We start from the raw sequence: 71,901 nt of genomic DNA on the forward strand, positions 1-71,901 counted from the left end.
AGTGACCAGCACCAGATGCTGCAGAGGAAGGTAGAGGGTTTTTTGCAGTGGACAATCATGGAACCCCAGGTGACATTTATTGTCTCTTATTAATTAGAGACTGGCTTCTGCCACAAAGTGTAATGGTTTATATCTAATATGTTTATTATATTGAACATGACTGTGGATGTTCTCATTACCCATATGAATGTCAGGTCTTGTTCTGAATCCTACAAAGCTCTTGGCCTCAATGAAATCTTGTGTCAATCAGTTCCACAGGTTCCTGTGAGTTGTGTAAACTAGACTACTTAATCAGTTTAAAGTGTGTTGCTGTTCACTGGCATTAGATGTCCCCTTGTCCTGTAACATAAGGGGTAGATTAAAGACTTAATTAAACTTCTATCCGTTATTCACTATTTTATGTACCTCTACAACATTTCCTCTTATTAATCTGCTCTCTAAACTGAAGGAATGAGTTTCTCCAATAGAATTACTCCAGATTATACCAGTGTAACTGGGAGCAGAATGTCTTTACATTTATAAACCACACTGGTACTAACAAAATTTGTGCCAGACTAAAATGCTCACTTGGTTTTATGTTACATCCCTTTTCCTCTTCCTTTCCGTGGTTTGTCTTCAGAGCATATGCTGTTTGGGGCAAGGACCTCCTTTTCACATGAAGCAGGCAACCTTGCATTGATACAAGTATTCAAAAACGTCAACTTTGTCTTAAAAATCCTCTCTCCTCCAGGCCTGGGTTTATGGCTGGGCACCCCAAACTGTATCAAGGGGAGCAAACTTGATAGCACTATGTGTAGGAAACTGTCCCAGGAGATCCTTCTGACAGTCTGTACCCTATGTTCACCCTTTTTACAAAAAATAAAAATTCTACAAAAAGAATGCCTTGTGAGGTATCATTTGAAAACTCATAATTTGCTGGTCATTATTGTCCTGGTAAAAGACGTGTGGCAACATTGTACGAACAATTATAAGATTTTACTGTATGACTTTACTGAGACATGCTCCAAGTTTAGAAAAGCAGGTACAGACCAGTTCCTCAGAGACAAAATGCTGGCCAGCACCTAAGCAGTGTCAGCATAGTCAAATGGACTATCACCTGGTTACACAGCCATTCTTTGGCAGGAAGAAGGGTATGAGTGAGAAATTTATGTCTTGGCAAACAGACTTTGTCTCCTAAACCTCAGCTGGAGAGGATTTTCAAAGAGGAGGAAGAGGTATAAGAATGAGAAACAGAGGCTCCAAATGATCTCTCTCCTCCCTTTCTCTCTGCCCATGACATCTATGACCCCTGAAGGACAAGGAAAGGAGCATTGGACTGGGGGTGGGGTCCTGGCTGAAAGCATCCAGCCAGTAAGACTGCAAAAGAACATCTGGTGAGAGACACTGGGCTTTGAATTCATTGAGCCTGTTAAGTTAGATATTAGTTTGTGTTTTACCTTTTATTTTCTTGTAACCAAATTCTGACTTTTCTGCCTCATTACTTGTAATCACTTAAAATCTTTTGTTCTGCAGTTAAACTTGTTTTATCTAAACCAATGTGTTTTGATTGAAGTGTTTGGGAAACTCTATTTGAGATAATAAGGGATGTGCATATCATTTTCTATTAATGAAATGACAGACTGTCTATGTGCTTGTATTGTACTGGGCAGTACAAGACGCACATTTCTGGAGACAAGTCTGGGACTGGAATTGGTTGGTGTTGCTCAGGAGAGGCAGACTAAGAGCACTCTATAACTCAGCTAGAGGCTGTGCGTGAACAGGCCAGAAATGGTTGCGCTCATAGCAAAGCAGTGTAAAAGTCACCCCAGGTTGGGGAATTGAGGAGAGGCATCTGTTCAACAGTCCAGATTGTACCCTGGCAATATCACAATCCTCCCCTGCCCCCTCTCTCATGGATTTGTTGCAGAAGGGTGTGATCCAGCCCCTTGAAAAGCTGCATTTGCTGGTGAAGATGCAGTGCTCAAGCAGTGCATCAAGGTCACCTATTACCAAGTCATCCTGACTGTGACTGCTTGAGAGAGGAGATCTGATGCGACAGCACAGATGCAGTTTCAGACATAAGGTCTGAGCCCACTTCCCTCTCAGCAGGCCACTTCACGCAATAGCTAACCTGCCACCCCCAGTGTTTTACGGTGCATCTTAAAAACCCAGCACTTAGCTGCATGCTACCAGTGTGGATCTCTATCTCACAGGCAGGGCCTTCTCCAGCCATCAAGAAGGTCTCTTCCTAAGCTCCTTCTGCTGGAAACTTCTCCTCACCACTGCAGTCTCCTCTCTTTTAAAGGCTTTTCTTTCTAGGTGCAGCCTTTTCTCTCAGCTGTTGCTAATGAGCCACTTCGTCACAACTGGGGTAATAGCCGTAAATAGGTAGAACAGCTGCAACAGCATGGGGTTTGTACACCCCATCCTACAGCATATTTAGGAATGACTCCCTCTCAGCACTAGGGGTTACCTTTGCTGCAGGTAGGTGGTTGGTCTTGGAGACTTGTAATTGCCTGTATTTGATTTTTAACGGGATGGTGCTTCAGTGCTTTGTAGTAGACACCATACAAACAGATGAAATGTTTAAAAATCAGTAAAATACGAGGAACCTTTACAGTCCGTTCCTTGTGATTAGCTAGCAAAAGGAGTTACAGGATGGTGACTCTCTGCCCACAACCAACCAACACAACCCCACTTCTGTGCACTTACCCAGCGCCCCCCATGCCTAGGCATGTTGTGCCAGGTATCACAGCAGACATGGCATGCAAGCCACTCTTCTGAGAAGATGATATGCCATCTGTGAGTGCCAACTCCCTTGTCCAAAATGAAGGAACAGTGTGTGGGGTCAGGGAAGAGGAGTGAAGGGGCGCGGAAAGGAGAAGGACCCATGGATATCCTTGTCCAAAGAAATTGGATATCAGATCTGGTGTAGGTGCTACTGGAATACTTGGACTGGGTTTGCCTTTTGACTCTGAATGGTGAGCTATTTTGGTATCTCGCCAGTTCCCAACACTTTCCCTTTATGCCCCTGCTGTGTTTCTCTCTCTCGCACAAACACCCAGCAGCACTAGATAGCCCTTCTGAAAACCACTCATGCTGCCCTGTCCCTTCAAGATCAGAAATGGTGCAGCAGCAGTTCTTTAGGTAGGCTGGATTCTGCACCGTGACAATCTACAGCTGGTGGGGAGAATGAATGTCGGACGCAAAATTGCTCAGGCTCCGTCTCCTTGTAATTGGGTTAGATAAAGGAACACGGCCGGGTAACTAGAGTTCAAACAAAACTTGAAACATGTTGCTGGTATAAACACGTCTAGGTCTAGCCAAGATGTTCCTAGAAGCTGTTGGGAGTCACAGTAGCAACATCAGCAGCCTATGAGCCCAGAATAAGGAACTGCAAATCAGTTTCCATTGCACCTATTACATATGAGCTTAAACATCAATCCTTCCATTCCCATCCATTTCACGGTTCACACAGGCAGAGACATCCCTATGGCTGTGTGGACTCTCAGAACAGTGCGCTGACCAAAACAGCTTTCATTGGTCATAAAATGGAAATCTCTATGCTCTTAGGGACCGAATGCAATGCAATGAATGCATAAATAATATTGGATGAAGTCCAAACTGGAACCACTACATGTAGCCAATCCAGAAGGTACTCTGGAAATCTGTAGCTCCTCCCATTGTGGCCAGTGACCTGTCATCTCCTCTCAGAGTCCCTGATTTCAGAGTCCCCCCCACTTGCTACTTTACCTGTTTCTGAGCCAACAGTTGGCGTGGTTTGTGAAAGTCACTCTGGCTCAGCACTTTAACTCTGCAGGGCAGAGAGACAAGCTCCCAGTGCCACTATCCAAGGCTCTCAGGGGGCCAGGCTGTGCCTTTGAGGGCATATGATGCAGAGATTCACCTCCCCAGGGGATGCTCTTAGGTGAAATATGCCTCAGGGAGCCCAATACCTGTCTGACCCCAGGCATACATTTCAAACAGTGCAGTTCCCCCTCCTCTCTGCAGCTGGCCAGCTCTGCTATGGCCCTGCCTCCTTTGGTGAATACTGTGTGCACCAAAGGAGCAGTGTCTTTGCTCCCGGCAAGATCAGGAACTTTGATTGACCCTGGCTCTTTGATAGGACGCAATGGAAAAGGCAGGAGAGGTAGGTTCCTGGTATCCTCTTCATCCAGCACATGCAGATTATCCAGGGCTAGGGAATAGCCGTCCTTGACCAAACGCCTTCCGCTCTCAGGATTCAGAGCTGAGAGTTGTAGATCCTGGAGGAACACAGGGTTCTCTGTTCCTTCTCACTCATGCTAATAGCAGTAACTTTTGTCAGGGGTCTCAAGTTCAGCTGCTCTGTGCATTCCAGTCTGAACTTTTTATCTTAGAATTATGTTAACAAGACAGAACAGTGCTTATACATATAACGTAACCATTACTTCCAACGCACGGTTGGTCCTATTTGCCTTGTGCACGGCCCAGAGCGAGCTACATTCATTCTCAATGAATAAAGTGTTACTTCTTAGAAAAGTCTCAAAGGTCCCCTGTAGAAGAATGCCTCGGTAAGAAGAGAAAAAACACGAATTTCCTGCTCAGAACGTTGAGGGTCTGATCCAAAGAATTCCAGTGGGCTTGGATCAGGCCCTTTATCATCCTATTTTATGGCTCAAATCTGCTCCCACTGGAAGTTATGCTATTGACTCCATGGGGAGCAGGGTCAGGTCCTTAATTTATTTAAAGCATTTTTTCCCATGTGTTCAACGGCTTCATGAGTCATGTCTGATCCCATGGCTCTTTGCAGAAATGCCTTTAAAAGGGTAAATTGAGTTAGTTGCCTGAGAAATCAATGTCTCTGCGGCATGCTGGGGAAATACATATTTGACTTTAAGCCATCTGTTTTCAAAGATGATGGGCCAACTACACCCTGAATATATCTAGATTCTATACACTGTACAGCACACCACTCCTTTTAATCATCATCATTTGCACTTTTGTCCAATGATCTCAAAGTGCTTTACAAAGGCAGACGAACGTTACTGCAGTTGTACAGATGGTGAAAACTGAGGCACAGAGAGGGTGAAGGCACATGAAAAGCCAGCACCAGATAAGCGTTTTAGGTGTTCTGGTTGCCATCCCACGCTCTAACTGCTAGGCTAGTTTGCTTCCCGTTTGGGAAGCCAAAGCCTGAAGTAATGCTATGAAATATCATGAAAATTGGCCAGGCATCACCAGAGGACACTCATTTGTACAGAACTGGGTTAGGATATTCTGCTTGGACAGAGGTTCTGGAATAGACTATTTCACTTCATGGTGCTGCTTCAGATTAGCAAGGTTAAAATATTAAATTGCTCTCCAGCAGTCACTTGATGTTTTAATACAGTTTCATTAGCACCAGGGGTAGCATCAAGCCAGGAATGAATTAGATCATAACGCAACATCTCCAACTAAATCAATTATTTGATTTAGTTGGGGATTGGTCCTGCTTTGAGCAGGGGGTTGGACTAGATGACCTCCTGAGATCCCTTCCAATCCTGATATTCTATGATCTCCTCCCTGCACCCACCCTTGGCTGCAATGGTCTGGTTTTGGAGCCTGTCTGAAGAGACTCCTGAATGCAGGCATTCTATGGCCCCAGATTACAGACCTATCAAGAAGGGATGATTGTCAAAGAAAGCAATGTGCACCAAATTGCAGTCTGGGAGTGGGCTCAGGCAGGCATTTGCTGGCTGAGTATTTCTACTGATGCATGGAGTCAGAGAGAAGCTTGTCCCAATCTAAAAAAGTTCCTTCTTGCTCATGGTAGCTCACAATTCTTCCTCGTCTAGGCATTTCTAACATGCCCATAGTTAATGTGCCCAAAGTGTCTATGCTGCCATCCACACAGTGATTTTCTTATCATGAACATCTATTTCCCGGTTGAGGATCTGGTGCCCAGATATTACAGGGATGAGCACTTTAAAAATAGGTATAATAATAAGTGGTGCAGATTTAATTTGCAAAGGAGATGGATTTCTCTTGCAAAGGGCTTTACTACCTCTTTTTGATAGGACCTTCAGCCTAGGACTTATCCAGAAGGCCATGCAGTGGAACAGGAGGGGAAACTCTTCCAGTGCATCCGAATGAACCCCAGAGAGTATGCATCTTTCTGTTACTGGCCATCTTTACAAAACTTGGTTTCAGATTCCCCTCGAAACCTTGGCACTGCCTCAGCCTGTCACTCGGATAGGAATTTGTCACTGGTCTCCCGCCAATGGTAGCTTTGACATTGACCTTTTCACATACAGAACAAACTCGGATACTTCGACTCTTCTATTTTTAGGACAGGAGCTGTCCGACCACATGACTTCGTCAAGGAATGGAGTTTTGCTTCCTGCAAAACTGTGTGATAAAGAATTGGGAAAGGGTCTGGGGAACAGGAAGTGATCTACTCTTCTATCGAGAGCAGGGGTGCTGAAACAATTTGTATAGTGGGGGTGCTGAGAGCCATCGAACCAAACTGCAAACCCTGTACATGAGTCTGCATCCCCTGTACCTCTAGTTCCAGCACTTGTGATCCAAAAGGAGTTGATTCCTTGCAAACTTCTGAAGATAGAGCCTGTAGGAACAGGCCGACATGAACCCTTAACTCTGTATCAACCGTTGTCTCAGTGCTGGGGAAGCCTCTTCATTTTCCTGTCACCTCCTTAGAGGACCATCCATATGTTGATCAGCCGTAATGCTGGCTCCAGGCAGAGTATTAGCAAGAGTGTCCTGTCCTGGTATAAGTGATACTGAGACAGCTTTAGAGTGCGATGTTAGAGTGCTGCTAGAAGGAGGTCAGGGAAGATCCATTCCTGGGCTAGCAAAGGCACCACCTCGGGGCTGGAAGGAAGCTGGCCTGCACCTCCACTGTGCAGGGGCTGCCAAGGTCAGTTCAGCCCCTGGCACAGGCTAGCTTTGAGGAGTGCCCTTCTTCAGTGATCCCTATAGGCCTTTATAGGGGCTCAGAACTGCCCAGGTGCAGGTCCTCCTGTACGCATCCCCTCCTGAGCCCTGGACATGGACAGAATGCCCCCTGAGTGGGGGGCTGAGGCAGTGCAGAGCTAGCTCTGGACATCATGTGGGGCCCCCAGAGATGTGGGTATCCCCCAACAGGAGACACATCTGCCCTGCAGCCACGTTGTACCAGCCGAGTCAGATGCCACCACCTTCTTCCTCCCACACCTGCCATTTCTCTGCACCAAGGCAGTGAGAGACTGGAACCCAAATGCAAGTGAGAGGAAGTGAGCGGAGGGGGAAGGGGAGGCTTTGCACCCACACAGAATGAGCCACGTCTACTTTATAGGCAAAACAAGAAGTGGGATGAGCCAGCACAGAACATGCACCTCCAGATGTGTAGCTGTTGCCTGATCCTCCCCATGTGCACAGGTGTAACAGCAGAGCGCATGCCTTGACTTCCCTGCCATTCCCCCCCATTCACACTAGTGGGCGTGAAAGGCCCCATGTGCTCACTTCCTTGGTCACCGCTGCAACATCTGAACTCAGATTCCCCTGGCGTGCTACTAGCATGGTTCCTCTCTGACCCTCAGGCTCATCTCTTCCTTTTCTGACCCCACAGCAAAGGACGCCCAAGTGACATGAAGGAGGTAAGCAGGATAGATGGATGCCCTCGGTCCAGAATAAATACAACACTGGTGCCACCTTGTTTGAACTTTGCTTTCTTTTGCCGAGGAATCTGCAGTGTGTCGTGGGCTTTTGTTTTACTCTTCTCCATTACTAACAGTTTTATACCTTTATGGTTCCTCCCTGTGGCTGTTTTCTTTCTTTGTGCAGTTTTATTCGCCCAATTACTTTGTACCTAATCTGAAGCAGCTACAAACTGTTGCTTGAAATAAGACACTGCATGGGGTTTCCTCTTATAAACACTCAGTTATCCCTCAGACCCAAGTTTAACGGGGTCAGCACCTACCTCGTGTGAACCCCTAGGCTGATGGTTCTCTTGGCAGGTCTTCAGCAGCTCAGCTCTCCGGCTGAGCCACAAACACTGTCCCCCCTTCCGGGGTATACAGTCTAAATTCTTAACACTACCCTGGTACGGGGCCATAGCTCTAAAGCTTCTCTCAGAGGCATTGCCTTCTTCAGCCACCCAGCCGGGGCCCATCTCAGTACTGGTGGTGTTTCAGCAGACCTCCCTGGGCTCAGTCTTCAACCAGACCAGGGGGGCCTACCTCAGTACCCTCACTGGCATGGCCAGGTTCTGTGCTCAGTCCTGCTGGGCGTTAGCCTGCCTGCACTGACCTTCTGCTGGTCCTGCTGCTCTTCCCACCAGCCAGGCACCTGGTCTTCAGCAGCCTTCCCTGGGTTCCAGTCCTGCCTGCAGTGAGCACTCCACAGTGAGCTGTTCACAGTACTGTGCTGCTCTTCAAGCCAGCTAGTCACCCAGTCTTCACTCCTCAAGCTCTACACAGCAACTGAGGTATTGCTTCTGCTGCTTATCTTATATAGGGCCTTTCTCAACCCTGATTGGTCTCTCCATCAGCCCCTCTGATTGGTTGTTCCTCTGCAGCCACTCTAGGTTGCACTCTCTGCTCTATTCTGGGGCAAGGTGTCACAGGACCGCAAGGCCTCCAGCAGGCACTTGAGCTACAATTTTCAAAAGCCCATTGCTGACAAAAGCCTAAGTCCCGTTTTCTGCCCTCTCCAGCCACAGGGGCTCTAGGCACTGTAGCATCCCAATAGCAGCTGGTAAAGCCACAGCCTATGGGCTGATTCACTGTTTCCCTCCACCTATTCATAGATTCATAGATTCTAGGACTGGAGGGGACCTCGAGAGGTCATCGAGTCCAGTCCCCTGCCCTCATGGCAGGACCAAATACTGTCTAGACCATCCTTGATAGACATTTATCTAACCTACTCTTAAATATCTCCAGAGATGGAGATTCCACAACCTCCTTAGGCAATTTATTCCAGTGTTTAACCATCCTGACAGTTAGGAACTTTTTCCTAATGTCCAACCTAAACCTCCCTTGCTGCAGTTTAAGCCCATTGCTTCTTGTTCTGTCCTTAGAGGCTAAGATGAACAAGTTTTCTCCCTCCTCCTTATGACACCCTCTGACATACCTGAAAACTGCTAACATGTCCCCTCTCAGGCTTCTCTTTCCCAAACTAAACAAACCCAATTCTTTCAGCCTTCCTTCATAGGTCATGTTCTCTAGACCTTTAATCACTCTTGTTGCTCTTCTTTGGACTCTCTCCAATTTCTCCACATCTTTCTTGAAATGCAGTGCCCAGAACTGGCCACAATACTCCAGCTGAGGCCTAACCAGCGCAGAGTAGAGCGGAAAAATGACTTCTCGTGTCTTGCTCACAACACACCTGTTAATGCATCCCAGAATCACGTTTGCTTTTTTTTGCATCAGCATCACACTGTTGACTCATATTTAGCTTGTGGACCACTAGGTAGTCATTTACTTCAGTGCCACAGAAGTAAAAAATGCCTCCAGATCCAAATGGTAACATTTTATACCCATTTTGCACTGCTGTAAGTGACAACAGTAAGGCCCCCGAGGGCTCTGAAGGGAACTCCAATATGTTTGTACATAGCTCTGCTACTGCCATAAATAAGAAAACACACTGTCCATAGCCGAGTGCACTGCCTGCACCCTCTGCCCCACTGCAGGATTGCTGCTTGAGCCCCTACAGTTGGCAGACACCCATGGTAGATCAAGTTTTGCTAGAGAAGGTTGCTAGACTGTCCCATCTTGCAAGATCAGTATGTGCCACGGCCCCTCTCACAGCTGCAGTCCTATTTAAATCATCTCCCAGCTCTAAGGAAATAATTTTCCCCTCTGGGAACAACCGGAGTGGTACTAAATAAAGCCAATTATATTAAGTGGGCTGCAAGGGGGCTGCTCACAGACAGGCCTGCAAAGCATTCTGTGCTGCTATGGGCAGGAGAGTATTCGGAATGCCTCCTGGCAGCTCATTTAGCGGATCACAGAGCAGGAGTAAATCCGTCCCTTCAGTCAGCCCCTGTAGATGGAATTGCATCTTTGGAACCTGGGCTCTACCTAGCCAAAAGAAAGGAAAGAACCAACATTTGGGGCATGGCTGAGCCAGAAATGCTGGCTAATGAGCTGTCCCATCTGTTATCCGCATATGTGGAAGTCTGAACTGTCTGACAGTTTCACTCCACTTCTGCTGTAGCTCCACCTATACCAACACGCTTTCATTAACGGTGACCTGCAACGGGGAGACAGCACTGGGCTTGGGCATTCTTTGGCTACTTTATGATGAAAAGAGAGAGAGCAGGAAATGTTTATATACAAAAAAATCTGTTGGCTTTTACAGTAGGAATTTAAATCTCAGCTAACTCATATGGAAGAATGTAATGTCACTGGGAGTCACCAGGCTTGTAAAGATGCAGGTTAGAGTGTCCCATTTAGATCTGCCCTGAGCAGTCCAGGAAGCAGACTGGGAGTTTATGGAACCTCCTTCCCTTCCTACGCTGCAATCCATGATATGCATAGTCTGTACAAGGGAATAAGGATGATGACAATCTAGCCCAATGTTACATATTCTATTTATCAGGCTGCATAGAAGTAAGATCTTCACCAGTAAAAGTTTCTCTCCTTATATCTTTGCCTAAGCATATTTGAAGGTGTTGCTGCTGCCTATAGGTTAAACTCACACAAGTAAACAAAACAGCTCTTGGTGCCAAAAGATTACAGATCCTATGGCAACTGGCGAACTAGTGCGATTATACCACAGCGCACTACCAGGCACTCACTCGATGGCACAGAAGAGAAAATCTGGACTATTTTAGAATTAACTCCCTCATATAGTCATCATGAATCCAAGACTCCGAGGGAATCTCAGAGTCAAGCTCTAAAATTCACCCAACACAGCTTTTCTCCCCCTAAAACTGTTGTGACTTTAAAGTCCATTATCTTGGTTCCTTTCTGGCTGGAAGCAAATATCGGGTCCCGGAGGGTAGCTGGGACTCTCCCCTTCCCACTGATGTAAAGCCCCCATTTCTAGCCCGGCAGGGGCACATTGAGCTCTGCCCTGCAGGGGTCCTATCAAATGACTTCAGAGAAGTGTAGTCTGGCCCCCTTTTTGGCAATCTCCATATCAAGGCCATGGGACATGGGGTCTCCCCTTTCGCCCCAGAGGCAGTCCCTCCAGGTCAGGGTTGAGTGACACCTTGGCTGAGCAGAGTAGGGAAGTTACTGGGCTGATGTCTGTGTTATATTTGGTCTGGGCATTACCAGAGGACTTAGCTGCTAGTGCTGCCAGTCTAATGCCGTCCAGCTAAATTCACTCCCGCTGTTATAATAAAAGAGAATGACTTGCAGCCTCTGCTACCCTCCAGCTCAGTTAAACTGCAGTCAGTCCAGCTCATACCCCAGGACAGTATTTGTGTTTTGAGGTTAACAGATAGTCCATTGCTGTGCTCTTTGACCCATTGCATGTTGTGCTATTTGTACCCTTTTACCCACAATCCTCCATTCTCTTCTTAGATACCAGTTTGGCCTTTGATGTATAATAAAAAAATAAAAAATAAAAAAAAATAAAATAATGGAGATATCCCATCTCCTAGAACTGGAAGGGACATTGAAAGGTCATTGAGTCCAGCCCCCTGCCTTCACTAGCAGGACCAAGTACTGATTTTGCCCCAGATTCCCAAGTGGCCCCCTCAAGGATTGAACTCACAACCCTGGGTTTAGCAGGCCAATGCTCAAACCACTGAGCTATCCCTCCCCCCAATAATAGATAGTTTTCTTGTACAAAAGAAAAACCAAGGTCCCCATCCTGGAAACACTACTTAGACTGTGAGCTCTGTGGGCAGGGATCACATTTGTGTTCTGTGATTGTACAGCACCTAGCAGGATGGGCTCCTGGTCCATGACTGACACTGTTAGATGTTACTGCAATAGCTCAGTGGTTTGAGCATTAGCCTGCTAAACCCAGGGCTATGAGTTCAATCCTTGAGGGGGCCATTTAGGGAACTGGGGTAAAAATCTGTCTGGAGATTTGGTCTTGCTCTGAGCAGGGGGTTGGATCAGATGACCTCCTGAGGTCCCTTACAACCCTGATAGTCTATGAATACAAGTCATCAACAACAACAATGTAGGCACAGGAGGTCAATGGGACTCCTTAACAGTATCACATTTCTCACATGCCTGGGGCCCTAATCCAGTAGCAAGGTGACATCCTGCAAGCACAGGGGACTCTACACAGATACAGGGATCTATCCATGCAGTGCTCTTTGGAGGCTCAGCGCCTTAGTATTTATAGGGTCAGGGAATAAACATTTAATAGCAGGTGTTTGTATAAATAGTTTATTAGCTGAAAATATAGATGTCCTGTAATTAGTTGCTTTATTGATTTAAAAAATGTGAAGGAATGGAAACAAAAAGTGCATCACAAAAATGTTATCCATTGTTCTAGTAAACAACATCACATATTCTAGTAAGTCTCATCTTTCTATCAGCACTACAGGATACACTGCATTTTACATCATCCATCCGAGGATCTCAACCTAGTTTATAACCGTGAATGACATAAGCATTTGAGGGATTATAATAGGTGGGGAAACTGAGGCACAGCACTGTTGATGAATTTGGCCAAGCTCATGCTGGAAAGCCATGGCAGAGCTGGGACCAGAATCCAGATCTCCTGCCATACATTCATGTGCTTTAAGCATAAGAAATCCTTAAAAGTCATTTGAGTTAACCAAAAAGAACAAGGAGTACGTGTGGCACCTTAGAGACTAACAAATTTATTTGGGCATAAGCTTTCGTGGGCTAACACCCACTTCATCGGATGCATGCGGTGGAAAATACAGTAGGAAGATATTTATACACAGAGAACAATGAAAAAATGGGTGTTGCCATACCAACTATAACGAGACTAATCAATTAAGGTGGGCTATTATCAGCAGGAGAAAAAAAACGTTTGGAGTGATAATCAGGATGGCCCATTTTCAGCAGTTGACAAGAAGGTGTGAGTAACAATAATTAACCAGTAATTGTAACCACTCCAACACACTGGATGCAGAATGTTAAAACAGATGCTGCAAAAATTAAAATATAGCACTACTGCAGCTTTGTTCTTGCCATGTTGGGGAGAGCTAGAAAGGGGCGCAGTGGCCTGATTTTCAGAGGTGCTGAGCACCCACTGACTTCAATGGGACTTGCAGAGGTTCAGCACTGACAAAAACCAGGCCCAAGGTCTGGGCCAGTGAAGAAAGAGAGCCGTTGGTTTATGCATTTCGGTCACCAGGGAGGGGTTGCTTATTTACAACCGTTTTTTAAACCGGAAAAGATAACATCTCTGTGCAAAAGCGCAAGTGTGGCACCTGTGTTCACGGGCCTGCCTCAGGCTGGACATACCTGAGAGCTACTGTCCATTAATCCAGAAGTGCATTAGGCTTTGTCAGGGGGATCTGTTCATCTACTCCTCTGGTGTAAACTGAAAACACCATTTAATAAAACAGATAGTGGTCAAATTAAAGGTGGTAGGGTAAGTGTAATCGATCAGAGTGGAAGGAGAGAGAGATCCTGAAAAAGAGAGAGACCCTGAACGCTTATTCGAAATCGCTGTAACCGCCTTACTACCCTCTTTGTGTTGTTCACTGTTCCACATTTCAGAGATTTTCAAGGCACCAGAGGAGTGGGTGTTGGGAGAGAGAGTCAGTGGCTGTTGGGTGCCTGATTCCCATTCATGGCTTTGAAAATCTCCCCCTTGAGGTCTTCACTTTGGAAATATACTTCACAGTGTCATGGCTGGAGAATCTGATCGGTTGAGAGGCCTTTTACAATGTCTCCATATGACTATTCCCAGCCGAACAGCAAAGATAACACAAGCCACCGCCAGCAACACAACTATAAAAGAAACAGAACGCCCTTTATTATGTGTGTGAGAGCAAATAAATGATCTCTCTTTTTACAAGAGTGGGGTAACTGGGAGAAGGGCTACAACAACAGCAAAGGAGGAGAACTCCAAACAGGGCCCAATATCTCCCTTGAAGTATTTACACCATATCTTTACACTTACTGTGAGCAAACCCTGGAGCAGGGGTCGGCAACCTTTCAGAAGAGGTGTGCCGAGTCTTCATTCATTCACTCTAATTTAAGGTTTCACATGCCAGTAATACATTTTAACGTTGTTAGAAGGTCTCTTTCTATAAGTCTATAATATATAACTAAACTATTGTTGTATGTAAAGTAAATAAGGTTTTTAAAATGTTTAAGAAGCTTCATTTAAAATTAAATAAAATGCAGAGCCCCCTGGACCAGTGGCCAGGACCCAGGCAGTGTGAGTGCCACTAAAAATCAGCTCGCGTGCCACCTTTGGCACCCGTGCCATCGGTTGCCTACCCCTGCCCTAGAGCCTGCCCCTCAGCCAGAATAAGGTCTTGTCACCACCTAGAAGTTTTGCTGGTTTAACTAAACTAGTATATCTGTACCAACAAAACCCTCTTAGTTTAGACGCAGTAATATCAGTCTAAAATGGCTTATACCAGCAGAGGCCTTGTCTCCACTAGAAAGGGTTTGCCTGTACAGGTATACTGGCAAACTTTCCTAATAGAAACACAACTTATATCAGCAAAAGAGTTCTTTTGCCAGTATACGTTATACCAGTTTCCTGAATGAAATAAGTTAAAAACACAGTTTTTGCCAGTATAGCTGTGCCTACAGTGGGACTTCTGCCAACACAGCTATGTAGGCCAGGGGGCGATTTCTTCACATTCCTATCTGACATAGCTTGCAAAACTTTAACCCAAGCTAGAGTTTATGCCGGTTCCCCAAGCTAGCATAAGCTCTATTGGTGGAAGCACATTTATATCACTACACCCTTAACTGACATCACTACACCAGTAACACTTTTTAAGCGTAGCCCCAGCCTGAGTGAAACGGGAGTGTGTGTAGGCTGGGGCTTGAGGAAATCAGAAGCAATCCTCCCCCCCGGCCACAGAGTGGCAGCGGAGCTGCTTTCTGGCTGTTGCTACTACCACATCCTCTATGCCTGATGTGCCACCTCCACCTCGGTGAGTTGTGTAGCTGAGGCTGCCCTGCCCCCACCACCCCGTGGCTCTCCCCACCCCCAAACCCTCCTCAGCAGAAGAGGGGGCGCAGACATCCTGGGGCGACTCTCCAAGTCCTATCCTACTTGCATTGTGGGAATGCACCAGTTCAGCTTCCCGCAGAAGGTGGTGAAGAGGTGGAGGGTGGAAGGAGGTGGAATCTACCCCACTAACAAATGAACTGGAGTGATGTTGAGGGTTTACTTTCCACCCCAAGCACAGCAGACCCCAGGGCAATCACAGCAGTTAAAGGGTCTTGCCTAGCTTTACTCTCACTCTGCAAAATTAAAGACTTCTCATAAAACCCTAGTTGGTTTTTAAAGGTCCCCTTTAGCAAGAGGGATCTTCTCCCTGCACACAAAGATGCTGGGGGAATGACATGCTGGAAACATTCAGGAGAGATTGGTGCCCTCTTCTAGATAAAATGAGCTTAAACTTTACAAGGACCCACCTGTAAACACACTGTTGTCAGTTGGAGATGAAAGGGAGTAGTTCTTCCACACAATGCCGGTCAGTGCTACAATGACCACTGGGTAGACAGTGAGATTATACCGCACATACTTGTCAAGCACAAAGTTTTCCAGAGAAAACCTGGTAGGAAATAAAAGTGGCAAAAAAAATGAACATCCTGTCAGTGGATCTTCCCCCCCTTCTAGATAACTTTTTTAGGGAGCAGTTGGGAACAAGCGTGGAGTTTGCCAGGGCTGGATTAGACTATCTCCGCCGCTTCTCAGAGCCTACGAAGAGCTCCATTATGGAGCGCGTGAAAAAAGGTGGGGGTTCCATGGAAACTGATAAAAACAAATAACAACATTCATTTTTGTCTGATTTTTTTTTTCATGGAAAGTTTCTATTTTTCGGTGGAAATTCCAATACTGAAAAATTTTGGCTGAAAACCAAAATGTTTTGTTTCTGAAATGCTGCCGTGGTGCCTCCTGGGAGTTGTAGTTTGGATGACTCAAGTTCCCATTCTCTTCTATAGCCTGGGCTCCCTGGTCAGACTACATCTCCCATGAAGCACTGTGGCAGCATTTCCAAATCACAATATCTAGCCCAAACCCCGATATATTTCCATTTCTTGGCTTTAGGGTTTTTTGACACTTTTTGTAGAAAATTTTGTTTAGTTGAAAAACTCAATTTTCTGTTGAAAAACAATTTTGACGGTAAATTTTCAACACGCCCCACTCCAGTACCTTGAGCAGAATTACCATTCTCCACTTGTGTTCAGTCACTGAAGAAGCTGATAAGGCCCCTTCTCCTACACATGGCCCAGCGAATACCTAATCATAGTGTCTGAGAGTGATCCTGATGCTACTCACTAAGAGTCAAGAAATGAGCAGAATCCAGATGGACAGAGATTTTTTTAGGGACAAATGGGAGCTTATCGGTGTCACCTACCATATTACTAGTTCAAAGGTAAGGATGGCCAGAGAGGTCGCAGTTGCAATCTTATTAGATATGTTCCCATTGAAGATCAGCACCACGGCAAAATTCAGCAGAGTGGCAATGGTGGTCCATGTTGCGTATAGTGCAATTCCGTTTTGCACCTGTCATGTAGAATAATGATACACTGAGTGACGAGAAATAAACATTCTGTATACCTCTAAACCTGCCACCCCTCCATAACCCAATGGGTGGTTAAACTGGCACTGGTATGTTTAGGATGCAGGTAGGTACAGGATGCAGGAAACCCACTCAGTAGGTACACTCCTAGCTTCACAGCGGGTCCATCAGCACTATTGCAGAGAGGGGTTTATGGGAAAAAGTACGGTTGGTGGCTCCACACCTATGCAGATCCTCAACCATACCCCTCCAGGGAGGGGATGTAACGCCCAGTGGCCAAGGCAGGCAAAGGGGTAGTCCAAAGCAGTAGGCAAGTGTGCCCAGTAGTTGGGTAGCCAGCAGGTCAATCCATATCAGAGACTGTCCAGGCCAACAGTCAGAGTTCTACAGGGATCAGCCAGACGATCCAATGCAAGGGGCCAGGTCAGTGGGTTGGTGGGGGCAAGGTGGGGACAGGCAAGGTGGTCTCGGCAGCAGGTAGTGGTGTGTTGCTCAGACAGCTTCCTCTTCCTGTTGAGGCCTTTATGTAGTCCAAGTATGCACGGAGACTGCTGCCTGTCCAACTACTTAGGCCAGGGTGTGGGCATGGCTGCTGTGGGTCTCTCAGCCTTCAGCCCTTAGACTATTGGTCAAGGGGCTGCAGCTAAGGATGCTGCCTAAGGACCTTGTGGGCCTGGGTTCTATACTGGGCCCTGACAGGGTAGTACACCAGCTGCAGGATTGGTTGTATAGAGGCTGCACTACCTCGCCACAGCCTGGGTTGATGGAGTCCATCCCTTACTGATAGGTGCAATTCTCCACCCTCATCCTTCATTGTGCCTGGGTTTGTAAATTCAGGCTTGTTCCATGGAGTGAAATTTGGGCCGTAAACAGCAATACATAATTCCTACTGAACCGTTCCTAAACACTGAGCCAAATGGATTCATCTTGTTGGTGTGATGCCTATAGTTCCAAATGCTGAATTCAGAGTTTACTCACTGTCTGTACCTGTATATGGATCATGAGCCCTGGAATCTGACTATAACAAGTTGTGGGGAGACAGGCTGGAGCAGGAACACATATTTGGGGTGGGTCAGGACTGTGATCTGGCAAGAGTCTCATCTTCACAGACTGCCTACTGCTGAGAAATCCTCCCTGCTTCTCAGACTTGCATTCTCATCCAACCCACTTTTCCAATGCATGTTCCTAGTTAGGAATCAAGCAATCCGAGGGGAGGGTCAGAGACCACATTTCAGTCAGGGGAGGGGTTACGGTAGACCAGACAGCTAGGAGGTGTAGGGTTTCTTGGTTGGGAGGGTGGGTAATGAGGGGAGGTAGCAGGTATGGAGCTCTTTTCTGCTGTGGGGAGGTGGAGGGACGGAAGGAGGGAGGGAGGGAGGATCACATGTGGCTGAAGGTATTCAACTTCATTGCCTCTGTGTAATGTACTGAGCACGAATAGCCAGTGTTCTAGGTTGGGGGAGCAATCACTTTCATCCAGAGCATGGAACAAAAGGAAAAGGCAGAAGAAAGAAACCCTGAAAAATATGTAGGGTTTTTCCACTCCATCTATACATTCTTAATAATGGTCTAATGGATTAAGGACTATTTTGGGGCAATCTGGACTGTCAGTCTATACGTGAAGCATCGTGAAACAGATGAGGGGCTTATCTTCCTCCTATTGACTCCCATGCTGTCCACAGATGGGGAACCAAGACCCAAGGGAAACCTGAAGGTATGTGCAAGGGGAGGGAGTTAGCACTGGGGTAGGAATCATAACGGCATTGTGCGTCTGAACTTTGCCACCTTCAGCCCTGCATGAACGTGGCGGTGTAGCTTTTCTATAAATAGCAGTGCTCACATATAGCATACCAGAATTCGGATGAGCCACAACTCTGCTTTGTGAGACTTTAGGAACCAAACGGCATGGATATGCAAGGACCGGTGTGAAATGAAGAGACCAACATAACAGGTTAAAGGGAGGACTGCCAGGAGAACCAGGGCTGGAATGAGATACCTAGGGGGCAAACACATGTGATACAGTATTTTAGCTAAATTGTATTACATATTAGCTCAATTGATGCCTCACCTCATAGCCTTACTCTTGGACTCATAATAACCCTTAATAGAGCTAATCATTACATGTAGCCTTTACTTAACCTATAGCTGTTTTACTTTGTTATTCAATTCATGCTCGTATTTAGCAACTGCATTCTTCTAACAGCCAATGACTACGTGACTGCCGTGCTGTGCCCGTGAAATGACTAGGATCATAAAAATATCCAAAAGCCACAAGATTAACTGGCTGAATGAAGAGTGGTACAAGATGACCGATCCGAGCTTCCTTATATTGAAAATATGCAGGAATGGCAAGTTGGAAGAGATTTTAGATTTAGATATCACAGATCCAACTCATGGGCCAAAAGCAAAGATTACACAAAACAAACATGATATAAAAGCTACCTTTTGCCTAGTCCAAGTGTATTAAGACACAAAGCCTGATTCCCTGGCCTAGGCAGTTTTACACCGATGTGACTCAGTTTACTTCACAGGGGTTAAACAGGGGTGAAAATGGTGAAATGCGGCAGTGAATCAGGCCCAAGGAGAGGATTGCAAAAATCCCCTCTTCACAGTTCACTTACTCTCGGTCCCACAGGAATAGCCATCCAACATTAATGGCGTTGTTCAGTATCCACACCAGATAGAAGGATATTGGCAGTAAATCTGGCTCTGTGTAAACCCATCCGAGTTCATTCCTGCCAATGAAAAGCAGGCATTTGGAGAAAGCAGTACTGACTGTTAGGAAGATCAAGCATTGCAGGTCTGATTCTCCTCCCACTTACAGTGAAGTCCACTGAGGTGAAGGAAGTACTTTGTTTTACACCAGTGTCAGGAAGATCTGGCCTTGTGGCTTTACAAAGCATGCTTTCCATTTAATTCATTCATAATATCCCATGATATGTCACTACAGCAACTACATCTCAATTATGCAATATATACTACTGTTTGTGTCTATGCGGATGGTTAACCTCAACGTCCTAGACTCATTTAGCACTCAGGCCTACTGAATCCTTGGCCTCTCCACTGAGGCTGGAAAAAACCTGTGCGGAGGTTGGTGTCAGTAATGGCAACATTTTGTGATCTGCATACCTGTCTAGCTAGGATTGAGAACACCAGTTCATTTCACATATGTCATCACATTGCTACCTGTAACGGTTTTTGCTCCCAACACGGTCTGGAACTGCAGAGCTGGGAGATTCATTCTCATTTACATTATGGCTCTGTTATATCACTGTCAGCAGAAAGGCGCTGCCATGAGAAGCAGGCCAATCAAGTTTTGTTACATGATTTCCCCACAGATCTTTGCTAGTCTGTTTAGCCTGTGTATTACTTGCCCACTCAAAAAGCTCCCCGGGGGCTAGTGTATGTAGTAAACTCAGATCTGTGTCCACAGACTCTTATACTGTGAGCATTGTGGAGACGACACTGTGGCCCTTCTCCACCACTTCCTACATTAGTGTAACGCCATTGATTTCAATGGATTTGCTCCTGATTTAACCGCTGTGAGAATCAGACCCGGTGTGTTCTGGTGAAGCGGCATCATTTCCCAGCACTCCATTTGAGTAATATGGTGCACTGGTGCCAATCTCTGATCATGGTAATTCGGCTGCCCCTTTAGTGGGAAAGGCAGTGGTACTTAAATAGCTGTGTATCACAGAGACGGTTGGGGCAAGGGATTGTCGCAGATGGAGCACCCCATCTTCATTCAAATCCCACCTGTGGCCTCACTCTTTCCACCATGCCCACAAGCAGCAAGTCAAGGCTAATACTGAGACATACATAAAAACAATCCTAGCCAGTCCCTCCTCTGGACTGCCCGGTGTCCATCTTGTCTAGGTTGCAAGCACTTTGGGGCAGGTCCTGTCTGTATCTTATCCCACGCACATACAAATAATAAATATTCACATGGGATCAGAAGCAAAAGGCAAAAGACTGACAAGGATCCTCAACTCAGTGTCAGCTCAGCTATGGTGGTGTGTGAGGGAGACTCCTGCATTCAAATGATATGGAGAAAAAATACCTTCTGCAGATTCCTGACAGTGCATAACCCAGCCAAGCAAACTGCCAGACATAGATGACATTCCAGATGAGGAAGGCCCAGCCAGCCGGTGTGAAGTCAGTGTTGTACTTGTTTGAGATGTTTCCAACAGTATTTAGGAATACACCTGGAGCAATGAAGGTTATTGCAGGAAAACATGTTACTGCACACAGTTCTCCGCGCCCTCGCTCAGGCTTTACTCATTTACTCATTACTCATTTACTCAGCATACATCGGTGCGAGCTGATAGGACTCTCTTGTCAAAATGATTCCTGTGTTGTAATGGGTTTTTCTTTGCAAAATCACTGAAAACGTGACAATCATCGCTTACGAAGACCAGGTGTGACTTCGAGCAAGTTATACAACGAGAAAAGAATGACAGCGAAACAGAACCAGAAAAGCCAGTCAGACTTGAAAGCCAAAGCTGCGGGTGAGCCGCGATATGCAGAGCTGACGAACCCTGTTGGAGTTGGGAATTGGCGGCACTGATCTTTATAAACAGGCAGCAGTAACTGAAGACGCTCGTCCTTTCTTGCTGCCAAGTCGCTGGGGGCCTGGTGCTGTATAGCCCTCACTTGGGAGAGGGGCAGAGGGGGCTTTCCTTGTACACCGCTCACATAGAGCCTGACCCACAGCCCACTGAAGTCAACAGAAACTAAACCAGGCAACTGCAGCCCCAGCAGTGGGAGGAAATCAGAGGGTGTTCCCTCCCTACTCCCCGGGGAGCTCATGGCATCCCCAGGGGGAGAGAGAGGAGGCAGGGTCACCACCTCCTACACGCCAGACAGTGTAGTTGGCTGGATGGAGGGATGGGAGGTTGTACCCTATAGCCCATCAAGGGGCCTAGAGTCTGCTGACTCTCTGCACCTGGGAAATGCCCCCCAGTATGCTCTGGGGAAAGGCAGCTCTAGGCCCATCTCTTACTATAGACTGTGCCTCGATGGGGGGAAAGACTGGGAAACAGCAGAGGGTAAAAAAGTGACAGAGTGAAAGAGGCAACGCATGAGAATCTCTACCATTAGCTGCCTGACTAATGCACCTACTGACTTGGAGGAGGTCGTGCTTCAGCACACAAGCCGTCGTGTGTTTTGGGAGCGAGAGGTGTCTAGTCAAAGCAGAAACAGCTGCTAGTGTTACCTTTGAATGCCCCTGATCCAGCTCCAGCATTGAGCACCACCGTGGCTGTGTAAGTGGTCAGTGCCAGAAGCATGACGAAAATCTTCAATTTGTTGTGTGTAAACATCTGTAGGACAGAAAAGAAAAATCAGAACAGGAGGAAGCCGAGCAGACTTTAATCCCCTCATTCTTAGATTGCCGAAGGTGGCCCAGCTGGTTGCGGTGGTGGTGTAACATACATGCCCGATATAAGATGGTCCAAAAATGGGCTATACATGGCTGTAGATGGCGAAGTAAGGGGCTGTAACTCGCAGCAATTCCATGGGTATGGAAGGCAAATGTAACATATCCCAGTTTGTTATTCCGGGGCAGGGGGAGGATGGGCACAAGTACTCCCATTACGTCAGTGGGACTACTCACGAGTGAAGGACTGGATGCCAAGTGAATGGAGAAACAGAGCAGGAGGCGGAGTAAGGGCAGCACATTCAGCAGACTAAAAAATTCAAATGGACCATCCGAGTACCAGCCTCCTCGACAGCATGGACCCATTTACTTAGAGGAGCAATGGAGGAAGGACATTATAGATTAGAAATGTCCAGGGATGTATTGTGAGTGTGTTTATGGACCAAACAACTAGCACACATCTGCAAATCTGTCTTCTTCACATTGCAATCGCATTTATACTGGTTCAGGCAAACCTGCCATTTCCCCCGCTTTTTTCTAGGTTTTTACACTACTTCAATCTTCTACTCTGGCTTCACAACAGTGTTTGTTTTTCTTCAGTGTAGCTTTTTAATGTTCATCTACTGACCTTAAAATCTGTGAGTCTATGAGTCTTTAATCCTACAAAGTAATCTTTTATTTTCATCATGGTATTACCTCTGCATCTACTGGCTAGAAATAAGATTTAAACTGCTTTGACAGCTCCCGGGTGTTTTATAGATTTTAAAACTTATACATCAATTTTGTAAAGAGGCATTTGAAAATATAACTGAGGTTTTCTCAAATAATATCTCAATTTCAGGAAAAATATTATGGCATCTATCAAAGTAAACGTCCATACTTTGGGCATATGATTTTTTTAATTCAAGTTTTCTGCATCAAATAAATGGCAGCACAGCAATTCCTTCTATACTGGATAGAAATAAAAAGTGAACAGTCCTGAGTTGATAAGGGTTAAACTAGTGAATTCCAGGACACACATGAATGGATAATTTTAGAGTTCTGTGCTTTGTTCCTGGATTTAACTACACCCAAATGCACCATCAGGAAGTGGGAGGGGAAACTTGCTTTTTCTCTGTTCAGTCCAAGTGAGTTTTTTTCTTACGAGTTTCTTTTGGATCATTTTATTATCTATTTATTTCAATTAAAATCCTAGATTTCAAATATAGGGGAGATCATTTAAATAAAAGATGAAGATTCTGATTTGGATAATACCAGCATAAATCTGGAGTAATTCCCTTGACTTTACCGGAGTGCAAGGCAAGAGGTACATCCGGATTTCTGGATTTACAATGGTGTAACCGAGATCAAAATCCAGCACAAGCTCTCTCTACTAGCATATTTGGAAGAGGCCTTTGATTAGAGAGCACTGGGGAAATAAGTACTTGCTTGTGGAAATCTGGGAGGGAAATAATTTATGCCTTAGTGACATTTTCACAAACCACCTTTCTCCTACTGCCTCCCTTTGATTCATTGTTAACAATAAAGGTTTTCATTATTTTCCTAGCTGCAGTTATAGGTCATGCATGTTGTTTAGAAGATGTAGAAATATTACTCACAGTGTTCCTCCCAATGCTGATTTTTGGGACGTCTCTCCGCTGTGCTTCAGCTACTTTCCCAACTGGAGTCTTACTCTGCCTCTAGGAATTGTGCCTTCAGGCTTATGTAGAGAAGAATTTATATAACGTTAGGAAGATCAGCAGCATCTCCTCCTTAGAAAGTTAGTGGTTATTGAATGGACTCTTTGTTTTGCCCATTGTTTATTGTAGCCTCTGATTGGCTGAAGCATCTTGAAAACAAAGCTTATACAACAGAAACGTGGTAATTTAACTCAGACCTGTTATAACACCCAGAGTCCTGTTGCCTGTCTCGAAACTTGCTGATAGGGAAAATAACTAGTAAAGTGCATATTTGTAGACTCCCTCTTAGTTCATATTTTGCTGTCCCTGTGATATATGAATCTAACACTGTAATTCAGTGGAAAACAAACACTTACAGACTATTGTAGCTAAGGAGGATGATACGGTACATCAGGCAGCTCCATGTGTTATGTAAAGTGCAGGGGTTACTCCAAAACAGCATAGATTCCAGCACCATTTTAAAAACAGCTGCTTCTTTTTTTTAATTTAACCAAAAGATCTGTTTTTTAACTAGCACATTCATCTTCGCTGTCGCCCCTGCATTTCTGTTGCTATAAAAGTGTTGGATGGAACATAGTGTTCCTGCTGGAAAAAGAGGTGGCTTGCCAGATTCCCTCCCTTCTTCAGGCAGGAACCACTGAGAGTGTTTCTTGTTTTATGGACTTATTAGCCAAAAAGAATAAAACTAGGGCATTTAAATAGCCTGAGTGACGCCCTACAGGCTGAACTGTACGGTTGCAGCACAGACGATGGGAAGGAGCAGTGCTGAGTACAGATGGTCAAGGATTTTCAAACAAAACGTTTTTTATCAGAAAACGTCGATATGTTCAAACAGAAACTGTTTGTGAGAACCCAAAAGGGTCACCTTCGAACATTTTGGAAAAACATTTTGGAAAAAAACTAGAAATTGTCAAAATGTCCCATTCTGGCATTTTACAAAGGAAAAGTTTCATTTTTCAACTCAAAACAACTTTTCATTTTGAAATTTTAATCAATTTAGACTAAAAAAAAAAGTTTTAAAAGATTTTAAAATGCCAAAATCTAAATGAAACATTTCAAAATGATCCAGATAACACATTTGCATCTGAAGAAGTGAGGTTCTTACCCACGAAAGCTTATGCTCCCAATACTTCTGTTAGTCTTAAAGGTGCCACAGGACCCTCTGTTGCTTTTTATATTTGCGTTGACACAAATGGATTTTTTTTTTTTTCAGATTATCAGTTTGTGGATGTTTTTCAAGATTTTGACTTTTCGCCCTGTTTTGGAATGAGGGGGGAAAAATCCAAATGTTGAATTCTTTGTGCTCTCCCCCATACTGTCCACCCAACTAAGAGCCAGCCAGATTTGGCCCTGATTAAATACTACATACCCAGTTCTAGCATCCTTTCTCATGCTGAGTCAGGGTGGCAGAATCAGACCCTATATGATTCGGAGAACTCCCATGGAGCACATCAATTCTATAGGAGACAAAAGCATTAAGGAAATAAAGATCTGGGAAAATTCAGCGAAACACCTGGATTTTGGTGAGACTGAGAGTAATTAGAATGAGAAAACACTCAGACAGTCCGAATACTTAGCATTGGGAAAGCTCTTGACTTCTTCAACCCCCGCATGCAAATATCTACTCCTTACCCACTAGGTTTAAGCATGATTTGTTAGTCCAGGACATATCAGTGAAGGAGAGTTGGCATCCTCCAGGTCATTTGCTTACAATCTCTGTGGATTTTATATCCTCTCAATAATACAGTGTGAAACTAACCAGATCCAGTAAAATCCACTGATTATTTATGGCTAGGTGCTGCTTGCCCCTTATGCATTGGGGAAGGTGTGGGGTCTTCCTCCCCATGCACAGCCTGTGTAAGGGTCAGGCAGAATGGCAGTGCCCAGTGCTTTCGGGAGGGCAGGGAGAGCTCCATCCCTGCTGCTTCAGGGTGCCCACGGTGCTCTAAAGGAAACAGGCAGGGAGGTTGAGGGACATGGCTCCACCCTTCCCACACACTGGCCAGTGGAGTTAGCTGGCAGGGATGGCAAGCAGTAAGCTATACCCACAAAGGGTGCAGCAACAGGCATGTAGACTCAGGAGTCTCCAGGGGAGGCATGTCTCTGTGCTGGCTCATACATGCACAGCACAACCTTATCCTTCGCTGCAGGAACTAGAGACCACAATGACTTTGGTGACACTTGGCATACCAAGAGCATTGGCCAAAATGCACCTCCCAAGCTGTGGCATGATACAACATTCCCTGCTGACATCGGTGCGACTCTGGGACAGCCCAGGAGCGTGATGCAGCTAGGCAAGGCAAGAGGTACATCCGGATTTCTGTTCAGTCATCACTCCCATATACACTGGGACCAGCAGTAACAACTTGTCAGGCTCTATGTGCCAAGCTAGCCTGAGCGCTCCACTACCCTGAAATTAATCTCTTGATGCCAGGAGTATGATTCTTCTGACCTGAATTCCAGCGTTGGCAATACCACATGCAAGCAGTGTCATGGAGTTTGATTTACAACCTACACGGGGAGGAACTGGAGAGCTTTTTAGCTAGAGATTTCCCGAGAACGAGTTTGCTCTGGGGGCTGACTCCACCCTTCCCCAGTATAAATACGTTCAGTTGCCACTGTACATAATATGCTCAAAATATGCTTCTTGGGGAGGGATTTTGTTCTCAGTGACTTTACAGAAGCCACTAACGCTACCAATGACAACTCACTCCAGCCAGACACTGACTGTGAGTGTGAGGAGAATTTTTTCTCTCCAAGAAGGAGACGAGAGTACTCTATTTGGTTATACATCTTTGCATTTATTTATATATACCTATTTGTTTGGTTATACATCTGGAGCACTGTATAATTGAAACACACTTGGTCCCAATCAGCCAGCCATCCGCTGCTCCAGCCAAACCAAACCAAATGGACAAAGGAAACAGAATAAAAAAGGACATAGGGCTGAACAAGGAAGAGAGAGATGAGCTGACGTGAAAAGCAGGTCCATGCGCCAAGCCCTGAATGCAGACGCCGGGGGAGGGGACTCTGGCAGACATATTACAGAAGGGGTGCCCGGGACAGGATCCCTGAACCAAGCAGGGACTGTCCCTGCCTTGCCCCAGCTCGTACCTCAGGACAACTTGACCAGTTGCAATAGCCTTAAGGACTTTGTGGAGAGGCAATTATTCAGGTACCTTAGGACTTGATCATTGAGGGCTATAAGCAAAGCCTTGAACTAAATTCATTTGTGGCCTAATGCAGCAGTTCTCAAATTTTAGCAACCCGAGGACCCCCATTTTGATTTTAAATTTTTCACACACCCCAAGCTCCCCACCCAGCCCCAGACCCTGCCCCCACTCCACCCTTCCCCCAAGGCCCACCAACACCCCACCTTTTCCTGATCCTGCTTCACCCCTGTCCCTCCTCTTCCCCACCTCTTTCCGGCCCATTCTCCTGAGCGCACTCCATCCCTGCTCCTCCCCTACCCTCCCAGCGCATCCGGCACACCGCTGAACAGCTGTTCCCTGTTGTGCAGGAGGCGCTGGGAGGGAGGGGGAGGAGTTGAGGGTGGGAGGGGGAGCAGTTGATCAGAGCGGCCTGAGGACCCCCTGAAGTACCCTTGTAGACCCCCAGGGTTCTGAGGACCCCAGTTTGTGAAACTCTGGCCTCATGAATACCCCTGCTGTGTGACCTTAAGCAAGTCATTTTCCCTCTTGGTGTCTCAGTTTCTCCAACTATAAAATGGAGATAATAATACTGACCTGCTTTTGTAAAGTGCTTTGAGGTCTACTGATGAAAAGAGCTGCATTACTGTTGCCAGTGCAAATCACTGAAGGTGGGGATTGATGACTGACTTCTTCCTATGAAGGGTAGCTGCTCTCTGCAACAGGTGAAGCTTCCAGGTGAAAGTCAAGTATAAACCCCAAGTAGGAGTGAAGGACAATGACGTGATGGCCATATGAATGACAGGGGTGAGATCTGCATTGGGAAGCAAAAGACAGAGAAGTCTGAAATGGGGCCATGGTGACCTTGAGGTTCCAACCTGCTTCACAACCGGCAGCCTCACCCTCTGAACACTGGAGGGCGAGGGGGAACGCAAACCACAAGTCCCTCCCAGTACTTTCCCTGACCTGTCGTCATCGTCTCGCTCATATCTATAGACACAACTGTATCTAACACAAGCCAAAATGGCTGCCCAGCAATCCTGCAATGGTTGCGTGAGATGGAATTTTAAAATGCCGAGCATCTAGCACTGTGGAGGAGTGTTATATAAACGGAAATGAATGAATGGTAATAAACATTACCCTTAGCAGTCTTTGTAAGATCAGGAATTAGCTTGTAACACCTTTGGGGCACGGACCTTAGCTTAATAGCAGTTATCATTTATTAATTATCAAGATTATTATTATGGTAGTGCCCCAACCAAAATCAGGGCCCCATTGTGCTAGGCACTGTACATACACTGAGACGCATTGGGAGGCGCAATTGCAATACATGTAGGTATACCCAAGCTAGCTTTGATCAAACCAGCTTGTTAAAAACATGACAGTGTAGCCCCTGGCCGCCCGGGCTAGCTACCTGAGTACAATCCTGCCCAGGAACCTAGGTACACATGCTGGTGGCTAGCCCATGCTGCTGCCTATGCCAGTTTTTAGTGAGCTACCTTGGGTATGCCTACATCCGCTGTCCTGATTGCAGGGTAGCCATACCGGTACTGAGATAGACTTCCTCTTTCAAAGAGCTCACAATCTAAATAGACAAAGGCCAGGAGGCAAAACGGTCACCAAGAAGTGAAATGATTTGCCTGAGGTCACCCAGCAGGTCACTGGAAGAGCCAAGTCTCTTGACTCCAGTCCATGTTGCCTTTACCAGTACCTTCCATAAGGAACCTTCCATTGTCTGTGCTGTAATAAACCCCACCTTTTAGTAGTAATAACCCACCCACACCATCTCGGGTGGATTTGACCTGGCAACTGAGACTGAAGAAAGTCTTTGTAGGCCAATATCAAGCTCCTGAACCATCTAGTCTCCCAGTCCTGTTTACTTCTCCAAATAAAAATCAAGTGAGTCCCCATAATATTGTCCCATTTATTGCAGAGAATAACGTGCTAAATGTACAGAAACTTGCTCTGGCCTTTTCTGATTTAAAAATTCCCTCCAGATGCTTTACATCAGGACATACTTAGAGCGGCACCAAAAAGTCAGTGTCCTCACTGGAAATCATTTTCAGTAAAACTTTGGAAATGTTGCGAATTCCATATACTAATCCTCTAACAACAGCTCGGCATCTTAATCCTGCGCTGGGCTAATCTGGGTGCCTTCAATGCCATGGATTAACATCTTTGTACTGCCGCATGGGAGGGGATTTGAGTTGGTGCACCGGCAAGGGCAGCACGCCAAGAGTATCTGGGTTATCGAGCCAGTTTGTCTGGTTTTGAAGGCAAGAGCATCTGCTTTTTATTGTTGAAGACGGGGATCTGTCCATCTTTTGGCAGTTGTGTCTCTGGGAATAAATTTTTGGGGGGAAAAGACTAATAAATTAATGAGATTGCAATGCCTAGTTTACCTCAACAGACTTTGAAGCAGTTGACTTGATAAAATTCATTGACTGATCCCTATCAAATCTTTTGCTTGAGCTCTGGATTAAAAGAGGCTAATTTGAATGTCTAAGTAAATCAAAACTCTTCCATTCCTTGTCTCTCTCTCCCTGTAAAAACAACGGTGCTTTGCCAACCACAAGGCTGGACATCATGAGAGGCAAACAATCGAAAAAACATTTTGCATATGTTCTCATTTACTGGTTGTCTGTTGGTAAATTAGTCCAGTTCCAGCCAATAAGGGAGAACTTGTTTGATGCTTGTCCTATCAGTGACAGCAGCATTGAGGAACATGAGCACAGCAGCTGGCAGTTGGACAGTGTTGACATGCAGTATATATAAATGTGTTTTTCATCCTAATAAAAACATCTTTTAAGATTAAGGTTGCAAAATCAAGCACTCAAAAGTAAAAAATGCTAGAATTAAGGCTGTCTGTGCAACCTTAATTCAGCTGTCTTGTATGTATGCATTATGATACAGTTTTTAACTGCATACTATTTTTGACCGTATCCCTTCCTCACTCAGTGCAAAGGATGGACAGTGCTCACTAAAGGGGTAGCTTTAATAGTTCTTTTAATCCTCATCATTCAGAGTGTCGCCCCAGGTCTACTTAACATACACCAGCCAAACCCTGCTTTGAATACAGAATTATTAATTTCCACTATGGCATCTGAGTGCTTCACAAACATTAATTTATTTCCACAACACCCCTGTGAGGTGAGAATATTATCCCCATTTTAACGATGGGGAACTGAGGCACAGAGCGCTTAAACTATCAAGTTTCCACTAATTTTGGGTGCCCAACTTGAGAAGCCTAGGGCCTGGTTTTTCAGGCTATTTAGTATTTGTACAGCACTTTATATGTTCTAAGTACAGCTCTCAGTGATGTCATTTGAAGCGGTGAGTGCTTGACTCTGCAACATTAGTGTTTTCTTAATACAGGTTTGGGGTTTTGGTGGGGAGAGGGAGTTGAATGTAACTGCCTAAGTTTAAAAAAAAAAACTGAAAAAATAGAAATTCCATCATGTTGAAGGCTATTGACTCCTACATGGATCATCAGTAAGGTTGGAACCTTGAGATCCACAGCACAAATCTCTACTACTTGAGCTACTGGTAGCAGTAATAGGTTGTTATCCTCTGTGTGGATCAACTAAAGCAAGGGGATGAGACACATTTTGCCAGTGGGTTTCACAGCTCTTTATAGACAGTAGAGGCATGATGAGACTCAGGACTCCCTCCTGGGTTAAGTTCCGGGTTCTGGAAGGCAGTGTTCTCTATTGGTTACAGCTCCTTTTGCCCCACTCCTCCCTTTTTGGCCCCCCTTCTGACCCTGTTCCCCAGCATGTCTCCCCCAGCCTTCTGTCCCACCCTTCTTCGCTTCTACCCCCTTGTTCCCATCCTACTGTCCCGTACCCTGCAATCCCTGGCCCTTTCTGCTTAGTTCAGATGGAATCTTCAGAGGGGTGCCAGCTTCTAACAGTATGTGCATGTGTGAACTGTGATTTTCACAGGCTTATAACCTGCTAAAATTATTGGGCAGATTTTCACACAGAGACAGCAAAAGGAACATCCCTGGTACTACCAAATTTCAAGCCCTTACACCAAAGGATGGAGGCACTGGAGCGTCTCAGTGAAATGGTTGTAAGAATACTTTAACAAGGGCCAAACAACGTATTTTTTCCCTAACCTTGTTCTCAGAAGTAGCTAAATCATTTGTGCTGTAACTTTCCAGAAAAATTCAGCCCAAGGCAGATACCCAGCATGGAAAATTTCAGCCTGAATGGTTAAAGTCTGGCTACGTTATAAGCAACTGAAAGTAGGAGCTTATAGTGGGAAGTGTCAGGCAATCCTAACTATAGGCATCATTGCCAGTGCTGCCTATAATCTTTGTGTGTGTGTGTGTGTGTGTGTGTGTGTGTGTGCACACGTGTGTGTGTGTGCGCCCATGTTTTCTCTCTCTCCCCCCCAAAAACACAAACACATTGCAATCTCCTACATTTTTAAAAGTGGCTGATGATTTTAGGTGCCTTAGCTTTTGAATACCCAACTTGAGACACTTTAAAAAAGAGTTCTGATTTTCCGAAAGTGCTGAGCAACCCCTCATGAACACCAACCCCCTTTGATGTGCCTCAAACTGCCCCCCCCCCCAAAACTGAGACAACGAATCACTTTTGAACATTGCCTTTACAAAAGCCTTGAGGCCTTATTTTCAGAATGCAGAGCACCTGCTATGTCAGCTGAAGCCAGTGGTGGCGCCAGTGCTCAGCACCTCTGACAATCAGATGTAACTATCACTATAAAGGTCAGTGACTATAATCCAGAGCAGCAATTCAGGATTTTCTACAGAGATTTAGAGAATTGATTGGGTTGTGTGCGATGGAGCGTTTGTGTGGAGTGGCACAATTGGGGATTCAGAGAAGTGCAAGGTGGAGAGGACTGAATACATCATCCAGTCCCCTTCCCTGCTGGTGCAGAATCATTCCCTCCAGTGCAATTTTAAAGCTATCATGGACACAGAAAGAGAAAGATCATTATTATTATTGCACAGTGGGCAACCTGCAGCCTGTGATTTGCCATTGTTTCCACAGAGATTTCCAGTGCTACGTGGCCCAGCAGAGCTCCTACATACCGTAGGCAATGAATAGCATACCCCCTTTGAATGGCTGCCACCACACAACTGAGAATGATGGAAAATCACAGCTAGCGCTGGATGTGATAAAAAGACTGTAGCTTAATGACCACATCAGCTCTATCGTGAGACCAGACCCCTCCTTACCCCACTCCCCAAGAATGTGGAAAGATGATATAGAAGTGTGGCTTTCTGCTGTTAAAGCAGGGAAATGTGCTGTTAACAGTATGATAGAGCATATTCCTACTGGAAAGAAAAAATTGTGCATTCACTCTGCATAAGAAGACTTTTCTTTTAGGTGTCTGTGGACCATTTTAGCAACAGCTGTCTTGTCTTTTCAACTAACCTGACCTATCCTTTGATGAGTGTAGGCTAAATTCTGCTCTTTGATACGGTTAAGTACTGTAATACTGCTTGTGATGAAAACAAAAGCGTAAGGCCTAGATCCTTTATTCATTGTGATCAATGGAATATCTGCCATCTCTGGAATGATTTATACAGATGTAATCTGTACATCTCATTAGGGATTTCAATAGTTCTGAAAAAAGTACAATCAGGGAAACCTACCAAGCCAGACAAACACCCTCAAATCATGCAAGTGTCTTCCAAGGACAGACTCCCGTCTCATTTGGATGGATTTATGTGTAAGGAGACATGGCACAGAAATGAAAAATGTCGGGTATTTTTGCAATCCATCATGGAACAGAGCATGGAAGTATACAAGGAGGTTGCTGCTTTGACTGCAAGAAACCTCTGTAAACATGATCACTTTAAACAACTCTTAACATTCTTAACCATTTCACTACTGGTTAATGTCCTTGGTAAAGTTCATTGGGAAACTACATTGCCAGGGGCTACTGCATGTACCAGGTACATCTCACAATAATACCTGACACCATCTTCTAATTCTAGCCCCCTCTAACACTACCTCAAAATAAAAGGAGAAAATTAATAAAATATTAAAAAAAAAAACCCTATCTCCAGCAGAGTTTTGACCAGAAAAGAGAACAGCCAGAAACTCCAAGTCCACCAGGGACTTCACTCGTGCTATTGATTTTACATGGAAGACACTCAGATACCATGGTGATGGGCAGCAGTATAAAACTCTCAGATAGATAGATCAGAGCATTCTATTGCAAACCGTCAGTACACCCTGCCCTGGGCTGCAACAGGAGAGATGCTGGAGTTGAGCACCAGTAAAGAAGTGGTAACATTTTCTCCTATGCCTGGTGGTGGTGCTCTATGCAGCCATGTGGGATGGAGAATTGAGTTTGAGTCACATATTCTCAGCCTCATGCTCCCTGTGTTTGCAGTACAACAGATACATCACACAGAGCCTGAGAGGGAAGCAGAAACAGCTGTAGGTGCCAGTTGATTAAAGAAGAAAGTTAACAGGCTTCGGAGAGGAAACTCTCCCTGTGCAAGAAGGATGGAGGTTGCATCCTGGTTGGAGAACGTGGGGGGATCTTCAGACCTTTCGCAGAGATATAGAGCTCCCAACCCAAAGACACAATTTACCATTGCAGTTAATAATATCATTTCAGTGTTCAGGAGATACCAATTTGCAGACTGTGAGAGCAGTGACCCAAAACTTCCCATCAACATCACTAACAAGAAAAACTGTCTAATTAGGAATTTTTATTTGTGACATTGGTGTAAATAACAGGCCTAGAAAAAATGAGACACACTGACCTAAAAACAGCAGGCCTGACTCCAGGTGTATGTCCTCTGCAATCATGGACTTGCACTAGTGTGGGAACAAACCCAAGCATGGCAGTGGGCGAGTCCCATTCCTTTGGCTTGCTGTGGTTTGATGCATATTGATGTCTCCCTTTGTGCTCCTGTCTCTATTAGAACATCAATTGATTTGGTCACGTAATACTGACTATAGAACTCTCCCTGGGATAGTCCTGCCTATATTTACAACACCGAAGATTGGATAGCTGACAGCTCATGGGCCTGATCCTTCTCCCATTGACAGTACACTTCCCACAGATTCTCAGGGGGATGATGCCAGGGAGCCAGCTTACAGAACTATTTGTGACCCGTTTTCGAAACAAGTTGGGTGTACAGATTGTTCCAAACACTGCAGCTTGTGTGGGTCAAACCTTGCTGAAGATTTGGTCCATGGTTCTTAGGAACACTTATCAATGCAGAGTTTTTGTCTTGACCCAGTCGTCCCTTTAAGCCGGTCACTAGGGTGAGTTTGTTTCAGTCTCTAAAGAAAACATTCAACCCTATCTAGTCCTGTCTGGCTGTCAATTGTTTTCATGTCTCACTGGATAAACTAGGCCTAATTTTTCCACTGTCTGGCACCCTCTGTAGTCATTGAAACAATGCAGTGGGGGGCCTTATGAAAAGCTATTGGCAAAAGCAGGTTGGGCCAGAGGCCAAGGTACTGAACTGAGGCTCAGGAGACCCGGATTCTATTCCTGGCTCTGCTGGTTGGTCAAGTCGCTTCCCTTCCTCTCATTTATCTATTTAGACATTAAGCTTTTGTGCAAAGAGGCTAACAAATGCCACAGACTCAGAATGGGTTCATGTGGCACAGGTGCAGATGGTTACACAAAGGGCAAAGCAGTGAGGAATCCCACTCCCTATTTCCTTCTGGTTTGTTCTGCTGCTTCCAAATCATTCATCAAGTTTCTTTCTGCGCCACACGACCCTTACTGATGCACACACGAAACCCTGCCTGGGCCAGAGTCACCGTTGTTTACACCAGTGCAAGATGGGTGTAAAATGTAGCCAAGTCAGAACAGTGGTATCTTACTCCACCTTTGCACAAGGTGCAGGCCAGTGGAGAATCAGGCCTCCTGACTTTTTCTAGCTATTGACTCCATACTATTCGTCTTCGTTCACTTCTTTCTCTTGTTTCTTCTCATCCATCTCCTCTCACTTCACTTCTTTCACTATCCCTTCTCCTGGTCCCGTCTGTGCTTCTCTTTGTTACTTAACACAGCTTTTAAGAGGACACAGAAGAATGTTTCTCCTCCATTACAAAACCAACAGCGTACTATGCAACCTGAACATTCATTCAAGGACTGGCAAAATCAAGCTGGCCTCTTCATTTTAGGTCTTGAGCATTACAAGAGTGCTGCACGTCTGTATACATATACTGTAGTTAGTTAAAAGATGAGGCACCAGTCGGTGGTGCCCAAGAATAGAACCTGAGTTTTGTAGGGCCAATTAAACTTGTTGAGCACTACGTATGGCTGTCTCCGTGCAGCTCTTCATGTCAGTTCTCAAGACCGGGGGCATATCCTGCTATTCATATGTGTAGAATTTCCATTTATATCTTTGGAATGACAGGTACGGCACTGCTGCATTCTGGGGATCTCTGACCTCCTTCAGGCCTGGTAGCTGGTGTATTTTGCTCTTCTAATGATCAGCCACGAAAACTGTTTTACTGATATTGACTTCCTATCAAACACAACATTCAAAACCCTTACTTACAACTGCCTTCTGTGCCATCATTGTCAATGTAACTAACGTGCTCCCTCTTCCACTGTGAGCATACACTGGGCAAAGGCTGATGTGATGATCAGAGTGTCAGCAGAAAGGGACATCTACTGACGGTGCTAACGAGCATTATCACAGCCAGGAGTACAGCTGCCCTCTTGCTTTGAAAGACTCCCTGAGCTGTAGGGTGATGAGCAATCCCCAATGACAGTCACTTTGTGCAATGAAAATTGATTCTGTTTATGAAAGAATTTTATTTTAACCTGATTTTTCTCGGTGAAATATGTGAAAGGAGCCATGGGTGATGGTTCCTACCTGAGACTACCATTGTGATCACATCACAGGAGCAGGGTGCCACAAGCTCACCTGAACAGAGGTGTTGCTTGTTACGTCATTCCAGAACAAACCACTAACTCACCTCTACCTGCTACACCAGCTAATGTTCCACCTAGGCTTGCAGAGAGCAAACTTTGCATCGCAGCTTCCTGTGCAAACCATAGCCTGGATCATTCCCTCCTGTGATCAAGCCCAAGGAAGTGGCTCTCGGGGAGGACGTCTCAATGAGAATTCCCTCATGGAGAACTGTTCACGTCATTCTGTCAGGGGGACCTTGCAACCCCTACCCAAGGAAGAGGCCACAGGACCTGCCCCAAACCTGGCAGATCCCCAGTAATCCATAAGAGACCAGCTCCATTGGCGTCACATTACTGGGGGCTGTCCAACTGCAGCTCCTCCTGCGACCTGGTTGACGGGGCTCTGCTAAGAAGCTAGCACAGCTTAGGGTTGTATTATCTATCCTAGGAGTCTCTGCAGAGCCAAAGGAGAATGATGTCCATCCGCTACCCCTCCCCAGCCTGCTCAGTCTCCTCTCCTTCTCCACTCGCTCCCAATGGAGCCTGAGGAGGTATTGCTCATGCTTAATACCATGCTGACCTCACCTGTGCACCTCCCACCGCCTCCTCTTCCTCTGGGCATGTGGCTCAGCCAGCGGGGAGAAAGCCAGCTGGCAGGTATATGTTACATTGCCATCAGGATTCCCATAGGTTTCTGCAGCTATGGATCTCAACCAGGCCTACACAGGCACCTTGGGCCAGGCAAGGTAGGGAAAGAGGCAGGTTGCAGAGCAAGAGGCACAAGGATGCTGCCAAGCTGTGGCCATAGGCTAGACCAGTAACTTTCCAGAAAGAGCATAGACGAGAGAAGCACCCAACACTGCACACACAACAGAGTTACTAGGGTAACAGTAGCTGCAGGGGGAAGTGAGGCAAGAGCAGTTAGATGGAACAGGGTATGACAAATGCACCTACGCACTGGAGGAGAACAACAAGTTTACTGAAAGGGCAAATAATATAGAACACCCGTCTCCCTGTCCCATATAACATGAGTTATTGGCTAACTAAAGGCTTGCCTGATGCTTCTGACCAGAACCACACAGTGCTAGATCTCTAGCAGGACAAGTGGAGTATCACACAGTAGCTGGTCCTTGTGAGTAGGCCAGGCCCAGGGCCCCTGTGTCTGAGCAGGTGGGACCAACTGAGCCAACTAAAGGTTTCAGGGTTACTCAGGAGTTCTAAAGGCCTGTCAGAGGGCCGGCCGGAAGAGGAGGAATGGCTGGGGGCAGGCTGTGCCTGTGGAGAAGGCCTGCTGTGGAATGGAGCTTACGCCTGTGGTGGGTCCCTGAAACAAGGGACCAGGTACTCAGGGAGGTAGCCCTGGGGCTGGTGTTCCAAAAGGGGAACAGAGCTGGCTGGGACTAGGAAGCTGCTAGAACAAAGGATGAGCTGAGGAACTCTTTTTGTCTGTTCATGTTCTAATGTTTGGATAAGTACACTTATTTAAAGGAGACTGAGCATGGCAGTGAGTGTTTGTTAAGCTGGGGAGAAGCCCTGCTGTGTCACATATGGTGAAGACTGTGGACATGTTGGTTGGCCCCTAATACAAGGAGGCAGGGGTGCTGGAACAAGGGTGGCGAGGGGACCATGTCCCTCCCACTTTTTACCTGCCGTAAGGGTGAGCGACAGGGGCGGAGGAGGTGGAGAGGAGCAAGAGGGGGGCGGGGCCTTGGGGGAAGAGATGGTGCAGAGGCTTGGGGAGAAGGGGTGACGTGAGGGCAGGCCCTTGGAGGAAATGGGCAGTGTGAGGGCAGGGCCTCAGGGGGCTGGGGCGGCATGAAGGCAGAGGGGAAGGAGTGGGGTGGGGCCTTAGGCGTAAACGGGGGGTGGGGCCATGGTTCGGGCACCAGTGGCCCCCCACACTTTTAGGGACTTTCTGTCGCACCTGCAAGGATCTTAGGTGCTCTGTGAAGAAAGGGAAAGCAGAGGCAGGATCTGCAGAGTGACCTGTGGCCATGAGGGGTGGTGGCCATCATAATTACAGGGACATTACAATGAGTGCTGCTGGGTAGCTGCAGTGCACCTACCCTTGGCATGACTCCTTGTTATTCCGGGGAGTTGGGCTCTATTCTCAGTTGCCTGAGTTGCTGTACTTTCTTGGGCAAAGGACTTAATTAACTTCTCCCTTCTTCAGCTTTCCCATCTTTTAAACGGTGATAATGATACTTACCCATCTTTGTAAAGAGCTAATGCTTAGTGATCTATGAATAAAAAGCTCTAAGTAGCAAATGTTGTTGTTGTTGTTTATAATACCACGGTTCTCCCTGCATCTGTAGATGTTCCCCTATACTGGGAGCATGGTGTTTCCTATATGAGACAGAAAAAAGAGGGACCTAGGCATCTAAATACCTTTTGAGGGTTTGGGCCTAACTCCTGTTGGGGGAATTTATGGCCAGGATCCTCAAAGGGCCATAATTATTCTGCCATGTTATCCAACAGTACATTCACCAGGACCTCACATTCAGCATGTTATTCACTTTATGTCGATTCTGTAAAGACTATTAGTATAGCAATGATAATTGAGGCCGCAAAGCAGATTTGTCAAAACATGCTAGTAATCAAAGACATCACAAAAGATTCTATTTTTAACTAAGAATCTTAGTAACTTATAGTACCACGTTCTGATGATGCAATAAATGATCAAATTCAATACCCAGACAGATAGGACCAAATGTTCCAAAAGCACTAAGGGTCTTTTCATTAATCTTTGCATTGTCTTCAGTGCTTATTGGATAAGGTCCAATGCAGCTAAAACAGTATCCTTTGTTGGCGTGGAGGAATTGCCCAGTCAACAAATATATGACCCGAAATTCAGCCCTGATCTAAGTAGAAGCAACTTCCATAGCTTTGATTTAAGGATATGAGAAACTCTTATGAGTTTCTGCACAATTGGAATCTCCATAATTTTGTTTCAAGGAGATTACACATTCTAAGGATGTCATCAAGGGGATTTAAGAGTTTGGTTCAAAGAACTTTAAACCTTCCTAGACACACCCAGAGTAGTCACTATAGTCTACAAAGGAATAGCTTTCATTCAGGGAGGTTGCAAACTCCATGAGTATATTCTGCATATTAGTAAAATGCATCGGCTAAATAGTTCTGGCTGAAGCAATGTATACATTTTATAGACAGACACGTGACACAATATGGGAAATCTGGGAGCCAAATGGCTCCCACTCAAGAAATAAAGGCACTTGCAATGATAAAGCATTTAGTGTCGCCAGTGGGCTGTATAAGGCAGCGGAGTGTATCCCTTACAATATGCACAGGCCTATTCAACAGTCCTTGTAAATGCCATCGAAGTAAACATGGAGTTTACAAGGTCTGCAGGCATTGGCTATGAAACTTAGGAAGTCAACACATGTTGCCTATGGATCTGAAAATGTCTAAAATTATAATTTTGATCCTGAGCACAATGGGCCCCTCGTGACTTTTACAGGGTTGGTCTTGCATACTTTGAAAGCTCTGCTGTGTTTATGACTATAGTTCAAAGACACTCTCAAAAGAGATGATCAGTTCTACAAGACCAATATCTCCTATTCAAGAAACATACAAGATCCAGAGAGGGGGGAAAGTGACAAAATAGATACCTAGCGAATTTAAACAACAAATAGTTCCAAGAAAATCATGATGTGCTCATGGACATTCCATGAGCAAAAAAAATACTGAATTCTTTAAATCAGTGTTTCCCAAACTTGGGACGCCGCTTGTGTAGGGAAAGCCCCTGGCGGGCCAGGCCGGTTTGTTTACCTGCCGCGTCCGCAGGTTTGGCTGATTGCGGCTCCCACTGGCCGCGGTTCGCTGCTCCAGGCCAATGGGAGCTACTGGAAGCGGCACGGGCCGAGGGATGTACTGGCCGTAGGGCTTTCCCTACACAAGCGGCGTCCCAAGTTTGGGAAAAACTGATTTAAATAAATGTGTGAATTATTAATGCAGCTCTACTTAAAAACTCTAGCATCATACCTAGACAAGCTTTCAGTTCCCATGTAGCCTCTGCAAGTAAATTTAAAAAAGCACCCCTAAGGAAATTCTAAGGTAAAAAAATGAAGATGACAATAACTATAATACCATTAAAGCTGTAAAATAAAGATCTATTAATTCAAAGCATTAGAAGAAGCTGCAGTTATGTAAACAAGTATTTAAAAGTGAAAACATTTGTAGCTAAGTTTCTACAAACACCTTAATACCAAGCCCATGATCGCAATCAGCTGCTTTGCAAGGGAGTTTTTAGAACGGGAGGAGGAGAGATAGATTCTCTAAAAAATTAAGGCAGTAAACACACACACACACACACACTACAAATAACAAAGCAAAACAAAAAACCAAAATCCAACAACAAAGAAAGCTACAGGAGTAAAGACAATGCAGGCAGAAGTCCAGCAAAAGAGTGGGCTTTGTGATGACAGGGAAAACCGCATGGTGACTTGCCTGCCAGGTCTAAAGGTTGCAGGTCTCTCGAGACATCTGGACAGGCCCATGTGTAGTACTGGGGAGGAGCCAGTGGTCATGGGTACATGTAGGTACCAGTGACATAAAGAAAAATAGGAGAGACATCCTGGAGGCCAAATTTAGGCTGCTAGGTCCTCCATGGTAGCATTAACTGAAATGCTTCCAGTTCCACGCGCAGGGCCAGTTAGATAAGCAGAACTAATGGGTCTCAATGAGTGGATGAGACGATGGTGTAGGGAGGGGTTTAGCTCTATTGGGAATTGGGAAACCTTTTGAGAAAGCAGGAGCCTATACAGGGGGGATGGGCTCCACCTAAACCAAAACAGAATCAGATTGATGGCATGTAAAATTAAAAAAGTCGTAGAGCAGTTTTTAAACTAAGGGCTAGGGGAAAGCCAATGGATGCAGAGGAGTCCATGGTTTGGACAGAGACGTCTCTAGGGGAGGATCTATTAAAGGGGATTCTCAATATCCTAGTAAGGAGAAGATAGGGTGACCAGACAGCAAATGTGAAAAATCGGGACGGGGTGGGGGGTAATAGGAGCCTATATAAGAAAAAGACCCAAAAATCGGGACTGTCCCTATAAAATTGGGACATCTGATCACCCTAGGAGGAGATGATGAAAGATAATAAAGTACAGGTAGGATCTGACGACAAACAATCAAATGAAAAAGAGGTCCATTCAATTACATCATGTAATGGCAGACAGTTACAAAGTGACAAATTTTATAAATGCTTGTATACAAATGCTAGAAGTCTAAATACTACGATGGGTGAACGTGAGTGCCTGGTATTAAATGAGGATATTGATATAATGGGCATCACAGAAAATTGGTGTAATGATGATAATCAATGGGACATGCTAATAACAGGGTACAAAATAAGAATGACCGAAAAGGTTGTGCTGGTGGGGGGATGGCACTATATGTGAAAGAAAGCGAAAGCATAGAGTCAAATACAGTAAAAATATTAAATGAACCAAACTGTACCATAGAACCTCTATGGATAGAAATTTCATGCTTAAATAATAAGAATATAGCAGCAGGGACATACTACTGACCACCTGACCAGGGTGGTGTTGGTGACTGTGAAATGCTCAGGGAGATTAGAGAGGCTATACAAATAGAAAACTCAGTAATAATGGGGGATTTCAACTATCCCCATATTGACTGGGTATATGTCACCTCAGGACAGGATGCAGAGCTAAAGTTTCTTGACACCATAAATGACTGTTTCTTGGAGCAACTAGTCATGGAACCCACAGGAGGAGAGGCAATTTTTGATTTAGTCCTAAATGGAGCATAGGCTCTGGTCCAAGAGATTAATATAGCTGAACTGCTTGGTAATAGTGACCATAATATAATTAAATTTAACATCCCTGGGGGGGCAGGGGCACACCAAAGAAGCCCATCACAGTAGCCTTTAACTTCAGAAAGGAGGACTACACGAAAAATAAGGAAGCTAGCTAAACAGAAATTAAAAGGTACAGTCCCAAAAGTGAAATGCCTGCAAGCTGCATGGAAACTTTTTAAAGATGCCATAACAGAGGCCGAACTTAAATGTATACCCCCAAATTAAAAAAACATAGTAAGAGAACCGAAAAGCTGCCACCGTGGCCAAACAACAAAGTTCAAGATGTGCTTAGAGGCAAAAAGGCATTCCTTACAAATGAATGTAAAAACCTTATTTAATGCTTTACATTTCAAATGCCTTAACTCTTTCACCTTTTCTGTATCTTTAATAAAAGATTAAAAGGATTTTTAATAGTGTGTTTGCCATGGTACTAAAGAGTCTGAAGTTTCGGTGTACCAAACCCCCAACCTTGTTTAAAACTCTTTAATGTTGGCCAATGACTGGGTTATGTTAACACCTTTAGTGCATATAGTCCATCTAAATTAATACAACAGACTCACCTCACCCTCAAACCCCAGCTTTCCACTGTGGTTGAAAGACCACACAGTAGTATACCTTGCTCGTCCTATGTAGTCCCAAAATGACACCACTTCCAGGAAGCCAACTACCCCATCTTCTCTCCTTATATGGAGAAGAAACCCCAATATATCTTCAATATTCTCTGAGACCCTGATCCTCCAGATACAAATTACACATCTACCCCTACTGAGTCCACTACACATGGAGTTAGGCCTCAGACCACAGAGTCCTCTTCATTACATCAGACCAGGATATTAGTCTCCCTTGGAATAGAGAAGGAAGTGGACATATTTGTACAAACATATTATGCTCTCGTTTGTAGTCAATGATTTAAAAAATTCCTGAAGCTGTAGGAGTTTCAGTATGAATGTATGGCTGGTAGGGGCTGGTGGGAAGGATCAGGTTATGAGTGGAACTTCTACTCTGAATTTCTTCAGTTTCAAATGTTTGCGGGTTTTATACATAGGGTATAGTAATAATGCTTTAAATTAAGGAACAATACAACCTTCACTCTAATTTATGAAGGGTTTTGGCTGGCAATATAATCGAAATATATTATAGCATTTGTTCTTAATGAGATCATTTACCTTGAAAGTTTACAGGTTCTTCAAAAGGTGGTCAGAAGTATGGGCTTTCAGTTTTAGGGCCAAATTTTCAATGGTGCGCACAATAGGTGCACCCACGAAAAGTTTGCTCTCGTATTTGTCCCCAGAATGGGAAAATGCACACATTACAGTGGGTTTCTCCATGCAAATTAGGAGGATCTTTTTTGCAGGCATCTTCCTTTAACATGTGACCTCCACTGAAGATCCCTGGCTCACCATTATATTTGTTATATTAGTGTTGTGGTTATAAGGGATTATTCTGGATGGCCTAATCAGCCTGGAAACCCAGTAAGGCTTCCGTGGGTAAGGGAGTTATTAAGATTCTAATGAACATAAGTCTCTGAGTGATGTTTACTCAGTCACACCCTGCATGATCGTATGAAAAAGATCAAAGAGTCCTGGAAATGGGTCAGCACGCTGTGATATGACTGGAAACAAATGAGGAGAAAAATGAAAACATTGTACCGTTCTAGAGAAAGGATAACTATACATTTGAATCTGAAAAATGCAGTTGTGATTGTTCGCTGCCAGGGAGGTAAGGTGCAACATGCTTTTGCATTGCAATTGTGGTTGTACAGTACTGGGGAAATAATGACCATCATGCTAAGGAAAATGTTTGACCTCTGAATACAAAACCCAGAAAGGCGTGCAAACAAAAGCTCTGTGTACTTACATGGAGGACTAACAATCACTCACTGACCTTCTCTGTAACTCAATGAGCCAGTAGACAAAATCAGCTGGCTAGGTGGACAGGTTTACGGGGGGGAGTGGGGGGTGGCAAAGGCAAATTAATTCCCTACGATATTAATATAAATATTGAAAATCCTGTGTGCTTACTTAATAAACTGTCACTGAAAAAAGTCTGGCCTAGTTATCTAGGCTTACTACAGTGCTAGGCTAGCTGGGTTCTAGGCCAAGAAAGATGATTTTGTGCCTAATGCACTGGACTGGGACTCGGGATCTACACAGACACCCTGTGTGACCTTGGGTAAGTCACTTAGCTCTTTGGGTGACAGTTTCATATCTGTAAAATGGGATAATAATACTTTCCATCTCAGCTTGGCTATTTAGACTGTAACTTTCTCAGCACAGGGTTGTTCCTTTACAATCTGGCCCAATGGGATCCCGAACTCAGATGAGGTCACTACATGCTACTGTAATAAAAATAACAATTGGCAGCATTGTATTCAGTGTTGTTGTAGCCATGTTGGTCCCAGAATACTAGAGAGACAAGTGGGTGAGGTCATAGCTTTTACTGGACCACCTTCTGTTGGTAGGAGAGACAAGCTTTCGAGACACACACAGCTCTTCTTCAGGTCTGTGTAAGCTCGGCAGCTTTGTCTCTTTCACCAACAAAAGTTGGTCCAATAAAAGATATTGTTTCACCTACCTTGTCTCTCTAATTACCAGCATCAGTTTTCTGATTTCATCTGTTTTACTTTAACTCTTTTTTAACTGTTTTAACTCTTTTGCTTTAACTGTTTTACTTTAATTCTTTCCCTCCTCCCGGGCCAAGCACGTTTCTGTAATAGCCCAAAATTCTTAGCTGCTTTTCCGATTCTGCTTTTAGGATGCTTTTCCGATGGTAGACTAGACCTTGGGTTTACACATAAACAAAGCTGTACATGAATACCCCATTTGCTGACATTCTCTGGTGCAATAAGTGAGTTGATGCGAAGTAACAAGAGCATTGGAATAAAAGCTTTTTGTATCATTGTGATTATTTTACATCGATGCATAATGTCCACAGGCGCTGTCATTATATTTCATTTTGGTATACTCCATTCAATTCATGTTACTGCTTTTAGACATAACTGATGGATACATCTGAATTACTTTTTAGTGGGGCTGCCAAGCGATTAAAAAAATTAATTGCGATTAATCGCAGTTTTAATCGCACTGTTAAACAATAATAGAATACCATTTATATAAATATTTTTGGATGTTTTCCACATTTTCAAATATACTGATTTCAATTACAACACAGAATACAAAGTGTACAGTGCTCACTTTATATTTATTATAAATATTTGTACTGTAAAAATAAAATAAATCATATTTTTCAATTCACTTAATACAAGTACTGTAATGCAACCTCTTTATCATGAAAGTTGAACTTACAAATGTAGAGTTATGTACAAAAAATAACTGCATTCAAAAATAAAACAATGTAAAACTTTAGAGCCTACAAGTCCACTCAGTCCTACTTCTTGTTCAGCCAATCGCTCAGCCAAACAAGGCTGGTTACATTTGCAGGAGATAATGCTGCCTGCTTCTTGTTTACTACGTTATCTGAAAGTGAGAACAGGCGTTCGCATGGCACTGTTGTAGCCAGTGTTGCAAGATATTTATATGCTAGATGCGCTAAAGATTCATATATCTCCTCATGCTTCAACAACCATTCCAGGGGACATGCGTCCATGCTGATGATGGGTTCTGCTCTATAATGATCCAAAGTAGTGCAGATGCCACCAGCAGAAGGTTGATTTTCTTTTTTGGTGGTTCGGGTTCTATAGTTTCCGCATCGAAATGTTGCTCTTTTAAGACTTCTGAAAGCATGCGCCACACCTCTTGCCTCTCAGATTTTGGAAGGCACTTCAGATTCTTAAAACTTGGGTCGACTGCTATAGCTATCTTTAGAAATCTCACATTGGTATCTTCTTTACGTTTTGTCAAATCTGCAGTGAAAGTGTTCTTAAAATGAACAACATGCTAGGTCATCATCCATGACTACTATAACATAAAATATATGGCAGAATGGGAGTAAAACACAGAGCAGGGGATATACTATTCTCCCCCAAGGAGTTCAGTCAGAAATGTAATTAACACATTATTTGTTTAACAAGCGTCATCAGCATGGAAGCATGTCTTCTGAAATGGTAGCCAAAGCGTGAAAGGGCGTACAAATGTTTAGCATATCTGGCACGTAAATACCTTGCAATGCCGGCTACAAAAGTGACATTGTAAATAAGAAGCGGGCAGCATTATCTCCCGTAAATGTAAACAAACTTGTTTCTCTTCGCGATTGGCTGAACAAGAAGTAGGACTGAGTGGACTTGTAGGCTCTAAAGTTTTACATTGTTTTGTTTTTGAGTGCAGTTACGTAACAAAAAAAATCTACATCTGTAAGTTGCACTTTCACGATAGAGAGTGCACTACAGTACTTGTATGTGGTGAATTGAAAAATACTATTTCTTTTATCATTTTTACAGTGCAAATATTTATAATAAACATGAATATGAAGTGAGCTCTGTACACTTTGAATTCTGTGTTGTAACTGAAATCAATATATTTGAAAATGTACAAAAACTTCCAAAATATTTAATAAATTTCAATTGGTATTCTATTGTTTAACAGTGCGATTAAAACTGTAATTAATTTTTTTGAGTTAATCATGTGAGTTAACAAGCCCTACTTTTTAGCAAGGAAATTGGAGCCACGGTAGCAACCTAAACAAGCAACATAAAGTCATATCTGCTTCAGGATCAGTCACACCTTACAGGCCCAAACCTGATAATCAGCCCATGGAGTCTGGGATGATTTGCAGCTTTGGCTTTGAGTGTGAATGGTAATATTAGTTCTTTTGCAGATGATTTGGTCAGCAGTGTTATGTTTAAAATATGCACTGACTCTCTAGGAGCATGCACACTGGTATAAACTAACTGACACACAATATTTAAACATGACTGTTGCACCATGGGGCCAGAACTCCATGCTCATTCATTGTGCTTTAGGCACAGACCACACAGGGCACTATGCTTAAAGATAAGTAAGTCAGGGCAGAGTTTCATTTGGAACAACCTACCAGAGCAAAAGACCCTTGCTATGGGAGCCTATCTCCAGAGTGTAAGCTACAGGACGAGGCTGACCGTCATCAGAAGAACATGTCCTAAGCCTAGAGAAAAGAGGTGGGGAGGCTAAGGCATTGCAAAGGAAACTGGGACAGCAGGAAGTTGGAAGGGGCAAGTGAAAGAGATGGGCGAGACTCACAGATGGGATCTGATGGAGAACCTGCCTTGTTTACTTAGGGATGTGGGAGTCAACAAAGCAGGTTCTCCATCTATGGCAATTATTTGCCCAAGGCACAAACACATTAGAACTGGCCCTGTTCTGAGTTATGTGCAGTAAGTTGTGTTAGATTCTGCCCTTCCCTTTGAAGACTTCTCTGGATACTCTTTCCTTTCTACGGATAAATTGGGCAGCCCTTTTCCTGCACTTCCATACTATTTTTCGAGGATATAATAGGAAAGGAAGAAGCCTGGCTTGCCATCAGATGGTTTTAAATTGACAGACACTCTAAAAATTACTTGACTGTTCAAATAGCGGATGTCCCTACTACCAGCTCCACAATGAACAAGTTATGATTTTAGAAGAAACTATAACTAAAGAAGAGCTACGTTCTGTTGAGAAAGAAATTCAGGTACATTTTGTTCACAGCACCCCATCCTTTACTTTTGTGTGTAGTCGTTATTCACTGGCCTGAGGAATATATTGATAATGGATGTGTAGGTCCCGTAGATTTACAAAAGGACCCAAAGATCTATGATTTCCAATAACCAGCCTTCTGAATGGCGTCCCACATTCCTGATGAGTGATCTTCTTCTATGAATGTGCTTTAACAACATAGTCAGGAGTTGCTTTCTTAGGCGGCTAATCGCTTTCATTTGAGAACCTCTCCTCCGAAGTCCCACTGCATCCTGGGGGGGGGTGGAGGGGGAGAAGAATGACTTTGTCTGGCAAAACTCTTGCCTGTGAATCGATTGTGATGCAGCGTTAATGTTCAAATTGGTGTTTAGTGGTTTTGAAGAGGCAGCATTTTTCAGTGCTTAGAGAAAGAGGCTAAGAGCCTGGGCACTTGATTTCTATGCTGGTCCCTGCCACCGACTTACGGGTTGACCTCACACAAATCCCATAATTTCTCTGTGCCTCTGTCTTCCCATCTGTAAAACTGGAATAATAATGCTTGCCTTTGAAATCCTCCTATCAATGATCGTGCCTCTGGTCCCTACCACAACATTAATATTAAATACCATAATGATAGAGATGCTGTTATTAGCATATAATGTGCATGATATGAAGGGCACAACGCAACACAATATTTAAAATATAAAGAAGAAAAGTGTTTTCAGATCACATGGTCTAGCTGTAATTATTAATTTGAGTGGCAAATATATTATTCATGTCTGTTACCAGCTATCGTAGTACTCGCACATACGATAAAGAGCCTACAGTGTTTGCCAGTAATACTAATTTACATTGCTATAGTGCCTTTCATCTGAGGATCTAAAAAAGCTCCATGGGCGTTAATTTATTTAATCCTCACAGCACCTACATGAGCCAAGTAAGAATGCCGTCCCCATTTCATTGATTGTTAAGCTGAGCTACCGCAAGGGTGCTCAAGGTCATAGCGAGTCCGGGGCAAAGCTAGATGCAGGACAATACAATGCACTGATTACTTTGCGTCAACCCACTCGTTGCACCAGAGAATGTCAGCAAATGGGGTATTCATGTACAGCTTTGTTTACATATAAAGCCAAAGCCTAGTCTATCACACTGCCTACAGCACAAAAAAATAACAGGTCCAACAAGATGGTTAGTGAATGTTTCTTGTGTGAGTGAGCGTGGACTGAGAGGACGAATATAAATTGTCCTCCTTGCCTAGGCCTGGCAAAATAAAAACAACCCCTCCCCCCACACACACACACACAAACAAACCTAGGATCAACATTTTATTTGACTCACAGTCCCCCGCTCTAACCATTAGACTACACTCCCTGAATAACAAGGAAGAAGAGAATATGCTTGAACTGTTATATTATTCTTATTACTATCATCTTCATCCATATTGCAAATACTTCCAAATCCAAGAGTATTCTCAGGCTTGTGGCTAGGTAAAATATTCTGATTATCTTGTGGTGCATCATTCCTTTAAGATACATTTCAGGGTTAATAAGCATACATGCCCCTGCCCTGCTATCCAGCTCGTGATACACTTGTTTGAGGAGATAAGCGAAACAGACGGGTGAAAGCAACAGGTGATGCATTTTAAAGTTCATGAAAAAATTATGCTGCAATACATTTCAAAGCAATTACCAGGAACACTCAATACGGCTCAGAAACATGTATGGACAAACAAGTTCCCTGTGGCCTAATGACATGGGCTCCACTGTTGCAACTGATAAGCATGGGCTGACTGCTGAAAATGTGCCTATCAATTGCAGGACTGGGTGCTTGGCTGTTCTTTTAGGAATATTTGGATAAATTGGCTTTGTGGGTGTAGTGCCAGGAGAACCCCGTTAGCCCACTGAGAATGAAACCCCAAAGCTGCCATCTGTGTTCCAACTCCATTAGTCTTTTGGGTGGGAGTGACCTTCAAATCTAAGCAACACACAACTGAACCAATACGTTCAACAGAAGATTCCTAAACACTCTAATAATGTCTTTTATCCCAAGCCGTAGTGTAGTCAAGGGTAAACAGAGTTTACCCACTTCTCATTTGGGGAATATGGAGTTTAGTTTTAGTTAGTTTACCCTCTTTTTTTTTAATCACTCCAAGAGGGATTCCCAAAGGCATTTTATAACCCATATATCTAGGGATCTCTCACCCACTGGTGAAATAAATGCCTCTCACTGAGATCTAATTTAGTCAGTAAACACTGTCAGTGATCCGTCATCCTGTCCCTGCAGACCCAGTAGTTCAATCTGTCTCTGATGTGGCTGAGGTGGCCAGCATACGGCTTCATAAGCCAGGGGAGCAAGGGGCAGGCTGGGTCCCCCAGAATCGCTACTGACATTTCAACATCGCCAACGGTAAAGTGTCGCTCACGGAAGAACATCCCCGCTTGCAGCTTTTGGAAAAGTCCTGAGTTCTTAAAGACATGCATGGTCACGCATCATCACCACCCAGCGCACATGGATATCAGCAGTGGGATAGTCCTACATCTCAAGCCTACCAGAATGGCGAGGGTGGAGCACTGTCCTCTGCAAAATGGCATCCTCCGTGCAGTGCATGTGAGCTGCTACTTTGGCAACCTTCTGAAATAGTACTGGAGTGGCATTCCAGGCTGTTCCCACTCCACTTCACCACTGGTATCAGTGAAGCACCCACAGTGATCAACTTGGCCTGTTGGGTGACCTTGAGCAAGTCACTTTACCTCTCACAGCTTCTGTTTCCCCATCTGCAAAATGGGGATAATGCTACTGACCCCCTTTGTAAAGCACTTTGAGATCTACTGACGGAAAGTGCTGTATAATAGCTAGGTAGTATTGTTATAAGTGAATAATATGTTTTCGGTATTGCTGCCTTTTCTTCTTTGTTTACTCACTTTTATCATAAAAAATGAAAACCAAAAAAAATATTTTAATCCTAAGGCAAGATAAGGCTGTAACACTACATTATTGAAGGAACAGAAAAGAATTCAATACCAAAAACCTATGTTAAAATATAGAGAAACCGGTTTTACACAGTCACTGGTAAATCCAGCAATACTCAGTTTCTTAACAGACGTGGGCCCAGCTCCTCAGCCCTGCTCCAGATGCTTTATGAGCCTGATCCAAAGCCCACTGAAATCAGTAGAAAGACTCCTGTTGTCTTCAGTGGGCTTTCCGTCAGGCCATGGAATCCCCTGGCTTCATTGTGGGGGAAGGATAGCTCAGTGGTTTGAGCATTGGCCTGCTAAACCCAGGGTTGTGAGTTCAATCCTTGAGGGGGCCATTTAGGGAACTGGGGTAAAAATCTGTCTGGTGATTGGTCCTGCTTTGAGCAGGGGGTTGGACTAGATGACCTCCTGAGGTCCCTTCCAATCCTAATATTCTATGAATCCTCAGGTTACTTGTGAAAACGTAGCACTTTCGTACCCAACATATACACTCCCCGTGTGCCGGAAGAGCCACAGCTGCCGTCTTCCATGACTCGGTGAAATTGTTACTGTTCCTTCACTCCTGCTAGCCTTGCAGAGCCTAGGAAGATAAGAGAAGCAGTGGGGTTGCACAGCTGCAACTGAGGGTAGAATTTGCCCTACAGAACCTTTACTACTGATGATGTGCAAGACATAAAGACCCAGCTTGACTCCCAGATTCCAGGTTGAATTTGTAGGGCTGGCCGTCACAGGGGAAAAAGCACATTGGCACTGGAGTCTCTGAGACAATAAACATGGAATCCCAGGATGTTATTTCTGTGCTCATTTTTCAGAGCAGAACCACACTTTAGGCCAGGGCTTGTAGCTGAGGTAGCACTATGCTGCATTGTCAACAGGAACGGTGGTCAACAGAGGCCGTGGTGGTGGTCTGTAAAACTGAGGAGGAGGTTAAGAGTTGGGGGGAATTATCAGATGCATCAAAGTGAGTCAGGAGAGCAAGGCCCAGCCTCAGACTCCAGCTGAGTCTCCATCCACTCTAGACAAAGCCCCCCTAGCTGTGAAGCATCGCACATTTTTCAGTTGCAACCTCCGGAGCCATTTAAAGGTGTCAAGGGTGCGGAGGCATTAAAATGAGGAATTCTTAGAGCTCCATATTTTTGTATCATGCACAAAGGCCACTGGGCATCCCACAAAATGTAACTAAAAACCTGACCAACATTTTTAAAAGGCCTCATTGTCCGAACCTAGCAAAACAACAAATAACCCAGCTTCCAGTATCTATTAATAAAATAACCAACTACCCAGATAAAGCTCAATGGTAACAAAAATGTACTGAGGCTTGTTGAGCCAGATGTCATTAGACATGGACCTGAAAAGCCCTGAACGGTGGGGAAATTCACAGCCAGATGCAGCTCCAAACCTCAGAGCTGGAGCCCAGCTCCAGATGCCATAAATATGCACTATTTATTGGTGAGGAGAAGATTCTACACACATGGGTCTTCAATGGAGAAGCGGCTACAATACCCTTGAGCTTATGTTGGGGGACTGCCAAGAGCTTCAGTCCTGCCATTTCCAATTATTGTAAAGGAACACAGAAAGCAAAGGTTGTCTCTCTCAGGCAGAGTGGTCCTATAGTAATTTACGATGTGCATATCGAGAAGTACAAGGACCTTTTTGTGCACGCTCATTGGACAAAACGCAGCCAATAAGTGCTGTGGAGCACGGGCTTCACTGACCCTCATGGGCAAAAGCTCGTTAGCAGGCAGGCTTCCAAGTGCTACAGTAGCTGCAATGCTACTGCCAAGCCCGGGCATTCAAAATTCATGAGTCAGGCCACAAAAATTCATGAGATTGGCTTAAAAAATCATGAAATTTAAAAAAAAAATTGAGTTATTTTTATTTGCCTCCTGGTTTCTGTGCCATTAGGGAGTCACATTTTCAAGCTTTTCTCCACACCCATGAGGGCCAAAAACTTACATTAAAAAATAAAAGCTGAGAGTCTCGTGAAATAACATGACTCCAGGAGATGAGACTTAAGAAAAGAGATCAAATACCATGAGACTAATGCTAAAATCATGAGAGATAGCAACACAGGGTACGTCTTCACTTACCGGAGGGTCTGGCGGCAGGCAATCGATGTTCTGGGATCGATTTATCGTGTCTGGTTAAGACGCAATAAATCGATCCCGGATCGATCCCGGAAGTGCTCGCCGTCGACGCCGGTACTCCAGCTCGGTGAGAGGAGTACGCGGCATCGACGGGGGAGCCTCCCTGCCGCGTCTGGACCCGCGGTAAGTTCGGACTAAGGTACTTTGAATTCAGCTACGTTATTAACGTAGCTGAATTTGCGTACCTTAGTCCGAAGTGGAGGGTTAGTGGGGACCAGGCCACAGTGCTTTTCAAAGTAAATCCCAAATAATACACAGTACAATAAATCTGCCTTGAGGTCACAAAGACATGGTCCACAACCTATGGATCTCCTGATTCCTATCAGATCCTTGCAACTATCACTTCTGCCTACTCTATGTATTTGGAAGTGATGGATGTGGCTGCGGGAGGACTTTGAAGATCCAAAAGCCTCCTGCCCCTGACTGCTATTCAACCAATAGCTAATCCCATATCTGACTTACATTTATGCACATGTTCTCGGTTCAAGGTGCCTTCTTCTATTTATCAAACACGCTGCAGGATCTACAAATATTCTGCAATACAAATGGACACCAAAGCGTATCCTAACTGGGGATTAACAGTATGTGTGGTTAAATGACTCATGCATCTAACCCATCTCTTCAAACAGGAGTTTGTTTGGTCCCAGTCAGTGACAGCTTCGGAGGGCTGATTTCTCCACCACACACATGAGGAAAATGTGAACCCACGAGGCGATACTCATACCAAAACATTTCAGTGAGCAACAAGAAAAGGTTCATAGCGTGAAATAAATGATCCTTTTAATCTGAAATTATAAAACACTCTGTATAAATAATATGTCAGCCAATGATGAAAAACAAACAGCTGGTGTTGGGGTGGATCCTGGACTCCTTTATCAGTCTGTCAGAAAGGAACACAAGTAACGCATGACAATGCACAGTCATGTTAAATACCTGTGCTGTTCTGTTTGTTCTGCTGCTCCATCAATTGCATTGCGTAGGGGTGAGTGTGGGAGGGTGTGTCTATGAACACACCAAATGGTATGTGATGTGTGGAGAGGTCACTTACCCAATTCACCTCAACCATGACACGCAGAAGGGAGAGGCTAGGGAACCCAGCACTGTCCTGAGGAAGAGTAGTTACGCTCACATCCAAGCTCTTACAATGCTGCCTACATTTATACACAACGTTATCGGCGCAAACAGCACTTTCTCTGAAGCTGCTGGTGCTGGACACTGTAGGAGACAGGATGGACCATGGGCCTGACCCGGTACTGCAATTCATATTGGGTGCGCCTCATTATCATCCAACTTTACACCTTGGAAGTAAATTAAACTAAACCAAATTAAGGCCACTTTAATTCTGAATGACAGTATCCACACAGGGATTTAATGCAGTTTAACTAATCCACTGTAAATTCACACCTTTAGTTAATTCAGATTAATTTTCCTGAGTATCCCCTGTAAACAAACTCTAATATAACAGCAACAGCTGTGAAGGGAAAGGAGAATCAGGCCCAGTATAACACTAGAACAGGATGGCTCATTCCAGTACACTCCACTGAGGTACCAGTACAACAGGAAAGACCCAAGGAAATGAGCTAGGTTCCGGGCCCCTTCAGCAGCACACCTTCTCCTTCTGTAGCAACATCTTGATTCTATTCCGCTCCAGTGGAAAACAGAAATGTTAAGGCCACTTTACAACAACGTACAGTCCCCCACAGACACTACCATCCCTCCATCACCTCCTGTGTCATGAATACATGTGAATAAGAACTGAAGGCAAATTTTCTGCTCAATAATGATATAAATGCATACAGTTGTGATGTCTTCCATACCTATCATACCAGTACACAGTGGATTCTCCAGCTCCTGAAGTCTTCAAATCAAGACTGGATGCCTTTCTGAAAGATATGCTTTAGTCAAACACACGTTGTTGGGCTCAGTACAGGAGTAAGTGAATGAAATGATATGGCCTGTGTTATACAGCAAGTCAGACTAGATGATCGAATGGTCATCAAACTCACCTATAATCTACGCTAGCTACAACATACCAGAAACCCTACCAAAAAGACTTTGGATTTTTTGTAATCATAAGAACGGCCATACTGGGTCAGACCAAAGGACCATCTAGCCCAATATTCTGTCTTCCAACAATGGCCAATGCCAGGTGCCCCAGAGGGAAGGAACAGAACAGGTAATCATCAAGTGATCCATCCCCTGTCGCCCATTCCCAGCTTCTGGCAAACATAAACATCCCTCCCCATCCTGGCTATTAGCCATTGATGGACCTATCCTCCATGAACTTATCTAGTTCTTTTTTGAACCCTGTTATAGTCTTGACCTTCACAACATCCTTTGGCAAGGAGTTCCACAGGTTGACTGTGCGTTGTGTGAAGATCCAGGCAAGAAGTTTTCATTGACCATTGTGAACACAGCAAATGCATCACCAATGGATGCTGACTCAGTAGCTCATTAGACATAAATCTCTTACTTACCCATGCCACATTGCGTACCCAGGTGCTCTCCTGTTCATCCTAATACATGAAAGTCTATTACAGCCCGAGCACCTGAGGGAGATGCAATATCTTTCACTCTTCTCTCACAGCCAGTTGCTGCCCTTCCTTAATTACCCCACTGTTTTGGAGTGTATGTAGGTAGATGAATGAGTAATGACAGGAGTTAGCCTCAGCTGGCAATAAGGACCTCCCATGAGATCCAAAGGCATGACAGATGGGAGCAGCCTCCTCAATCAGTCCTGTGCAAGAGGACAGCTTCAGTATTGGAGCAGCACTTTGACGGGTGCATGTGAACTGGTGAGGGTTTGCACTGCCATGGTAGGGCCTAGAGAGGGTTGTGTCCTATAGGGACTGTAATGACCTTCTACATACAGGTGTGATAGGTATTTTCCTGTGGTTGTGGATCTCTCGAGACATCTCAATAGACTTATGTGTAGTGCTGGGGAGGAGCCGGTGGCCATGGTACATGTAGGTACCAATGACATAGTGAAGGATATGAGAGAGGGCCTGGAAGCCAAATTTAGGCTGCTAGGTAAGAGATTGAAGTCCAGACCTCCATGGTAGCATTCTCTGAAATGCTTCCAGTTCCATGCGCAGGGCCAGTTAGACAGGCAGAACTGCAGGGTCTCAATGCATGGATGAGACGATGTTGTAGGGAGAAGGGGGTTAGATTTATTAGGAACTGGGGAAACTTTTGGGAAAGGGGGAGCCTATACAGGAAGGATGGGCTTCACCTAAACCAAAATGGAACCAGATTGCTGGCACTTAAAACTAAAATGGTCAGAGAGCAGTTTTTAAACTAAGGGCTGGGGGAAAGCCAACAGGTGCGGAGGAGCACGTAGTTCAGGCAGAGACATCTCTTAGGGGAGAATCTATTAATGGAGATTCTCTATGTCCTAGTAAGGAGGAGAGGATGGAAGATGATAAAATACAGGTAGGATCTGATGAGAAACAGTCAAATGAAAAAGAGTCCCATTCAATTACATCATGTAATGGCAGACAGCTAAAAAGTGACAAGTTTTTAAAGTGCTTATATACAAATGCTAGAAGTCTAAATAATAAGATGGGTGAGCTAGAACGTCTCGTATTAAATGAGAATATTGATATAATAGGCTTCACAGAAATTTGGTGGAATGAGGATAATCAATGGGACACAGTAATACCAGGGTACAAAATATACTGGGAAGGATGGAACAGATCGTGGCGGTGGGGAAGTGGCAATATATGTGAAAGAAAGCGTAGAATCAAATGAAGTAAAATCTTAAATGAACCAAACTGTACCATAGAAACTCTATGAATAGTAATTCCATTCTCTAATCATAAGAATATAGCAGTAGGGATATATTACTGACTACCTGACCTGGATGGTGATAGTGACTGTGAAATGTTCAGGGAGTTTAGAGAGGCTATCAAAATAAAAAACTTTATAATAATGGGAGATTTCAACTATCCCCATATTGACTGGGTACAAGTCACCTCAGGACGGGATGCAGAGATAAAGTTTCTTGACACCTTAAATGACTCCTTCTTGGAGCAGCTGGTCCCAGAACCCAAAAGAGGAAAAGCAATTCTTGATTTAGTCCTAAGTGAAGCACAGGATCTGGTCCAAGAGGTGAATATAGCTGCACCGCTTGGTAATAGTTACCATAATATAATTAAATTTAACATCCCTGTGGTGGGGAAAATACCACAGCAGACCAACACTGTAGCATTTCATTTCAGAAAGGGGGACTACACAAAAATGAGGAGGTTAGTTAAACAGAAATTAAAAGGTACGGTGCCAAAAGTGAAATCCCTGCAAGCTGCATGGAAAGTTTTTAAAGACACCATAATAGAGGCTGAACTTAAATGTATACCCCAAATTAAAAAACATTGTAAGAGAACCAAAAAAGTGCTACTGTGGTTAAACAACAAAGTAAAAGCAGCAGTGAGAGGCAAAAAAGGCATCCTTTAAAAAGTAGACGTTAAATCCTAGTGAGGAAAATAGGAAGGAGCATAAACTCTGGCAAATGAAGTGTAAAAATATAATTAGGAAGGCCAAAAAAGAATTTGAAGAACAGCTAGCCAAACACTCAAAAAGTAATAGCAAAAAAATTATTAAGTATATCAGAAGCAGGAAGCCTGCTAAACAACCAGTAGGGCCACTGGATGATCGAGATGCTAAAGGAGCTCTCAAGGACGATAAGGCCACTGCGGAGAAACAAAATGAATTCTTTGCATTCATCTTCACAGCTGAGGATGTGAGGGAGATTCCCAGACCTGAGCCATTCCTTTTAGGTGACAAATCTGAGGAACTGTCCCAGACTGAGGTGTCATTAGACGAGGTTTTGGAACAAATTGATAAACTAAACAGTAATAAGTCACCAGGACCAGATGGTATTCACCCAAGAGTTCTGAAGGAACTCAAATGTGAAATTGCAGAACTACTACTATAATTTAAATCAGCTTCTGTACCAAATGACTGGAGGATAGCTACTGTGACACCATTTTTTAAAAAGGGCTCCAGAGAAATTACAGGCCAGTGAGCCTGACTTCAGTAACGGGCAAATTGGTTGAAACTATAGTAAAAAACAAAATTGTCAGAGACATAGATGAACATAATTTGTTGGGGAAGAGTCAACATGGTTTTTGTAAAGGGAAATTGTGCCTCACCAATCTACTAGAATTCTTTGAGGGGGTCAAGAAGCATGTGGACAAGCGGGATCCAGCGAATATATTGTACTTAGATTTTTAGAAAGCCTTCGACAAGGTCCCTCACCAAAGGCTCTTAAGAAAAGTAAGCTGTCATGGGATAAGAGGCCTCTCATGGATCGGTAACTGGTTAAAAGATAGGAAACAAAGAGTAGGAATAAATGGTCAGTTTTGTACTGGGACCAGTCCTATTCAACATACTCATAAATGATCTGGAAAAAGGGGTAAACAGTGAGGTGGCAAAATTTGCAGATGATATAAAACTACTCAAGATAGTTAAGTCCCAGGCAGACTGTGAGGAGCTACAGAAGGATCTCACAGAACTGGGTGACTGGGCAACAAAATGGCAAATGAAATTCAATGTTGATAAATGCAAAGTGATGCACATTGGAAAACGTAATCCCAACTATACATATAAAATGATGGGGTCTAAATTAGCTGTTACCACTCAAGAAAGAGATCTTGGAATCATTGTGGATAGTTCTCTGAAAACATCCACTCAATGTGCAGAGGCAGTCAAAAATGTGAACAGAATGTTGGGAATCATTAAGAAAGGGATAGATAATAAGACAGAAAATATCTATATAAATCCATGGTACACCCACATCTTGAATACTGCATGCAGATGTGGTCACCCCATCTCAAAAAAGATATATTGGAATTGGAAAAGGTTCAGAAAAGGGCAACAAAAATGATTAGGGATATGGAACGGCTGCCATATGAGGAGAGAGTAATAAAACTGGGACTTTTCATCTTGGAAAAGAGACGACTAAGGGGGGATATGACTGAGGTCTATAAAATCATGACTGGTGTGGAGAAAGTAAATAAGGAAGTGTTATTTACTCTCTCATAACACAAGAACTAGGGGTCATCAAATGAAATTAATAGGCAGCAGGTTTAAAACAAACAAAAGGAAGTATTTTTTCATATAATGCACAGTTGGTTTGTGGAACTCTTTGCCAGAAGGTATTGTGAAGGCCAAGACTATAACAGGGTTCAAAAAGGAACTAGATAAATTCATGGAGGATAGGTCTATCAATGGCTATTAGCCAGGATGAGCAGGGATGGTTTCCCTAGCCTCTGTTTGCCAGAAGCTGGGAATGGGCAACAGGGGATGGATTACTTGATTACCTGTTCTGTTCATTTCCTATGGGATACCTGGCATTGGCCACTGTCGGAAGACAGGATACTGGGCTAAATGGACCATTGGTCTGACCCAGTATGGCCATTCTTATGGTGCAGCCAGGATTATTATTTTCCCCAGCAATGGCCACCACATAGATGGAAAAGTTGGGACCCATATCCTCTAGGAAAAGCCAGTCTTGGCATGACATCCTGCATTATTGGAAGGCAAGACCAAAGACTCACCCCCACCAAACCCCTCTCACTTTTGGAAGTCTAGCACTGTTGCAATGCTAGAGCTATGGACTCCTTGCACATCCTGCGCACAAGAGCTGGGACTCTTCCCAATCTTGCACAAAGAGAAAGGAAAGTACCTTTTACCCTTCCCCCAATTGGCACACCAGCACAGACAACCTATATTTACACAGAATTATAGACGGTCTGGCAAACCTCCATCAGGTAGCAGGTTCCAGCCCCCTATGATTTACAATGGCTGAGTTACAAAGCTGGGGATGAAAAGCCAGGGACCCTGACAGATGTATAATGATACCGTGAGAGCCAAACTGTCATTCTTCTGAACTCGTTCACATGCGAAACAGTATAAAAAGGTTTGGCTCCAGCCACAGTTTGCTTATACTTTCTCCTGTATCTGCTTACTCATTGCTCAGGCGTTCCAGGTTGTTACTAAATATGGACCCTAGTTCCTTTCCACCCTGAAACCAGGCGAAGCTTCCATGAAACCGACAAACACCTCACATCTTGACAGCAATTTCATAAAACCACGGTGGCAAGACCAGTCAGTCTATAAACCTGTAAATGAACACAGCCATGTCAGATGTAATGAGGTGAGAAACGCAGGGTAATTATGCCACACCAAAATTGTAATCATGCTGCATTCCTTTTCAGTGAAGGACAACTAAAAATGAAATACACCTGTTGAAATCCCCAAGGGGAGTAGCACTTGAGATGTGCCGGGTTTACAGGCCCCCGGCAATGGCCTTGTTGCCTGGGTGAAGGGATGCTAAATGTTCCTGAGTTTTGTTCCCACTTCCTGCCTGGCTTTCATGCCTACTGGTGAAGGAGGATTCAATACTCACTTCTCCGTGCAGTAGCTAGTTTGGGGCCACATACCGCTCACCTAGCCCCCGGTGTTGCAATCAGGTCTGCAAGGTCAGATCCTTGTGTCTGCGCAGAGCTTCACTGACTCTAGTGGGGCTGCACATAGGCACAAGGGTCTGTCCACACATATCTGCCAGGGTCCTTTTCCATAGAGGAGTTAATGGAACTGCTCATGTAAGGGGAGCAGCCTTGGCTCAGAGTTCTCTTTACTGAAGAACATCGGGAGCTCGATTGCAACGTCTACACCACAGCCCTGTGTAGAGGGGGAGCTACATGATTCCAGAATGAGCGGCAGGGAGGTTATTTCTCAAGCAACCACGTCGACTGTAGGACTTCTTTGCGTGCAAAAGAGATCACAAGCCTGGAGCATATAGCTCCTCTGCTGTGCCAGCTACAAGGACTGGTGTAGAGGGTAAGGCTAAGCCAGAATCCTGCCTCCTCCCTGCTCCCTCTGGTGTCTTGCTCCCCAGAGGGAGGAACAGGGGTGAACCTTCCCCCAGCAGCGGAAGGGGGTGAGGTTTTTGTGTGGCTCCCTCATCTGGCACAGTCCCACGCTGGCCCTGTTGTAGCATGAAGCATGCCTTTCAAAGTTCGCATGGGCCACTGTGTAGGGGAGGAGAACAGAAAGCAAAAGGCACAGACTGTCGTGTCCTTTCCTTCCACCTAAAAACGTAAGGAATTTGCTCCTTCATTACCACCTCACAGTGCACGTTGTTTAAACCAAATCCTTCCAGGCCCGAGAGAACAAATGCGACATTTATACTAGCTTCTGTAAACAAGCCAAAACAAATGTAGCGCAAAGAAGCTAGAAGGGCCATGTTTTTATTATTTAATTATACCGCAATGAAAGATTTAGTTAATTTTTTTTTTAAAGTTGTAATAATGACCACGCTTCCTGCTAGAGCTGACCCCTTTCAACATTTGGCCTGAAGGATTTGCCTATATGATTTTAAGTCAGCTACTTCAAATCTTTTAATAAAGGGTCTCCCTCTACGGGGGGGCTTCCTCTACACCGGGAGCAAGATGGAAGGGGGTGAAATATTTCACAGAAGAGCTTCTCATGCACAGTGTATTGCTGAATACGAGTCCCTGCTCCATTAAACAAAATTAAAACCCTCAGAGCAAATTCTGCTCTTAGTTAGACTGGTACAAACCCTAATGGAGTCAGTGTGGCTGCATCAGCATAACTGAGAGCACAGACTGGCGTCATAGATGGACTGACAAAACCATAAAACTACCTCCCACTTAGAAAATCCTCTTTGTGATTATCTTGTGATTATTCAAATGCACTAAACTTACCACAAAGCCAATAATTTTTAATATATGATGGCACCATGTTACTGAACTGTTTACGAGTTCAATTTCCTAACATGATTTGGGGAAAGTGTTTTTCCAAGCGGTGAATGCCCATAGCTGAACAAACCGGCCCAGATTTGCTCCCGCACTGAGATTTGGCCCATTATGACTTCCTGATTCTTTACCCCAATTTGTGCCCACTCGGGAAACCGTGAGTATGAAGTTCAGCAGTGCTGAGTGCCTGCTGTTGACTGCAGGCGCTAAGGATGTCTGAAAATCAAGCCCAAGATGCCTGAAACTGGGCATTCAGAAAGGAAAGCACCCCCAAATCATCAGCCATGATTGAAAATTTTGGTCCAATAATTTAATATTTTCACAACATTCGCTTGTTCCCAATAGACTCTTGATATCCTGATGTGAATGAAGATTTAGACAGAGTGAATATTATTATCCAGTCACTTTATTTCCTAGGTGCCTATCATTATGGTATCTAAAACCCAGATAATAGTACAACTACGCGCTCACTCAGCACTTCGCAAACTGCAACTAATTAATTTTAATAACACCTTTGTGAGGAGAGGGAGGTAAGTGCTATCAACCCAGTTTTACAGATTGGAAAGCTGAGGCATAGAGAAGTGAAGTGATTTGCCCAAGGCCACACAGCACAGCTAGAATCAGAAGTCAGGTCTCCTGACCCCAAGTCAGGCACTCTGAGACCATAATAATGGGAGTGGCATAAGAACCTGAATAGAACAGGAAAAAGTCCCATGCTCAGTCCGCTATACCACGCTGCTCATTATGGTCCCTGCAGAAATCACATTCATCTGTCCACATTCATGTCACCAAATCCTAGCAGCGGGGGCGGGGGGCTCTTTAAATCCCAGTAGAACACTGAGCTCATGAATAATTCAGTTACCACATTGTCACAAATAGAAAATCAATCATTCTATGATAAATATAGTGAATTGTAATAGTCAGAAGGCACTAAGAGCTGTGATTTCCTTAGTCAGAGGTGGCTTTGTAATTCTCTCATTCACACGGGTGCAGCATCATTAAGGTCTCCTTGACTTCAGCAGATTTGTACTAGTGTAACTGAGAGCAGAATGGGTTCAAGAGATTTTATTTTGTGGAGCTAGAATTCCCTATTGCACCACCTTCTGTAAGCAAGAACTCTCCATGTGAGTAGGTGTTAGCCAGGTTTTGAGCCTCTGTAATGAGCAATAAACACCCTATTGATTCACTCACTTAGCTATGTCATTAGAATGTTTGTAGGGAAGAATTCAAAACACTTGATATATGACATGGGCAAGAGCCTAGTATATTACCTAATACCTTGTAGCATCAAATACATACTGAGAGCCTGATGCTGCAGATCTCATTACCATTCAATAAGAGTTTTGCCTCAGTAAGATCTGAAAAATCAGGCCCTTAATATATGAAATTACTTAAAGCCATGGACTGTAAAATGTAAATAAATGTAGCAATAGACATTTGTTTTTCAGGGATGCACATTTACATAGGCACAGTGGATCTCAGAATAATTCTGAATCAAGTAGAAAAATACCACTCACAAAAAATCAGTATAAAAGAAAATAAAAGTAAACAAAATAAACATAAATCTGTATCAGAAAAAGGCCTAATGTACTTACCTGTAGCAGTGTCAAAACCAGTTCCTGCTCCCACTAAAGTCAATGGCTTAAACTCTGACTTCCATGGAAGCAAGATTGGTGCCAAAAATGTGGGACAGTAAAAAAGGCAGGGAGGTGTCTGTCACCTCCATTACAATATCCCTCTCTGCAGAAACAGATATCTAGAGGTCCAGGGTTCTGCCCCTGGACAGGGAGTGGGACCATTAGCAGTGTCTGATGACTCCATGACCTCTTTTCTTTCCCCTCCCCAAGCACTCAATTGTGAAGGCAACAATTTAAAAATAAAATGAATCAAACTGTTCAAACAAAATGAACAGCTCAACTGCTCCTGATTTTCAGAAACCTCATCTTCAAATCCCCCTGCCCTGACACCTTGGGAGCTGATTCAGGGCCCAGCTCTAAGTACAAGCACTTGGGGTCTTGCTGTCTTCAGAGCTCTACAACCAGGCACAGAGCAGCATGAGCAGACAGAGACGGAACAGCTGGTCACTCACCAGAACCTCTTCTGCTAGGCCAGGGGTGGGCAAACTACCCATTTTAGTTTTAATCCAGCCCTCAAGCTCCCACTGGGGAGCAGGGTCTGGGGTTTGCCCCGCTCCAGCGTTCAAGCCGGGCAGCAGGGTTGTGGGCCGCTCCGCGTGGCTCCCAGAAGCAACGGCATGTCCCCCTTCTGTCTCCTACATGTAGGGTGGCAGCCAGGAGGCGCTGCTCCACACACTGCCCCTGCAGCTCCCGTTGGCCGGGAACCGCAGCCAATGGGAGCTGCAGGGGCAGCGCCTGCAGACAGGCAGCGTGCAGCAGAGCCACCTAGTTGCGCCTCTGCATAGGAGATGCCGCTGCTTCCGGGAGCCGCTTGAGGTAAGCGCCGCCTGGAGTCTGCACCCCTGAGCTTCTCCCCGCAGCCCAATCCCTTACCCCAGCCCTAATCCCCCTCCCAGCCTCCAAACCCCTTGATCCCAGCCCGGAGCACCCTCCTGAACCCCAAACCCCTCATCCCCAGCCCCACCCCAGAGCCTGCACCCCCAGCCAGAGCCCTCACCCCCTCCTGCATTCCAACCCCCTCCCCCAGCCCTGAGCCCCCTCCTGCCCTCCAAACCCCTCAGTCTCGGCCTGGAGCACCCTCCTACACCCCAAACCCCTCATCCCCACCCCAGAGTCTACACTCCCGCACCCCAATATCATGAGCATTCATGGCCCGCCATACAATTTCTATATCCAGATGTGGCCCTTGGGCCAAAAAGTTTGCCCGCCCCTGTGCTAGGGGAACCAGAAAGGGGCCAACTCATGACTCGGTTCACCCTTCTCTGCAAGCTTGGGGTCTAGCAAATGTAAAGCCGGCTCTTGGAGTCCCTCTGGAGCAGAGAACTCTTGGCAGCGGGGAATATGATGGAAGCAGAGCTGTGTCTCCAGCAGGAAGGAGCAGAGATCTTAGGGGCGAGGACAGAAGCCACAACATCTGAATCCCAGCTGCCAAGATCCCAAAGCTTGAGGGGCATTTGGGTCTGGGCTTTTGATTTGGCCCATTATAAACACAGGGGCTATTTGCAAACGTCTGGTCCAACCCCAGGCTGAGAGGTGGAGGGGGTTTAGATTCGGGGTTTTGGTTTGGGAGAAGCTCAGGGGACAAAGGAGGTGTTTGGGGGCGGGGCCCAACATAATACCCCCATTCCTGACCGCTGGAGCGTGTGAAATCCAGGCCCCTCTCTTCCCAAGGCGCTGAACCAAGCGCCCCTTCTCCATGGGACCCTCCTTCTAGGCAGGAGGCCTGTGAATCGCCGACCCCCGGAGCCTGGCGCTGGCTCTCAGCTGCTCGCCTCCCCTTCCCAGCTAGCGGCGCTGCCGCCCGGCCCCCTCCTCGCCGCGTCCAAAGAGCTGCAAGTGGAACACGCTGCAACAACCTCGCCGAGTCCCCACCCGGCCCCTGCCCCGGGCTGCCCCACGGCCGGGGCAGGGCTTTATATGCCGCCTGCCTGGCGAGGCGGCGCAGCCTTCGCTGCTGCCACCTCCCCTGCTGCTGCCACCGCGGCGGCACCAGCCTGTCTGGGTGCACGCGAGCCGGCGGCCTTTGCAGGAGCGCCTGGCTCCGGGTCCAGCGCCGAGCCCCCGCCCCCTCGCCCGGCCGGGTCAGCTCCGGCTGCGCCCAGCCCAGCGCGTCCCGCTCCCTCCCCCCTTCCCGCTCCAGCTGATCCAGCCCCGCACCGGCCGCCTGCGCCTTCACAACTGCACCGATTCAACAAGATGGCGGGATCCGTGGCGAAGAGGGACGCGCTGGTAAGTGGCCCGTTTCCTGCCTGTTGCCGGGGGGGCACGGCCCTGCTCCTGGGGCCATGCAGCGCGCCCACCCCTGGGACTGAGCCGCTGGGCGTCTAGCGCCGCTCCGGGCACCGGCCGCCGCGTCTCCAGCATACCTGTTAGCGGCACCAGAGCCAGGGCTGGTGCCGCAACCCCCCCTCCCGTGAATCGGCCCGGCTGTCTGCGGCTTATGGGGGGGCTATGGTCAGGAAGGATGCGGTGGCTGGGCTGGAGTGCTGAATGGGGGGAGGCAACCCATCCCCTGCTGTGGCTCTCCCCCTCCCCGCGCCAGGTGGAAGAGATTGGTGTGTCTGTGCAGCTGGACGTTGGTGGGGTCGGGGGACAGACTATGTGCATAGCTAAATATTGCCTGGGCTCGACATCTGGCTTTTGAATTGGAGCCCGAGCGCTTCCTGGGAAGTTAAGAGAAGCCCCCTCGGAGAGCAGGAAACACCCTTTGTTTTGCAAAGGAGTTCGGAATATGGACCATCTCTAGGAGGTGACTTGAAATTAAATTGGCAAGCTGCAGAGAGACGTCCCCAAGCTGTTATTTGCTGCAGACCGTCCTTATCACAGGCAGGCTCGGTAATAAATGCACAGAAGGAGCGGTGGTTTCTCTGTCTCAGTGTGTGTTCGTTTTGTCTTTAGAAAATAGAGGATGGGCATTTAAACAACTCCTTGGGATCCCCAGTGCAAGCAGATGTGTATTTTCCACAGCTGGTAAATGATTTTTGACTTGCTACCCCTCCCTTTCCTATAATTGTGCTTGTGGTCTGGATTTGGCCCAGTCTGGTTCCAGCTTGAGGGTTCCTCCCTCTGATTCCCTGCTGTTCTTTTACAGATTGTCCCATTTTGTGGACACATCAAAGGAGGAATGAGGCCAGGAAAGAAGATCTTAGTTATGGGCATGGTGGATCTCAATCCCGAGAGGTAATAACACAGAGGCAGAGCTTGCTTCTGGTTGGCAGGGCTGCTCCAGTCCTGTCTGCATTTTCCCAACGAAGCGCTCCAAGAAAGTACTACGTTCCCATGACAAGAATTTGCCCGAAAACATGCATCATTTCTGAAGACAGCTATTTTTATCAGAGATTATAGAGTGCTGATTTCTCCTTTGACCCATAGAGGGGGCATTTCTTAAAAGGATCGTTGTTTCCCAACATTTTAAAGGAGGACACAATTTAATATAAGAGCAGAGTGTATATTGTGTCTTGGTCCCTTTCTCAACTTTGGGGACTAGCAGTTTCCCATTACCAGTTCAGATTTGCTTGTTGAATAAGCTTAGAAATCAGGCGTGCTGCATTTTGGATTTGTTTGCTTCTTTCTTGCCAAGTGAGAGCAGTTTTATTCCTATTTCAGCTTTGACATCAGTCTGACATGTGGGGAATCAGAAGATCCTCCTGCGGATGTAGCCATTGAACTGAAAGCTGTATTTACAGACAAACAGTTCCTCAGAAACGCTTGTGTATCTGGCGAATGGGGCGAAGAACAATCATCAATTCCTTACTTTCCATTTATTCCAGACCAGCCATTTAGGGTGAGTACCACCAGCAGAAGAATATACATCATATTTGACAAGGTGTTACTTGATGTGATAGTGCAGCACATTTTTGTGTGCATGTTCAGAAATCACATGAAGGTACAAGAATTTCTTCTGTTGCGGTAACAACTAAGAGACCTAAAGGCGTTAAAGTATTGATCAGCAGTTGTGTGTATTCATGCATATGCTCATATTTGCAGCTCTAGAATATTTTCCCATATAGGCTATAAAATCATAGTGGACATAGTGTTTGTAATTTTTATAGTTAAAGAGGGCTTTATTCAGCCTTGGTGTAACTGTTTGTTTGTTCCCAGTGGAGTTACTCCAGGGTTGATTTTTGGCCCATTGTGTTAATAGATTTAAAAATATATATATATATCTCATTAGTAATTCTGTACCCTGGAGTTAAACAAATCTTATACAATGTAAAGATGTAGCAGTTTGAAACTGATATCTAAGGATCAATCTTGCACTGGCAGGGAGATGGACTGGATTGACCTAATATACTTTCCCATCTCTAATTTTTATGATTATATGAAGACATCTTCGCTAATCATAGCCAACAAAGGGTGCCTCTGCACAGGGCCTTGCTCTCAGCAACCTCAAAGTGCACGGAGGAGAAAGGCAGGCAGGCAGGCTGCTTTCTCCATGCAGCTAACCCAGAAAAAGCCTCCCTCTACCTAGTAATAAAACCTATCTGACCCCCATAACAAATCCTCCTAAACCATCCTGACCCAAGATAATCCTCCTCCAATCCCAAAAGCTAACAGTCTTCCACACAGGGTAGGCTGTGGAAGCATGCTTCAGGCACTGCCTGTCTGATTTTGCACAAGGCCCCAGAAAGCCTGAGGGTGTGTTGTTTGCTCCTATTAACCTTTAAAAATCATGATTAGACCATATCTCAAGGATCTCCAGGGATCTGTGATGGCCAGGATCACATGGACCCACTCTGTGCCCCCAGCAACCTCACATCCCTGCTTCCTGGCAATACGGCTCTGATGGAGCTTCGTTACCAGTGACTCCCTCTGACTGCAGCTAGATTAGGGATTCCCTTAAATGTGAGTAGTCATCATGGACAATGCTGTGCAGAACAGATGATACAGCACCAGGCTACATCACTTTTTCAAGGTGTCTCCATAGGGCAGTAGGGGGAGATGATGTGCATCCTTCCCTGACCCCAGGCACACCCAGTGTGGTACCATCCTAGGGTGACCAGACGTCCCAATTTTATCGGGACGGTCCCGATATTTGCTTCTTTGTCCCGCGTCCCGACCAATGTTTGGTCGGGACACTGGACAAAAAAGAAATTTTGCCCTCCGCTCTGGCACTCGCGCCCCCCTCCCCAGCTCTTCCCTCTCCTTCCTCCATTGGCTCCCTCCCCAAATCCCCGCCCTGGCCCCGCCTCTTCCCCAACCACGCAGCATTCCTCCTCCCTCCCAGGCTTGCAGCATGGCTGCGCAAGCCTGGAGGGAGGGGGTGGCAGCGGTGCCTGGATCCTGGAGCTGGTGAGTCAGCTCCAGCACCCGGGCACCGGGCGGGCAAAGGGGGGCTGACAAGGGAGGGAGACGGGGGGCTCAGTTGTGAGCCCCCCCCCGCCACGCCAGAGGGCTTCTGCCCGGGCTGCTGCACCCGGTGCCGGGAGTGCAGCCTGGAGGCTGCTCCAGCCCTGCAGCCCGCAGGGCAGCGCGGTGGGTCCGGTCGGGGGCAGCGCGGAGCAGGCAGGGGCTGGGTGGGCGGCGCGGGGGCGTGGGCGGAATCCCCGCTGCTGCTGGGGAGTCCCGCGCCTCTCCCTCCCGCTCGAGGCTGCGGCTCCTTCCCGGTGGGACGCGCCTCCCCGGCCTGCCCCGCGCACATGCAGCGCGCGTCCAGCTGCTCCTTCCCGGCGGGAGGGAGACTAGGCGCGGGGGACACGCGCCGCATGTGCCCGGGGCAGCGGGGGGCGCGTCCCGCTGGGAAGAAGCCACAGCCGCGAGCGGGAGGGAGAGGCGCGGAGCTCCCTGGCAGCAGTGGGGATTCGGCCCCTGCCGCCCACCCGGCCCCTGCCCGCTCCGCGCTGCCCCCGCCCGGACCCACCGCGCCCCGCATATGCCCGTGGCGGGCCAGGGGGCGGGAGGCTCCGCGGGGAGGGCAGCGCATGGGGCCTGCTAATGCCCCAGGCCCCTTTAAAACTTTTTTTTGCTCCGCCCCCCTTTTTTGCTCCGCCCCCATCCCGATATTTTATACTACTAATCTGGTCACCCTATACCATCCTCTACCTGCTCCAGCTTAACCAGCCCCTAATTTCTTCCCCTGTCATGAATTTCAACACCCAGAGAGTCCTTTGAAGGGAGGGGCAGTGCTGTGGAAGCAACTACCCTTCTTATTCTGGACAGGACGGAGTAGAAATCCACATGTGACCTTGGAGGCATGATCTATCCCTCTGTAATTACATGTTACTTAGCATATGGGCCTGTTTTTGCCATTATTCCAAACTGGGAACTCCCATTGACCTCAGTGGAACTTTATCGTTCTGCACACAAGGACTGGGATCCAATATGCTTCTGACTCTACTAGTGTACATCTAGAGTAACCTCAAGGATCTCTGTGAAGTAACTCCAGATCTATGAGAGTAATGGAAGGCAGAATTTGGCCACGATGCCCTCACTGGTCCATGGTACTTCAATAATAAAATGGCCAACAGTTATCGTGTAAAGAATAATTGAGTGACATTTGTGCCCTGGGAAATGAAGCACTCCAGTTACACTGTGAACCCGGTTCATCATTTTTTCTTTTTTACAGGTTGAAATACTTTGTGAGCACCCACGTTTTAGAGTATTTGTGGATGGACATCAGCTTTTTGATTTTTACCATCGTATTGAAACACTGTCAGCAATTGATACAATAAAGATAAATGGAGATCTTCGTCTTACTAAACTCGGCTGACCTAGTGAAAACTGTAGATTCCAAACTGGCTCAGGTGCCATCTTCTATCTGGAAGATCAGTGACAGCTGCGTTTGGACACAACTATCATAGGCAAGCTTCACTGTTTCTTTCCTGTGTGCAGTAAAGAATATGTTGATAAATTGAACTGATATTTATCCTACTGAAGAAAGCTGTTGATTTATAGACACTGAGCCATTTTTCTTCAAACGGACTAGCCCCTCCATGCAGGATAATCAAATTAGAATGGATTCAGAAAGATTTACAGTCTTGTCATAAGTTGCAGCAGCTATTAACCTTCTCAGAGAAAGGCAATTTCTGAAACAAGTGCTAAAGCCAGCTATTGATCAGCGATTAAACAAAAACATTTATTTGCCAATAGTTTCTGCACTGAAGTGGATTAGTGTAGCACAGCACAGGGCCAAATGCTGACATCCTTATCCAGGGCCTGATCCTGTCTCCATTTTAATCAATGGCAAAACTCCCATTGACTTCAGTGGGTCATGACTCATGATCAAAAACTTTCAGTCCTTCAGTTGAGCACAATTCTCATTGATTTCTATGAGTTTTGCTGAAGAAAGGGGAGAGCCTCAGCTGATGTTAATCAGCATAGTTCCATTAACTTCAGTGGAATTAGGCTGATTTATGCCAGCAGAAGAGTTGGCCCACGAACTGTGCAAAAACTGAGTAAGGGCTTCAGGATTTGGCTTGTATATTTTAGTCAGGGTATTTGTCTAGAATGTAGATTGTTACAAGTTTTTGCACAATGGAACATTAATACAGTTTTTGACGCTTACCTGTAGTTTATTTATTTATACTCATCTCTGTATGTATTCTTAGTAAAACTGAACGATTTTACTGACAATTAAGACCAACAAAGTATAAGTATTTTGAATGTACAAATGTCTTAGATTCTTTGGGTAAACTTGACATATCATTATTGAAGCACTACAGGTGTCTTGCTGAACGATCGGTTACGTTCTAGACCCAGAAAGGTAGGGGGTCTGCTCGTGTATTCACTATAGACTGTTTTTCAGGACTTTATAACTTTGCTGTAAATGTTAAGTCTGAACTAAAGCAATTTAAAAAAAAATCTTATAGAGAAGGTTTGTAGGTTTAGTTGTGCTTTTTGAAACTTAGCCTGCAGAATTTAATTCTGTTCTCATCAGTTCATTATGGGCACTAGCCTTTTGGGGGTAAGTGGGAAATTCTCTGCTCGCATAGAAGGGCAGAATTTGGTCTTTGGTATTAAAATTTAAAATAGTGTGTGGACAGCCAAGTTATTAGCACTTGAAAATCAGCCACTGCACATGAATAACTTTTCCAAAGCTTTTTAAATAATAGGTATAGCTCTCTAAACACTGTAACTGCTCTACACTATGAATGAACACAGTAACTTTTCATAGTTTCTTTAGGACTTCATACACTCTTCCTTGGATGTACACAATGGACTACAACAAGTCTTTTTGAGATTTTCTAGTCCGTGAAATAAACATTTATTTAGACAATTTATAAAAATGTATTATAGGGACTTTTTAAGACATGTATTTTGAAGCCTTTTTTTTTGTAGCACAACATAAAAAAAAAAAAAAAAGGAAGAACAATCTCTGAACTATGTTAAATGTATGAAAAAGATCTGGTTTAAGCCAACCAAAACTGAAACATCCAGAGTTAAGGATAGAACACCAATTGTCAGTCAGTTCATTTTGCCCTCACTTTGAGCTAATCTGGCCCTGAATCAGGAAGCCTTAGACAGTGAGCTAAAATTCCAACTATGGCCCTGATCCAAAGCTTATTAAAATCAGTGGGAGTCCTTCTGTTGACTTCAGTGGCCTTTGGATGAGGCTCCAGATGAGCTAGAAACATAGAGGCCTGATTCATATCTCACTTACACTAATATAAATGAAAAGTAACTCAATTAAAGTCTGTGGAGTTTTGCTGATGCAAGTGAGATCAGGATTGGGCCCCTAGCCATACAGTGCAAATTAAAGATGAAGTTTTAGCCTTATCTTTGAATTTCTGTGATTTCTCTCCTCCCCTTCCCCCCCATTTAAACCAGAGCCTAAATGTTATTTTCAGGTGATTTTTCTGGTGTGTGACTTTATATGTAAATTGGACTCTGTTTGTACCGCAGGTTGATTCTTGATATGAAATGTTCCTGTCTTGCTTTGTTTTTATCAATTTTACATGATACATAAGTAATGAAATGACTGTGTCATTTTCAAATGTGTTAAGAATGCTGGCCGTGTTTCAATACAAAAATATATTCTTAAAAATAAAATCTTAGGAAAAGAAGCTTTTACATGAAACCTCTGGATTATTCTCCAGCTTTGAAACTGTTTACAGTTGCAAGGCAGATGCAGGTAGAAGATGAATTATGTTTAGGAAGATACATTAGTAGCCAACTGGTCCAGCATTTTCTCAATCTTGAACATTTAGGGGCAGGCTCTTGGGTGTGGTGCTACTTCTTTGTGCCATATCACCAGCAGAATCCAGTCATAATGCTCATGTAACTGGCTCAAGAAGGCTATCGCCAAAGAAAG

General features: G+C 45.1%; 2 protein-coding genes across 3 annotated transcripts; one reads left to right on the forward strand and one right to left on the reverse strand.

The window, feature by feature from the left end:
* Positions 1-12,888: 12,888 nt before the first annotated feature.
* On the reverse strand, positions 12,889-54,117 carry LOC117874266. Of its 2 annotated transcripts, XM_034764204.1 has the most exons (10): positions 54,052-54,117; positions 27,406-27,622; positions 23,579-23,679; positions 21,819-21,924; positions 20,664-20,808; positions 19,225-19,338; positions 18,455-18,599; positions 16,439-16,587; positions 15,492-15,631; positions 12,889-13,838 (listed from the first exon to the last, which is right to left on the reverse strand). In XM_034764204.1, the coding sequence occupies exons 4-10, from the start codon at positions 21,922-21,924 to the stop codon at positions 13,726-13,728; spliced, it is 912 nt and encodes a 303-aa protein (XP_034620095.1). In that variant the 5' UTR covers positions 23,579-23,679; positions 27,406-27,622; positions 54,052-54,117; the 3' UTR covers positions 12,889-13,725. The 2 variants fall into 2 exon arrangements, with proteins under 2 accessions (XP_034620095.1, XP_034620096.1); XM_034764205.1 differs by lacking the exons at positions 27,406-27,622; positions 54,052-54,117 and having other exon boundaries at positions 23,579-24,204.
* Positions 54,118-64,293: 10,176 nt separating this feature from the next.
* Positions 64,294-70,967, forward strand: LGALSL (galectin like). Its single transcript, XM_034764206.1, has 5 exons — positions 64,294-64,880; positions 65,550-65,621; positions 65,743-65,831; positions 66,258-66,435; positions 69,217-70,967. The coding sequence occupies exons 1-5, from the start codon at positions 64,569-64,571 to the stop codon at positions 69,358-69,360; spliced, it is 795 nt and encodes a 264-aa protein (XP_034620097.1). The 5' UTR covers positions 64,294-64,568; the 3' UTR covers positions 69,361-70,967.
* Positions 70,968-71,901: the final 934 nt, after the last annotated feature.

The sequence above is a fragment of the Trachemys scripta genome, chromosome 3 (assembly GCF_013100865.1).
Source record: "Trachemys scripta elegans isolate TJP31775 chromosome 3, CAS_Tse_1.0, whole genome shotgun sequence".
NCBI classification, from domain to species: domain Eukaryota; kingdom Metazoa; phylum Chordata; order Testudines; family Emydidae; genus Trachemys; species Trachemys scripta.

Excerpts from the sequence above, each read along its gene's own strand:
- LOC117874266 (XM_034764204.1), bottom strand. The coding sequence starts at position 21,924 with ATGTTTACACACAACAAATTGAAGATTTTCGTCATGCTTCTGGCACTG. Across the intron at positions 16,588-18,454 it reads TGTGGCTCATCCGAATTCTG|GTGCAAAACGGAATTGCACT; the intron begins GTATGCTATATG and ends TCTACATGACAG. Across the intron at positions 15,632-16,438 it reads ACCTTTGAACTAGTAATATG|GTTTTCTCTGGAAAACTTTG; the intron begins GTAGGTGACACC and ends ATTTCCTACCAG.
- LGALSL (XM_034764206.1), top strand. The coding sequence starts at position 64,569 with ATGCCGCCTGCCTGGCGAGGCGGCGCAGCCTTCGCTGCTGCCACCTCC. Across the intron at positions 65,832-66,257 it reads GTGGATCTCAATCCCGAGAG|CTTTGACATCAGTCTGACAT; the intron begins GTAATAACACAG and ends TTCCTATTTCAG. Across the intron at positions 66,436-69,216 it reads TTCCAGACCAGCCATTTAGG|GTTGAAATACTTTGTGAGCA; the intron begins GTGAGTACCACC and ends TCTTTTTTACAG.